At 39.6% G+C, this 72,089-nt stretch overlaps 2 protein-coding genes, 1 long non-coding RNA gene and 1 pseudogene across 3 annotated transcripts; 3 read left to right on the top strand and 1 right to left on the bottom strand.

Annotated features, from left to right (window-relative positions):
• Positions 1-25,283: 25,283 nt before the first annotated feature.
• LOC118683639 (uncharacterized) lies at positions 25,284-34,792 on the bottom strand (annotated as a pseudogene).
• Rab40 (RAS oncogene family member Rab40) lies at positions 31,077-52,376 on the top strand. The gene is made up of 5 exons (XM_036376813.2): positions 31,077-31,283; positions 31,852-31,975; positions 32,035-32,228; positions 37,041-37,263; positions 52,030-52,376. The coding sequence occupies exons 1-5, from the start codon at positions 31,269-31,271 to the stop codon at positions 52,245-52,247; spliced, it is 774 nt and encodes a 257-aa protein (XP_036232706.2). The 5' UTR covers positions 31,077-31,268; the 3' UTR covers positions 52,248-52,376.
• A 134-nt stretch (positions 52,377-52,510) lies between these two features.
• On the top strand, positions 52,511-53,826 carry LOC106619916 (uncharacterized). The gene is made up of 3 exons (XM_070109446.1): positions 52,511-52,727; positions 52,789-53,172; positions 53,239-53,826. Exons 1-3 carry the CDS (start codon positions 52,707-52,709, stop codon positions 53,761-53,763), a joined length of 930 nt encoding a protein of 309 aa, XP_069965547.1. The 5' UTR covers positions 52,511-52,706; the 3' UTR covers positions 53,764-53,826.
• Positions 53,827-65,783: 11,957 nt separating this feature from the next.
• LOC138857260 (uncharacterized) lies at positions 65,784-67,999 on the top strand. Its single transcript, XR_011396339.1, has 2 exons — positions 65,784-67,621; positions 67,681-67,999. It is a non-coding gene; the product is annotated as an uncharacterized lncRNA (long non-coding RNA).
• Positions 68,000-72,089: the final 4,090 nt, after the last annotated feature.

Genomic DNA, 72,089 nt, shown 5'->3' with positions numbered 1-72,089 from the left:
GGTGGGTTATACTAGGGTGCGCCAGTTTTTACCGAGTAGAGTGGTGTATATGTGTAAGGAAAGCTTATCTCATTCAAACAAGCGATATTTGAATGATTGCGATGTATCCAGTTTCTTTCATTTTACACGCAATTCCGCACAGTTTTTTGGTATTTTAAGTTCAAGTTATGTATATAATATTTTTAGAGATAAACACATAACTATATTAACTATATATGTTATATTTAGCTACAAATGTTAGGTCAGATGCAATAAATGCCTTCTCTACCCATATCGACTTTCCGGATGACTCGTGGAACCAAACATGATTGCCAACAATAACTACAAATCGTCAACAACAATTGACACTGTGACGACTACCGCTTCGATTACAGGGACAACGGCAAACATGACGACTTATCGGAACCATATAACGAATTCCGATGAAGAAAATCTCCTCGCCTACAGTCAGGAGACGATAAAAAGTTCTATCGGAAACACTAGACAAAGTACGCCAGTAGTGACAGAAGTAAAATAGAGGGTAGCAACCAAAGCAGCCAAAATTAAATATGGAATCATTTCAGAAATAACAACGGGTCAAACAACACAACACAACGAGACACTGTTGCTAATGACAGCCTGCACTGGTACTCTTTCTCACTTAACACCATTTACCATGGTGTGAAGATTGATGTCAGATTGACAAGTCTATATTAAGCTAACTTCTCGACAATCCGGCGGGATCCCATCCGGAGTTTGACATCTCGGAAACCCTTAGCGGCTACAGGGCCATTATTTACGCGGACCAGGCCTCCCTGGATTTCCTGAGGGGTAGCGTTGTTAAAATTACCGCCGCCTTTGAAGCCCTAAAACTGAGGCTCATACGCGGATATCCCAAGAAGACCCCGTGTTCGTATTTGATTACCCCTCTAGAGGAGCCAGGCGAAAAGCTCCTAAAATTTATTAAGCTGCAGAGCAAGTATGTACCAGAAATAGACGACTGGTAGGAGGAGACACCGAAATAGTCAAACAGAATGATGCTAGTGGCATTTGCGAAGAATTGATAGAGGCTCTATCGGTATCCGCAAGGGGAGGATTAAAATGTTTTAAGGCGACAAAGCAACTTTTCGAGACGACACAGAAGAGATCGACACCAACGGCCAGTTGCTAAGAAATGTGATCAAAATATAGAGCAATGATCCAACAGCTAAGATGAGTGCAGATAAATGTGCAGCACTCTGATGTACAGGGTTCGGGTCCTATCATTATATATATTTTTATTATATAATAGTAGCTGCAGAGCGGGCAAACTCGTCAGCTAGTTTATTTACGGCTAAATCCTTATTTCCGACACATATAAGGCGCACTTGGTTGAGACCTGAGAAGCTATTCAGCTGTTCTATGCACTCCTGCACCAGAAGTGACTTAATATCATAAGGAAGATCGCTTTACATGCCGCTTGGCTGAGTATGGCGCTGCTTTCATTTATTTCTACACACCGATTTATAGCAAAGACTTCTTCTTGGAATATGTTCGGAAAACGTCCCATAAGTATGGAAAGTTTGCAACGCATACACATTTTGTGCGACGTTATCGAGCCGTCGGTGTACTACTTAATAGTGATATCCCTTAGAAGTAGGTCAAGCGTGGAGTCATTCCAATTAGCCAATTTTAAACTTCTTTGTGAAGTTTATGTATTTGGTAATGCTGTTCTTCGGGAAAAGAAGCAGTTTCGACAGTTGAAGTCTGCGATGCTAGCAGTAGGGTTGCTCCAGTCGAGTGGCCAACAAAGAACTTCTACGGTCTGAAAGATGGTCTGATAAATAGCATAACCAACAACCGACCTATGCTAACCCACGCATCAAACCATCTGCCGATAGTTATCTTGATAGAGATCCCTCCCGAATTTTTTTCTCTGGGTAACCGTACCTTCGTTAACTTTAACAAAGCTAACTAGGTCGGCATCTCAGAATTTACTGAGAGCACCTTCCCCGCACTACCCATTCCTACGGACGTCATCGTTGGCGAGCATCAATTCCGCAAGGTGATCACTGCTGCTACCGCTCGCTTTATCCTGACTAGAAGAATTGCGAAACTCCGCTCTGAAGCAGCTGTTTTGGCTAACGAGCGCCATACCTTACGCCATGCCAATCCCTGCGATCCCAAAATCAGGGTCCTCAATTTAGAGATTCGGCACATGGTAAACTAAGATAAGATGTCAAAGTAGGTAGAGCATTTGAAGTCTTGTAACCTCTCCACCGGTATAGTAAGCTTTGGAATAATGTCAAGGCTTCGTCAAATCCGAGGAGACATGACAAGGCCAAACGATGTGTTACACGACGGCTGCAGACGCAAAAAAACTACGCGCCACTTACTTTCATCGATGTGGAAGCTCGGATTGTCATCAACAAGACTATATCATCCGAAGCCATTGGCCCAGGTTGAAAAAACATAAGGTCCTCACCCTGTCGCTGAACACTTCTTTTGGGGAAAGTCGGAAGAGTAGTCCCACTACTGAAACCTGTGAAACCTGCGAACAAAGGCTAATCTTATTGTACAATAACTCTCCTTTCCTCAATAGTGCACACGCTTGAGGCCTTGCTACTCACTAATCACCAGAGCCTAGCAGACCAGCATCATGGCTTTCGAAAGCTACAGATAACCACCACAGCGTCATAAACGCCCAGATAGTTCATGTCCTAAATCAAAGCCCATCCTGTGAGAGGACGATCCTCGTAGCGTTGGGCTTGTCAAAAGCTTTTGACACAGTCAATCATACAACGCTACTTGAGAACATAGAACAATCCAAGCTCACTCCAGGGCTAAAGCGGTGGACTATGAACTACCTGAGCGATCGACCATACTGTTTCGAGGTGAACGGTGGTGTCCTCTCCCGGTTAATTTTTAATTTCTACATTTCGAACCTCCCTCAATCACCAGAGGAAATGGTTATCTCCCCGACCCTTCTCGCTTCTTCTCTGCTTGACACTCGTGGGGGAGAGCGATCATATTCACTAACGGGATAAAGGAATACAGACTGGATCTTAACATTGCAGTCGAAAGTGTTAACATTCCGACTGTCAATAAACTTACGATATCAGGTGTTACATTCGACAGCTTGTGTTCCTGCACTCCTGATACGACCGCAAAATCTGCCTAAGTACAGAGCCGTCACAAAACCCTCAAGTCGCTAGCCGACAGCTTATGAGGAATAGACGAAGAAGCATTTTTGGTAACATACAAGGCAATCGGCCGGCCGGCCGGTCATAAACTACGCCCCACCGATATGGTCACCTGGGTGTAGTGAAACTCAGACGAAGAAGTTTCAGACGTGCCAAAATACGGCACGCTGGACTATTACAGTTTCTGCTGGGCTGTTTTCGCAGAATCATTAAAACGCCTTTCCTTGGTTACATTGACGAGATTGAACAGTACACCGATCACACTTCGGGCGCAACTAACTTCAGACGCACACTGCCCAAAATTCACACTGGACGAATTAACTCCTTCACCGACTCACTCTCAGTGAATGGCGTACTTGGAGTCAAACCACCATCCAATACAGATAAAGAGTTCGAGTTACTTACTTACTGATAATCCTTGGCTTACAGTCCCAGGATTTCTCAGGAAGTTTATTTGCCGAAGAGTGGAATCTAGAGTGAGACCCAGATATTTCACCACATGAGTAAACTCTAACTTTCTGCCACCAAGGTATAGGCTGCTACAAACCTGCACGAACCTTCTTTTGGTAAGCGGGACGATGGTCGTTTTCGACGGGTTCCCATTCAGTCCAACCCTCATGCACCATCCTTTACCAGTCCTAATCCCCTATGCACGATATCACAGAAAGTGTTGTCGAACTATCCTTTTGCTAATATAACAATGTCATCCGCGTACCCTTGACAACGGACCCCATATTTGGTTAGCAGCACAAAAACTTCATCCATGAGTAGGCTCCATAACAGGGGTGATAAGACTTCATCCTGTGCGCAACCTCTAGTAGTGCCGAGACGAATTTTTGTATTCAGCTGGGGCAGTTTGCCTTGTGCATCATGTTGGAGAAGTGCTGGAAAGATCCCATTTGCCCCTGGATACGTATATTTCGGAAAAGAGACCAGGGCCCACTTAATTGAGTCGACAGTGAATAGATGTCTTGAGACTTACAAATCTGAGCGAACTGGCTTTTGTGTGACCACAGGTTGATGTTGGTCTTTTCGTATTGTCTTCGGGAAATGCGCCATAAAAATAGTAAAACAGTATTTAGGGTACCTGCTATTAATTGTTTAGGATTAGTTACATTAGATTAAGTTTTTTCTTTAATAATGTCAAGTTTGATCTGGCAATACTGTCTTATCTAAGTTTTATATTTGTCATCTCTCGTTTATCATTCATTCCCTTTACAATTGTCTTTGTTTACGCATATCTAAAGTTACGGTATTTTAAATTCCGTTGAACTCCTATAAATGTCGGAGGACATGTATGTGTGTACGAACTCTTCTCTGATTGTAACTTGGTGCTGATTGTACTCATCTCTAGTTTGGTGTCAAACAAACCGTTCACAATTGTACAAATCCCAATAAAGCATTGAGAACTCTACCCGCTGGTAAATTAAGTATTCCTCATTTTGGTGCCTCCTGTGAGGACAAATATTTTTTAATTTCGTTTTGTAATTGCGGTTTTGGGATTTCATGGCGGTGCTCAATTAGCGTACATCAACAGTGAAAGCAATAAAGCACATACATACACGTTTCTCGGAAGGTGCCATAGAAGGTCGTGATGTGTTTCACTTCCAACAAGAGCTCAAGTCACTTGAATCACATTTTGAGCGCTTCATGGATAATCATAATCGTCTGGTTGGAGGAGCTACGTCCTCCGAGATTGCGCCACATGATGCACTTTTGGAATCAGTAGAGGAGCTATGTACTGCGGCATGCAGCAGACTTAATCGTCTCATCGCATCGTCAAGAGTTTGGAACTAATGTCGCTGACGGAGCGCACCATTGTCCCACAACATCTCTGTTTTAGTACTTTGCAACATAACCATTATATGAGGAGAGGGCGGGGTACTAAATCTTTTTTTTTTGCCGTTTCCATAACATTCGGATCTACGTAACCGGAACGGATCCGGATTTTTTCCGGCCAAGGACTGTCAACTCGACAAAATTCTGCGGCTACAACAACAACAACAAAACATTTTTTGATAATTTTTGCACAACACAGCATGTGGCAATACTGATATTTGTCATTAATGTAAAAATACAAATTTCTTATATATAATATATCTACTTACTTTAAAAATGCACAATAAATCTATATTATGGATATATTTTAATGTGTACAAATGAGTTGACAAATGGGTCGATAGGGTGTTAAACATAGTGTAGGGCGTGCATAACTTTGACAAATTTTGGAACTTTAAATACAAATATCTCGAAAACTATAAGTCAGAGGCAGGTATATGTGTATATCCTCTATCCCCCGGACAATCAGATCGCAGTGACAAAAGAATCGTAATTTTGCGGATTTTGATTAGCAGCGCACAAACAATGTAGAATATCTTTACGCATGTAGTCCTTGCACTTTGCCAAAGATCTTTTGGATGAGATTAGACGCAGGTTGCCCATATTATAGCAAATAACGTGTGTATTTGATGTATTTTGTTCATCATAGAGTGTAGTGTCTCAATATGCATCAAGAAGATTTTGTTCCAAACAAGGCAAGCTTGTCGATAGGTGGCGTATCTTCGTTCTGGATACTGTAGCAGGTTAAACACATACCTATGCAGAATCGACCCCGACATATCATACATAAGTCCAGCATGCAAAGAGTATCCGCATGACACCACCTCTTTGCATGCCCAACGGACCCCACTCATCTAACACCTTTCTCCTTATGGTCCGACCCCGCCGATACAGCTCTTTTAGTGGGAAAACAACAACATAGGTGGCGCACAGCTAACCATCGACTGTTGACTGACTTAAATCTGGGAAGACTGTCCATCCACGTACATTAATTAACAGGTGAACAGTGTACAGACGACCAATGCGTCACTGGAATAGAAATTGGGATGCCCTTCAACTGCTTTATCTTGTTTGCGACATTGAAACTTTATAGCCTTTTCGATACCTTAGAATTAAATAGAGGGATACATTTTAGAACAGCATCACCGGAATTTGGGGTTAAAATGGGTATGTACTGATAGAGAAAGTTCTCCAGATTATGAAATATATGTATGTACACAGACTTTTTCTAATGAATTTTCTATTCGTCGGTATGTTGGGTTTTGTTTATATCTACATATTTAATGTGCTTTAAGGAATATCAAATAAATTGATTTTTATAAGAAGTATATACAATATATTATATTTAATGTGCTTTAAGGAATATAAAATAAATTGGTTTTTATAAAAAGTATATACATTTATGTTTTCCAACAATTTATTTTGTGGGTACCTTTTACGCATACCTTTTCTGCCCAGCGTAAGACAAATAAAGTTTTATTTTCTTACGAATAGACAAGTAATTTTCCACTTTTATACCCACTAACACTTCACTAATTCGTTTGTACACATTTATTTTACATTATATAGTGCAAAAATAGTTTAATTCAATAATTAAATTATTGTTAAATTCTATTAATTCCGACAATAACAAAAGGGTTGCAAAATGTTAAATAACCAGTGTTACCTTATCGACATCTTTTGTAATTGAACTGAAAGAAGTTAAAACAGATAATACCCCATATACAGGAATCCAAAACCTAGAGAAATAAACTATTACAGAGCATTGATGTTAAGTATTACGTTATACACTCTATGGCAATATTACTTTTTCTTGTAGAACTTACTTTTGCGTTGGCGGCCTTCGGCCGCGCTTCAAAAAAAATAACCCTGGTCGGTTCACCACCTGGATGTAACAATTTCTTTTCGCGTAGAACCCCTTATGGGTAGGTGGCCTTCGGCCGCGCTTTAAAAAAATAACCCTGGTCGGTCCAACACCGGGGTGTATCGAGGTTTTTTTGCGCAGAACTTCTTTTTGCATTGGCGGACTTCGCCCGCGCTTCAAAAAAATAACCCTGGTCGGTCCAACACTGGGGTGTATCGAGGTTTTTTTGCGCAGAACTTCTTTTTGCGTTGTTTCCTGTATCTAGGGTATAATCTCTGTTTATTTTATTTTTCTTCGTTTACAAAATATATTAGTATGGCAACACTGCTGTTTTGACATTCACCACCATTTTGTTATTGTCAAAATTAATAAAATTGAAGTATGATTTAAATATGGAAATAAAGCTATTTTTGCAGCATCTAATAAAAAAAATGTCGAAAAACTAATTAGTCAAGTGTTAGTGGATATAAAAAAGAAAAAAATAAGTGTATAATTCATTTTAAATCGCAAAAATACGTACTTAAAATAGTTGAAATTTTCAACTTTAAACGTAAATATTTCGAAAACTATAAGTTTCCCGCGGCAATATCTATATATATTCTTGATCTGGAGGATATCCTCTATCCAACCTTCCCCTCTTAACCCTGAAATCCTGGGATGCTAAACAAAAGCCCACCCACATCTTCAAACTATTATTATTGATTGTTGCCTACACTCTACGTCACGGTTGTCAAAATGGATTTCTCGATAAATCGTCTACCAATAACTCACTCTTAAGTTCGATCACTGGATTGTTGAATAAAAGTATCAATTTAATGGCTATACACACGCGACATCTAAAGCGCGTTGTGTATTAAATTTGTATGTTGGTCTCATATTCTGTTTATAAGGAATTACCATAAAAATAGTAAAACTGTATTTAGGGTACCTGCTATTAATTGTTTAGGATTAGTTACATTAGATTAAGTTTTTGTTTTAATAATGTCAAGTTTGATCTGGCAATACTGTCTTATCTAAGTTTTATATTTGTCATCTCTCGTTTATCATTCATTCCCTTTACAATTGTCTTTGTTTACGCATATTTAAAGTTACGGTATTTTAAATTCCGTTGAACTCCTATAAATGTCGGAGGACATGTATGTGTGTACGAACTCTTCTCTGATTGTAACTTGGTGCTGATTGTACTCATCACTAGTTTGGTGTCAAACAAACCGTTCACAATTGTACAAATCCCAATAAAGCATTGAGAACTCTACCCGCTGGTAAATTAAGTATTCCTCATTTTGGTGCCTTCTGTGAGGACAAATATTTTTTAATTTCGTTTTGTAATTGCGGTTTTGGGATTTCATGGCGGTGCTCAATTAGCGTACATCAACAGTGAAAGCAATAAAGCACATACATACACGTTTCTCGGAAGGTGCTATAGAAGGTCGTGATGTGTTTCACTTCCAACAAGAGCTCAAGTCACTTGAATCACATTTTGAGCGCTTCATGGATAATCATAATCGTCAGGTTGGAGGAGCTACGTCCTCCGAGATTGGGCCACATGATGCACTTTTGGAATCAGTAGAGGAGCTATGTACTGCGGCATGCAGCAGACGCAGCATCGCATCGTTAAGAGTTTCGAACTAATGTCGCTGACGGAGCGCACCATTGTCCCAGAACATCTGTGGATGGCCATTTGGTGAATCTCAAATTGGACCCGTTAGCTATCCCGTTATTTGATGGAGACATGTGTAAATGGTTAGCGTTCAAAGACGCCTTTCAAGCATTGGTACATAATTCGGCATACCCAGAAGCGTTCAAATTGGGATAATTTCGTTAGGCAGTCAATGTGACTACTGTTCCTTTAATTGGTGAAATATACTCGGGTGGCTATCAAGAGGTGTGATAGGCTCTCAAGGACCGCTATGACAATAAGAAGCAGCTAGCGAAAATACACGATTCCCGTTTTCTTAACCTTAAAACAGCTACCCAGGAGTTATCACAATCATTGTTGGCTGTTGTGGACACAGTTCATGAGTCGCTTCGTGCATTGCGTGTTATGGATATCCCCATAAATCAGTGGGATGCGTTAGCTGTACCAATATTGGTGGCAAAGCTTCCAGCGATAACCAAGCGAGATTGGTATATGAGGTGCTCTGGAGAGACGTGCTCATAGCCTTGCTCCTGAACCATCGGTTTAATTAATGGTTTGCCGCCCTCAACGACCAGTTAGGACTAATGTGGCTACTACGGATACAGCTCTATGTGGTCGTTGCGGGTTAGCGCACCGAATCGCCAGGTGTCCTACATTATTGGCTCTTAGTATCGAGCAACGATTTGAAGCCCTAAAGAGACTGAAGATGTGTTATAACTGCTTACGTACGGGTCATTCTTATCGACAGTGTTCATCTGGTAGCTGTCGAAATTGTGGTCGTAAGCACAACACAATCCTATGCCGAGACAAGTTCATCAACACGTCAACGCTTGCATCTACAACGACGCCGACCGTATGCAATGGGGTACCTGCGGAGGTGCCAACAACCGCAACAGCATGACTAGCTGCACATGCAAGGCCCCTCGCTGCTTACCCACAGCCGGTAACCCTTTTAGCAATCGCGCGTGCGTATGCCTTTGGAGAAGCATCAGTGCAGCGAGTGGCACGAGTTCTTTGCGATCCCGTTTCACAGGTTAGCTTTGTGACAAATCGTCTAGCAAACTGTTTGCAGCTGTATCGGCAAAAATGTGATGTGAGGGTAGAAGGTGTAGATGCTACCATCAATACTCGAGTGAAATTCAGCGTTACGTTCACTCTTAGATCAACAACAACTAGCTGCGAAATGCGAACTGATGACTTGGTTTTATCGTCCATTACTTCTCCGACTCCAGCAGTGAAGATTGACATAAACCAATGGCCATATTTGAGAGACATAGATTTGGCGGACAACCGGTTCAGTACGCCTGGAACTATTGACGTTCTTATCGGCGCGGACGTGTGGGGGCGACTCATAAAAGGTGAAGTCATCGGTGGAGGACCAGACGAACCTTTTGCCCAGTGTACCCGCTTTTAATGGGTGGTGTTTGGTCCAGCAACAGTGGCCCTTCCTGCAAAGGAATCATTGCTCACACTCACCACTTCGCTAGACAGGGAGGATCACCGGTTGGAGAAACTGGTGTCCAACTTTTGGCAAATGGAGGAAATTGCAGTGGTTGACGATCTGTCAGAGAATGAATGTGAATGTGAATAGCCGTATCTCGGATGGCCGTTATATCGTACACTTACCCGTGAGACGAAAGGCAACGGAATTAGGTGACTATTACCACTGGCATTACGGTAATTCCATAGACTAGAGCGTCGCATGGTTGCGGATCCACTCCTTAAGGAAAACTACATTTTATTTATGAGGGAGTATGCAGCACTCGGACATTTGGAACTAGTACAACCTTACGATAATACTAATTGCTACTACATCCCTCATGATGTGGTCACAACGAAGTTCCGCGTGGTGTTCAACAGATCGGCACCTACCAGCACTGGAATCTCACTGATATCCAACATACATAGTAGTACACTTGACGACTTCTAACAAGTTGCGAAAGCGTTACCGAAGCAGTGAAGCTGGCTAAAAACGTGGACGCCATCTTATCTGCGGAACAATTCACCCTAAGTCAATGAAACTCGAACGATAGTCAGGTGATGATGCGTTTATCTAATGAGTCGTTACTTTCTAGTTATATTTTCCATTCTGGTGAAGCTTCCGTCATGGGCTTAAGATGGGACGCACTGAAATATCAGTTACTCTTTCGCGTCGATCAATGTCAAAGAGTAGAAATTCCAACGAAGGGCCGTGTACAACCAAATTTATTGTACTCGTTTCACATCCGTTATGAAAAGTATCACTCGAATGTTGGACGCATTATACACTATAATCCGTTTAGAGCAAGAGGAACATTTTGCAGATGAAATTCGACAATTGAAGTCGAGTTCAGGTTTATCATCTTCCAGTCGGATAATACCTTTAAATCCATTTACAGACGAGAACCAAATTCGGAGGTGCCTTCACCAGGCCGAACTAGGGCATGATCAACGATTACCGATTATTCTGCCTAAATCAACGCCATTGGTCAAGCTTTTACTAACTCAGGCGCGTGAGGTTATACTGCATGGAGGCACGCAACTCATGCTGCATACTTTTCGTCAACGCTTCTGTATTCTGAGTGCCAGGCAGGCAGTAAAGAGTTTCATCCATAACTGCGCTGCATGCCGCCGTCATATAGGGGAAGTCCTGAAGCAACAAATGGTTTCCTTACCCGGGCAGAGGACAGAGCAGCAAGGCCGTTCATATCATCTGGCGTCGATTACTGTTGGCCTTTTACACTACGTACCGGAACGAAACGCTCTCGAACGCTCATCAAGACGTATATCGTAATATTCGTATTGTCACCAAGATCGTACACATTAAGGTATTTTAAACTATCGGCACAGACCTTTTTAGATGCTTTCACTCGTTTCATCTGCCGACGCGGCCTCTGTCGGGATTTATATAGTGATAATGGCACAGCCTTTGTTGGTGCCAACCGACTCTTGAAAAAAGATCTCGCAGCATGGTGGGTGAAAATAATCAGCGATCGTTAGCAGATTCGGGCACACACTGGCGTTTTATCACACCCAGTGCGCCACATCAATGAGGCTTCTGGGAGGGTGCTGTGAAGTTCGCTAAGCATTATTTGACACCCTGTGTGGGTACGCATTTCATGTGGTATAGTCAGCTGCAGACACTGGCCTTAAGAATAGAGGCCTGTCTCAATTCCCGTCCTATTATACCGCTCTATGACGATCCTGAAGAGAAACTTGCATTAACTCTAGGGGATTTCCGGATTGGGTTGCCACTTCTAGCGGTCCCTGAACCAGATATCAAACATATTCCTAGCAACCGGCTGAAACAATGGCAATAGATACGTCAAATTCAACAAGGAGCGAGGGAGTGAGGAGTAGCTAAACAGTCTGCAGAGACGGAACAAATGGTTTCAACGAACAAGGAATAATATGGTGAACGATATCGTTCAAGTCAAACAAGAGAACCTGCCTTTCACTCACTGATGCCTGGGTCGAGTGATAACACTACATCCCGGAGCTGATGGAGTTGTCCGCAATGTCACGTTGAGAATCGCTAAACGATACATGAAACGAGCCATCCAGAAACTATGTCTATTGCTAGAGAAGCTGGATTTCGAGTCAACCAACTCGACCGGGCAGGATGTTTAGGATTAGTTACATTAGTTTAAGTTTATTTTCTAATAATTTCAATACTGTCTTATCTAAGTTTTATATTTGTCATCTCTCGTTTATCATTCATTCCCTTTACAATTATCTTTGTTTATGCATATTTAAAGTTACGGTATTTTAAATTCCGTTGAACTCCTATAAATGTCGGAGGACATGTGTGTACGAACTCTTCTCTGATTGTAACTCGGTGCTGATTGTACTCATCTCTGGTTTAGTGTCCAGCAAACCGTTCACAATTGTACAAATCCCAATAAAGCATTGAGAACTCTACCCGCTGGTAAATTAATTATTTAACAAATATTTTCGAAGAAAATCTTTTGCGGGAATTCCCTAACCCACTAGAATGTATGGGTACTCAACCCGCTATTAATATTTTCAATTCCAAATGTATTGCGGGAGTTTCCTAATCTATTGGAAATTATTAAAAACTCGTAATATTTTGTCTAATTGTTACAAAACATTCATGAATTATTTCAATTTCTTGATTTAAATAAATTGTTAAATAATATTCGATCTAAATAATTTGCAGTTAAGAGAAGTAAATATGTATGCATCTTAGTATTTTATGTAAATATAAATAATAAAAGTAACACCATTTTTATTAGAAGTATTTTATATAGGTATATATTATTATATTTAATACTGCTAAATGTTTTTGAAAATTTAAATAAAATTATTTTGAGTTTCTTAAATTTATCCTAATTCACATAAAATATTTCTATTATTTAATGCATATTTGCATAAAATATACAAAAATGAAATTTAGTTTAAAGCGAACGCTATTGCATGAAAAATTCATGAAAAGACTTTCAAAACGAAAAAGAATGCTGAATTGCTTAACAGCGAACTCTTACGAACAAGAACACAGAGCACGAACGACACAGTCCCTTCGTCTTTCCTCGTCGTCTCCTTGCCAACAAAAAACTGGTTTGGGCTACAAAAGAGTGCGTGTGTTTACTTTGGCATACATATCTTCCCTTGCATAAAGCCCATTCACATACAATTTGGCTTGATTTGCGTGACAGTTCATACTGAAACCGATATTTTATTAAATTAATTTTTTTTTAAACTAAACTCTAGCCTCAGCCACTCATATGCAAATATTGTTATACATATATATATGTATAATTATGTGTGTATGTTAACAAATATGAAAGTACCCATTATGTTTGTTAATTTCTCTACATGCAACATATATATGTAAATATGTACAATCATTGTTTCATGCGAAATCTCTATTTTCAGGAACAACCAGTGACAGATACAGAATTTCTTCACGGAGGGAATAATTTCCTTCCAACATATTTTTAATATTGATATTACGTCATATATTCTTCTGAATTTGAATTAGAATTATTTTCGGCGCTCTAATTTTATGATATTAGCGGTCTCTGTGAACCGACATAAGAACTGTGGATCCGCCACTGCGGACAACCAATGGCCGAAGCTTATGTTTTTGAATATTATGTCAAAGAGTCGAAGTATTGACGATTGTTTGCGTGACGACTGAGAGTCATAACATTGTGTTGTTGGTAGAAAATCCGAGATGTGCCGAAAAAATATACGAACGCTTGCTGATTGTCATCGCTTCCCTTGCCGCTCTAATAGCTTTGCCAACAAATCATCATAAATATGTATGTTTATATATGCGTACATATTGATGCAGATTTTTGCGGGGAACGGAAAAATATTTTAAATCGACAAAAGCTTTGTTGCCACTTTTTTCTGTGTTTTGCGGGTTTGCGGTTTGTAATAAATTTAATCTCATTGAGTAACAATTATAATACAAAATATTTATTAGGAATGTATATTATGTAAAAACGAAATAAAATCATTAAGTTCCCAAATTGACTATAAATAATATTTTGAAAATTACATACTTTGATTAGCGTTTTATCAATTTTGCATGCAGGCATAAAAATTCGCATAATGAAATTCATATCAATAAATATGATTGTATATTAACATATAAAAATATAAGTTAAAGGCTAACACTCGGCGGTAATATCAATGCAAGCCTCTGAACAAAATGTTAATTTAATGCTCTGCTCTGTTCACGCGCCACTGTTAAAATTTCTCCTTCCGAGCTAGCTGTGGTAAAATCCACCCATCGAATCTTATAAAGTTTTGACAATTCACACGCCGGTCCGCAATTGAACCTTCTCTATAATATACGTTCTCTGCTGACAAAACAAAGCACAGAAAACATATGGTATGTCACAATGAAAAAAGAAGAGTATTCTTCCGAGAAAATATTTGAGCGATGAAGAATTTGTATACGAAATATTAAACTATTAAAATTTTATTTATTAACGCAATTAAATAATATTTATAATTCGTTTACGAACGCTGCACGAGTGGAAGCACGGATCGAAAACAGGTAACGTTGAAGGCTGAAGCCGTGGAATCCCCTTAGGCGCAAAGATGAGACAAACTGGGATTAGATGTAGCGCGTAGGATATATAGTTGTCGCAAAAATGAACAAAAGCAGCAAGCAGGAACCGTGTTGACTGACGTGTATAATCGAAAGTCGAGTTGCGCGCAGGATCGCGATTATTTCGAATAAGGTGTATCTGCTGCGGAGATCATCCTTTTTGTTTGCTGAGCTGAGGTACAGGCGCGATGCTGTGGTGTCTTGTGTTGTCCCGTGTGGTGATGAATGAGTGTGGTGGGTTATACTAGGGTGCGCCAGTTTTTACCGAGTAGAGTGGTGTATATGTGTAAAAAAGGCTTATCTCATTCAAACAAGCGATATTTGAATGATTGCGATGTATCCAGTTTCTTTCATTTTACACGCAATTCCGCACAGTTTTTTGGTATTTTAAGTTCAAGTTATGTATATAATATTTTTAGAGATAAACACATAACTATATTAACTATATATGTTATATTTAGCTACAAATGTTAGGTCAGATGCAATAAATGCCTTCTCTACCCATATCGACTTTCCGGATGACTCGTGGAACCAAACATGATTGCCAACAATAACTACAAATCGTCAACAACAATTGACACTGTGACGACTACCGCTTCGATTACAGGGACAACGGCAAACATGACGACTTATCGGAACCATATAACGAATTCCGATGAAGAAAATCTCCTCGCCTACAGTCAGGAGACGATAAAAAGTTCTATCGGAAACACTAGACAAAGTACGCCAGTAGTGACAGAAGTAAAATAGAGGGTAGCAACCAAAGCAGCCAAAATTAAATATGGAATCATTTCAGAAATAACAACGGGTCAAACAACACAACACAACGAGACACTGTTGCTAATGACAGCCTGCACTGGTACTCTTTCTCACTTAACACCATTTACCATGGTGTGAAGATTGATGTCAGATTGACAAGTCTATATTAAGCTAACTTCTCGACAATCCGGCGGGATCCCATCCGGAGTTTGACATCTCGGAAACCCTTAGCGGCTACAGGGCCATTATTTACGCGGACCAGGCCTCCCTGGATTTCCTGAGGGGTAGCGTTGTTAAAATTACCGCCGCCTTTGAAGCCCTAAAACTGAGGCTCATACGCGGATATCCCAAGAAGACCCCGTGTTCGTATTTGATTACCCCTCTAGAGGAGCCAGGCGAAAAGCTCCTAAAATTTATTAAGCTGCAGAGCAAGTATGTACCAGAAATAGACGACTGGTAGGAGGAGACACCGAAATAGTCAAACAGAATGATGCTAGTGGCATTTGCGAAGAATTGATAGAGGCTCTATCGGTATCCGCAAGGGGAGGATTAAAATGTTTTAAGGCGACAAAGCAACTTTTCGAGACGACACAGAAGAGATCGACACCAACGGCCAGTTGCTAAGAAATGTGATCAAAATATAGAGCAATGATCCAACAGCTAAGATGAGTGCAGATAAATGTGCAGCACTCTGATGTACAGGGTTCGGGTCCTATCATTATATATATTTTTATTATATAATAGTAGCTGCAGAGCGGGCAAACTCGTCAGCTAGTTTATTTACGGCTAAATCCTTATTTCCGACACATATAAGGCGCACTTGGTTGAGACCTGAGAAGCTATTCAGCTGTTCTATGCACTCCTGCACCAGAAGTGACTTAATATCATAAGGAAGATCGCTTTACATGCCGCTTGGCTGAGTATGGCGCTGCTTTCATTTATTTCTACACACCGATTTATAGCAAAGACTTCTTCTTGGAATATGTTCGGAAAACGTCCCATAAGTATGGAAAGTTTGCAACGCATACACATTTTGTGCGACGTTATCGAGCCGTCGGTGTACTACTTAATAGTGATATCCCTTAGAAGTAGGTCAAGCGTGGAGTCATTCCAATTAGCCAATTTTAAACTTCTTTGTGAAGTTTATGTATTTGGTAATGCTGTTCTTCGGGAAAAGAAGCAGTTTCGACAGTTGAAGTCTGCGATGCTAGCAGTAGGGTTGCTCCAGTCGAGTGGCCAACAAAGAACTTCTACGGTCTGAAAGATGGTCTGATAAATAGCATAACCAACAACCGACCTATGCTAACCCACGCATCAAACCATCTGCCGATAGTTATCTTGATAGAGATCCCTCCCGAATTTTTTTCTCTGGGTAACCGTACCTTCGTTAACTTTAACAAAGCTAACTAGGTCGGCATCTCAGAATTTACTGAGAGCACCTTCCCCGCACTACCCATTCCTACGGACGTCATCGTTGGCGAGCATCAATTCCGCAAGGTGATCACTGCTGCTACCGCTCGCTTTATCCTGACTAGAAGAATTGCGAAACTCCGCTCTGAAGCAGCTGTTTTGGCTAACGAGCGCCATACCTTACGCCATGCCAATCCCTGCGATCCCAAAATCAGGGTCCTCAATTTAGAGATTCGGCACATGGTAAACTAAGATAAGATGTCAAAGTAGGTAGAGCATTTGAAGTCTTGTAACCTCTCCACCGGTATAGTAAGCTTTGGAATAATGTCAAGGCTTCGTCAAATCCGAGGAGACATGACAAGGCCAAACGATGTGTTACACGACGGCTGCAGACGCAAAAAAACTACGCGCCACTTACTTTCATCGATGTGGAAGCTCGGATTGTCATCAACAAGACTATATCATCCGAAGCCATTGGCCCAGGTTGAAAAAACATAAGGTCCTCACCCTGTCGCTGAACACTTCTTTTGGGGAAAGTCGGAAGAGTAGTCCCACTACTGAAACCTGTGAAACCTGCGAACAAAGGCTAATCTTATTGTACAATAACTCTCCTTTCCTCAATAGTGCACACGCTTGAGGCCTTGCTACTCACTAATCACCAGAGCCTAGCAGACCAGCATCATGGCTTTCGAAAGCTACAGATAACCACCACAGCGTCATAAACGCCCAGATAGTTCATGTCCTAAATCAAAGCCCATCCTGTGAGAGGACGATCCTCGTAGCGTTGGGCTTGTCAAAAGCTTTTGACACAGTCAATCATACAACGCTACTTGAGAACATAGAACAATCCAAGCTCACTCCAGGGCTAAAGCGGTGGACTATGAACTACCTGAGCGATCGACCATACTGTTTCGAGGTCAAAACTCTAAACTTAGAAAATTAAACAGAGGGTGCCGAACGGTGGTGTCCTCTCCCGGTTAATTTTTAATTTCTACATTTCGAACCTCCCTCAATCACCAGAGGAAATGGTTATCTCCCCGACCCTTCTCGCTTCTTCTCTGCTTGACACTCGTGGGGGAGAGCGATCATATTCACTAACGGGATAAAGGAATACAGACTGGATCTTAACATTGCAGTCGAAAGTGTTAACATTCCGACTGTCAATAAACTTACGATATCAGGTGTTACATTCGACAGCTTGTGTTCCTGCACTCCTGATACGACCGCAAAATCTGCCTAAGTACAGAGCCGTCACAAAACCCTCAAGTCGCTAGCCGACAGCTTATGAGGAATAGACGAAGAAGCATTTTTGGTAACATACAAGGCAATCGGCCGGCCGGCCGGTCATAAACTACGCCCCACCGATATGGTCACCTGGGTGTAGTGAAACTCAGACGAAGAAGCTTCAGACGTGCCAAAATACGGCACGCTGGACTATTACAGTTTCTGCTGGGCTGTTTTCGCAGAATCATTAAAACGCCTTTCCTTGGTTACATTGACGAGATTGAACAGTACACCGATCACACTTCGGGCGCAACTAACTTCAGACGCACACTGCCCAAAATTCACACTGGACGAATTAACTCCTTCACCGACTCACTCTCAGTGAATGGCGTACTTGGAGTCAAACCACCATCCAATACAGATAAAGAGTTCGAGTTACTTACTTACTGATAATCCTTGGCTTACAGTCCCAGGATTTCTCAGGAAGTTTATTTGCCGAAGAGTGGAATCTAGAGTGAGACCCAGATATTTCACCACATGAGTAAACTCTAACTTTCTGCCACCAAGGTATAGGCTGCTACAAACCTGCACGAACCTTCTTTTGGTAAGCGGGACGATGGTCGTTTTCGACGGGTTCCCATTCAGTCCAACCCTCATGCACCATCCTTTACCAGTCCTAATCCCCTTTGCACGATATCACAGAAAGTGTTGTCGAACTATCCTTTTGCTAATATAACAATGTCATCCGCGTACCCTTGACAACGGACCCCATATTTGGTTAGCAGCACAAAAACTTCATCCATGAGTAGGCTCCATAACAGGGGTGATAAGACTTCATCCTGTGCGCAACCTCTAGTAGTGCCGAGACGAATTTTTGTATTCAGCTGGGGCAGTTTGCCTTGTGCATCATGTTGGAGAAGTGCTGGAAAGATCCCATTTGCCCCTGGATACGTATATTTCGGAAAAGAGACCAGGGCCCACTTAATTGAGTCGACAGTGAATAGATGTCTTGAGACTTACAAATCTGAGCGAACTGGCTTTTGTGTGACCACAGGTTGATGTTGGTCTTTTCGTATTGTCTTCGGGAAATGCGCTAGCAAAAATACGTAAGCTCTTTTTTCTTCACTCGTCGCATAGGTCCCATCAGATCTTTTGAATAGCTAATACTGTGTCATGTAATCATTCTGTGATCTGACATTGATGACTCTTATATCACCCTGCACTGTGAAAGTGTAGGGTATCACTTTCGATTGGTTTCTGGGCCGCCATTTCATGACTGATGTTGTCGTGGTTGTTCTTGTCTGTTCCTGTAGGTTATTGTTGGTGAAGACCCTTTGCTCATCTCGAGAAGACGTTTAAAAAGGGGAACAAAAAATTTCCACCTGCCAGAGCAAAATTAATTGGTAAGGCTACCTTTACTTCCCAATGCAGTCCGTACAAGTACAAATAAGCCGAATTATCTTCCTGGGTGCAAATCATCCAATGGGCATAAGTCGTATAATACCCTCGATTTGGAGGTGGCTGCTCTTTGTAGTCGAACGCATGCGGCCTCTGGCAACTACTTTGAGGAGTGTAATGCAGCACCACTCACACCGATTGGAAAGGACCCAGAACAAGGATGAAACGATGCGAAACTCTTTGATTCGAGAGAGAGCTGTCAAAACCCACATGTTTTATAACATTTGTCAATCATGCCACTGTCGAAAGAAAAAGGATTGGGTATTTAAAAATAACTTTTGGGTATTTTGCATTTCGTTATTATTTTTAGGTGCTCGGTTTCCAAGTAAACCTATATAAATAAAAAAATTATAACAAAGAACCAAAACAAGTCATAATAAAATATCATGGTTTTATGATAACCGTTTTAAATTAAATTAGCAAAAAAACGTTAGTTGCTATTTTCTTGAGATTTCGTTTCGCACTGCTTTTGTTAGCTATTTAGCGGGTTTATTTCTGACGTACCGCATTTTTTGATACCAGCTGTTTCCTAATCTTAGTAATCAGGGAAAGAGAATAACAGAAAAATTAGGGAAGATGAGAGAATCTCGCATCATGTTATCCTTGCCGAGAATGTCTTGCACTTAAGCCCCTTCCCCACGACAAGGTGCCTGCCATTCCCAGAGGACACAAAATAACAACAGAGAACAAATTCACAGCACAAGAAAAGATAGAGGTAATAAATAATTTGCCCACTCCTCTAAATTTACATGAACTGCGAAGTTTCCATGGACTGTGTACCTATTATCGATGGTTCCTTCAAATATAATATATGCCATCGGAGCTTCCTGAAGTCACAAACAGGATAAAACCTTTGAGTGGAATAAAGAACAAGAAGTTGCTTTCAAAACTTAGAAGAAACGGGTATGCAATTCGCCTGTGTCAGTCTAAACGATTATTTTGGATACCGATGCTAGTTGAAAACGCATAGAACTGCACCACATCCGCAGTCCGATGGAATTGTAGAACGATTTGATCGAACTTTGGAAGAACGTTTGAGGAAAGTGGTAGACAATTGTTAAAATGATTGGGATACTCATATATCAATGTTCCTTATGGCTTATCGGTCCACTGTTCGCAGAATAACGGGATGCTAAAAAAGGCGAGATAGGAGAAATACTTGCTATGCTGAGACAGCGCAGCAAAATTATGAACGATGAAATGAACGGAAGATACGACAAGGCAATGAACTCGGAGGGATTTATTAAAGCAGATTGGGTATTGTTATATAACCCACAACGAATCCGAACCCACATGTCTCCGAATGAGGTCTTGAAGCCAGCTTATCAATTAATAGTACAAATAATATATATGAGCTATTTCATCCTTCTGTTCGTAAAGTAACGATAACTTGTTAGAACTATTATATATTATATTAAATAATTTTACATTTCCCACATAATTTTTTTCTATTTAATTATCACAAAATTAGAAATAGTTTTAATTTAGCGACAGCGAGCCTGCAAGCATCGTAAAGTAAATACGGATTTATAATGCGTTTTCGAAGAAAAAAGCTATATTTAAAAAATTAATGCGCACACCTATACTGCAGTGGCTCTCTTCGGCCGCGCTTAAAAAAATATAACCCTTGTCGTCCAACACCGGGGTGTCCAAAGTTCTTTTGCGTCATGGTACCCTCATGATTCCTGAAAAATAGTGCCAAATATATTTACTTGCCTTTGACAAGAATATTTAATTCATCTCTTAAACACAGTGTATTTTCTTCAATATGGAAACAGGCATTTATAATCCTTTTGCATAAAAGTGGGTTTAGATCCAACATTGAAAACTGTTCTTATTGTTTATTAACGAAATCTCTCCTGTAATAGAATTTTCAAAAATTTTAATATAGCGACGACGTAAAGCTTTTTAAATCATACACTTCAACTGATGAAAGGTGTCTGTTGCAAACAGGTTGCATGGTGTGATATAAATGATTTGCCAATGAATCTCAATAAATGTAAGACGATGTGCTTATCCCGTAGATCTGTGCACCCCTCTCCTTATGTAATAAAACATGATAGTCCAGTTCAAGTTTTTAACTTTGTTGATTTGGGAGTTACTATGGACACTTAGCTTAACTTTAGTCTTCATATTGATACCATAGTCTTGAAAGCAAAAGCTGTCCTTGGTTTTGTTAAACGTTGGTTTAAAGAATTTAAAGATCCGTATATTACTAAAAAACTTTTTACAACTTTGGTTAAACCTATATTGGAATATGACACTGTTGTATGGAACCCTACCTAACAAATCCATTCTGACAAGTTAGAGTCTGTTCAAAACAATTTTTACTTTTCGCCTAAGGACATTTCATAGAATGGGATTCTAGGGTAAGTATACCTCCATACATTAGTCGTTTGAGACTTATAAATCTACATACACTTTCTAGTCATAATAATCACTTGCTTGTCATAATATTCTTAGTGAAAATTGAATGGAACAGTTTGCAGTACTTTTTTCCTGTCTGAAATTAAATGTAATATCGCGGTAAGCTTTTCTAGGCCGTTTAGACCTTTACTGTTAAAATCCTCTAAAACAAATTTCCATCCACAAAATCCAGTTGTCCATCCTTTTTGTTGATTGGGCAGAGTGGTGAGATCGTGTGTGGTGTGTGTTGGTATCTCTCAGTGAGTTATGTGAAGTTGTATGTATTAATGTGTGGTGTCTTCGGGAGTGGATGGTATTGTTGTGGTGTGTTGGAGTGTATGAGTGTTGTTTGTGAAATGGTGTGTGGGGCTTGTAGAGGGATGTTCGCTGGGAAGGCTTATAGCCATTTAGCCAATATAGTAACTTTTAATCATAGCTGTTGAAATGTTTGTTTCTGTAGCTGAGTAGTTAAGATCTCAACGCTTAAAAAACTCTCGCTTTTTCTGACACGACTAATTCTGCACGTATTCGTTGGTTTATTATTTTTATTAGTATAAGAGCAACTCTCTTTGGCATCTGTGGTGGACTACGGCGAACTTCAGCAATGACACTAAATGCCGTTCCACACATAGCACCCGTAGAGATAGCCGACTGATATATTGCTGCGCATGTCGCTGTAGGATTGCAGCTCGTTATATGGAAGTACCGGCAGCTGATTATATGAAAGAATCCAAACAGGGACATCCTGCGTCGCAGAGTCTATTCCTTGTGCCTAGATGGAAGGTTAGAGGCGGAGTTTTGCAAGCAAGATGTCTGTTGTTAAGGTGATAGTTGATCTTTTGCTCCTAAGTGCACCCACATTTAGGGAGGTAAGCATTCACTCCGACAGCAGAGCAGCTATATTAGCATTGAGCTCAGTTAATGTGCGCTGAAAGTTAGTCAGTATCGATAATTTCAAGTTACTACATTCAATTGAGGGGCCATCGTAAAGGGGGAGTAGAGAAAGAACAGCTTATCGATGTAAACAAAGCTATAGCTGAGAGGGGTTCATGGATAAACGTCAAGCCGCCTAGGGGTTGAGTTTCTATTGACATCCAAGATGGCCGACTTTTAACCGGCAATTGGTTGCATCTTGCTATTTTCTTTTATTTATAAAAAAGTTGTCCAAAAAATATTGGTTATATGTAAAACTTTATTATGTTTTTAAAATAAAATCAGTTTATTTTAATATATGTTCTTAAAGGAGCGGCTATTATTGGCAAATTCTATAATAATTACGATACATAGTTATGCCTTTTTTTAACTGTGGTAACTTAATAAATATTCAACACAGAAAAATGTAAGGTGCAATTAAGCAACCATATCAAATAACGGGATGCAGAAAATGCTTATTCAACGAAACTAAGGGCAATGTTTATAAATTTGCAAAACAATCTTCGTAAATGAATAATGAATATTTAATAATGCTCCTGATAAAACTGCTCACACAAGAATTTTTATCAATAACCAGGTGTGTATTAGTGAATATAAAGTAATAATAAATAAGAACTAAAATAATTTTTTTCCAGAGGAAACCTGTATAAAATAATAAACCCATTTTAACCCGCCCATAATGTGCATGTTTGGTATATCGTTTCAGAAGGATTTTATAAAAAGTTTCGGTGCTTTGGGATGAAATTTACATTAAATATAATTTTATTAATAGACGCCTTTGATGCTTTAGATTGCGTACATAGTGATTTCAATTTGGAAACTGATTTATGTATGACAACAATTTGGAAAGTGAAATTGTAAAAAATATGTTTCGATGTAAAGAAACAAACATTACGTTGTAAATGATACAAAATTGCGTTTATGTAAATTACCATATTCCTACGATCAAATTGCTTTTTATCAAAGTAAATGTTTTAGTGTGCATCTAATTGTTTTCAAAGCTAATATGTGGCCAGTATTATAATGCTCACCACCAACTAAAGTTGGAATCATGGGAAATTTCTTCATTTGCAACACCTCATTGCATTCATTGAAACAATTTAAAAATCTAACCTGATAATATGAATACTTTGTATAAATAAAAACAGGATTTTTTCTATGCCAAATATTATATGTTTTATTTCGTTAGACTTTTATACCATTCCCTATATCTATATCGCATTTTCCACACCACCATGAGGTATGCAAATAGGCGTGTTACCGATTTTTTTGGGTGTTCGTTAACCCAGGAGGCCTATTTTCACCCATATACCTTAAAACTAAATAACAAAATTATATATAATAAATAAATTTAAAAAAAAAAAACACATTCAAAACATTCATTTCACAATAATACTTATATAAATACATTTAATGTGCATGCATTACCAACAGTGGAGATCTAACAAAAATCCTGAGAAAATTCTTGTAATTCAAATTATTGAAAATAATACTAACCTGTTGATCCAAAATAAGTTGTTAGGAAATGTTTCTATAAAAAAAAACATAAAATAATTATATTAAAACAATTATTAAAAACAAAAAACAAGTCCGTTCGTTATACAAAAAGTTGTTAATAAATTCAAATGTGTTGCCAGTATTGCTATTGAGCATTGCGTAACGGCGTTGCGTAAGTTAATTTTATATTACTTTTCAAAAATGAAATATATCCACCGTATTTTATATCATAAAGATATTGCAACTTCAACAAATATCTTATTTTAGGAGTCTATATATTTAAAAACTAAACTTAGAACTATATAACAATATGGTAATTTATATATGTGAAGAGTTATATGTAAAATATTGTACATATTATAATCGCTACATGCTGAAATACAAAGACAGCTACCTGGTATGCCTACCGTATTTTATACTATAAAGATATTGCAACTTCAACAAATAATTTATTTTAGAAGTGTATATATTTAAAAACTAAAATAAGCAATATAAAATATATGGTAATTTCTGATGTCAGGAGTTGTAATTAAATATTGTACATATATCCGCCGCTAAATGTTGAAAAAATATAATTAAATATTAATAAATGAAATTATAAAACGTAAATAAAATTTGTGATTAAATAAATCTATACTTAAATTAGAGAAAACATCGGCACAGTAACTATTTTTTTGATATAAGTACAATGAGAAATTTTACTTTATTGTTTAAATGAACTATTATCACTTGTATGACAATGATAAGTTTCGCTTTTTTGATTATATGAATTATTATTACTTATAATATCAAATTCTGTTGCAATAGATATTTCTTCCCACTCATAGTAAAATTGAATTTTCAGTTAGTCCACTAATAAGTTAATTAAAATGCTTAAAAATATGCCGCATATTTACCTATATCAATATGGTATAATATCATCATTCTATAACCAAAATTTAAAATATTTATAAGTAATTATTAAGGCGTTTTCTATTATGCGCAACCCGTTTTAACCCCTCGCCACTCTGTTGTTGTTGCTGTTGTAACGGTTATCTAGTCCCCGTTTGGGTGATAAATTCCACATTCGTTGTCGTCGAGGTCATCTAACGGGAGGCCCAGGAAACGAGCTGTTTCGACGGGGTCGGACTATAGGGAAAAGGGTGTTAGATGAGTTGGGTTTGTTGGACATGCAAAGAGGTGGTTAGTATCATGCGGAGCCTCATTGCACGCAGGACATATGTTTGGATTGTCGGGGTATATTCTGGATAAGTAGGAGTTTAACCTGCTACAATATCCAGAACGAAGTTGCGCGAGGATCACTCTGGTTTCGCGAGGCACCTCGAGCTCTACGTCTGCTATGGGTGGTGGTTTGAACGATTTGAGGATTTTGTTGCGGCTCTGTACTTTGGCACTTATCGCGGTCGTGTGAGGAGTGAAGGAGCACAGACTGTTCAATGTTACGACTAAAATTTTAGGGTTATTAACTGTTGCAATTTTTGTGCCATCGACTGAAATGTTCAGTCTGTATTCCTTCGTCCAATTTGTGAATATGGTCGCTGTGGATTTAGTGGGGGAGAGTGTCAGACTCCTTGCAGAGAAAAAGCGAGAATGTTCGGAGAGGTATTTACTTTTGAGCGGAGGAGCTGTTTACTTTTGAGCACATGCCATCGATTCCATTGCCCGACGTCAATATCAAGCAGTCATCAGCGTACAAGGTCACGAAAATTCCCGCTGGTGGTTGGGGGGGTTTCGAAACGTTGAAATTAAACAGTAGTGAGTAGAGGACACCGCCCTGTGGAACCCCCTGTTTAATTCTTCTAAGTTTGGAGTTCTGGCCCCGAAACAGTACGGATGAATGCCGACCGCTCAGATAGTTCATGGTCCAACGCTTCAGCCCTGGAGGGAGCGGTGATTGTTCTAGGTCCTCAAGTAGCGTTGTGTGATTGACTGTGTCAAAAGCTTTTGCCAGGTCCAGGGTGGCTTCCGGTTTACGCCATGAATTATCTGGGCGTTTATGGCGCTAAGTGCTGTGGTGATGCTGTGCACTTTTGGGAAGCCATGCTGATGGTCTGCTAGACTCAGGTGATGAGTGAACGTCGGGAGTAGCAAGGCCTCAAGTGTCTTCACTACTAGGGAAAAGAGTTATCGGGCGATAGGACTCCCCTTTGTTTGCTGGTTTCCCAGGTTTCAGTAGTGGGACCACTCTTCCGACTTTCTACACATCGGGTATTTGAAGAGTGGATATCGACAAGTTGTGGACCTTGGTGAGGTAGCTTACTCCCGTCGAGCCTAGATGTTTAGCATCAGCATGCTTATTCCGTCAGGGCTAATGGATTTAGACGATTTGGCCTTTTTGATGACACTCTGAACCTCCCCATCGGTGAAAGTAATTGTTGCGCAGTCTTTTGGCATTTTGCGCAGCCGTCAGTGGAACCGTGCAGTGAAAACTGCCGGCTAAAATAGCTCGCGCACTTCTTCGGGTCCGAGGAGGCATGGCCATCGAATTGAATTTCAACCCGGTCGTCATGTCTCTTCGGATTAGACAAGGCCTTGACAGTAGTCCAAAGCTTACTGACACCGGTGGAGAGATTGCAGGACTTCAGGTGCTCTATCCATTTTGTCCACTTATGTTGATTTACCATTTGCCGAATCTCCAAATTGAGATCCCTTATTCGGGGATCACAGGGATCGGCATGGCGTAAGGCGTCGCGCTCTTTTGCTAGTACAGCTGCTTCGGCTGGGAAATTTAAGCGGAGTTCCGCGATTCTACAAGCTGGTATGAAGCGAGCGGTAGCAGCAGCGATCACGTCCGTAGGAATTGGTAGTGCGTTGAAGGTGCTCTCAGTAAATTCTGTGAAACCGACCCAGTTAGCTTTGGTAAAGTTAATGAAGGTGCGGTTGTCCACAGAAATAAAGTAGGGAGGTTTCTCGATTGAGATAATTATGGGCAGATGGTCTGATGCGAGAGTTAGCATAGGTCGCCAGGTTATGCTATTTATCACACCACCGCTAGCGATGGTAATATCGGGCGAGCTATTACAGGTGCCCATAATTCTGGTGGGGGCTTCGTCATTTATTGTGCAGAATGTCGAATCGTCAATCTATTCCGCCAGCTCCATCCCCCTACGATCATTTGACAGGCAGGAATGCCAAAGATCGTGATGTGCGTTAAAGTCGCCTAGCACCAAACGGTTTTCACCACGAAGTTGCGCATCTATGTTCGGATGATATCCTGTTGGGCAACACGTTACTGGGGGGATGTATATATTAAACATTTCGAGCTCGACATCGCCTGACCGAACAGCTATACCCTGACATTCTAGGGTAGTGTCCCTGCGTTTGTTGTTGGTCAGACTGGGAGTCATGCTGTCTGTATGAGCTCCTTAGGGCCGTGGAAGTCCTATCTTGGCCACTCGACTGGAGCGGCAGCGCAGTGCTCGAACATGGTACAGGTTGCACAGCCGTTGAGGCAAATGTCGCATTATTGCGTTGACAGCATGGGGCCACGTAACTTGTGGTCCACTCCCTATGTGTCTTAAGGCCTGAACAGGTCTTAAGATGGCTCCATCCATTGTATGTATTGCACCTTACCGAGGTGGAGTTTGGATGGAGCCTTTTAGCGCAAACGCAGCAGTAAAATTTCTCGGGGTCCGGGTTGGACTTGATGCCAGCACGGGTCAGGAGGATACGGAGCAACCCTGCTGCTAGGCGCTGCTCCAATGACGACAAACTAAATCTAGAACTTACCGATCCAAACAGTGTTAGATCGCCGAAATAACATCCCTTGGCCGGATAAAATCCGGGTCAATTCCGGTATCGCAGAACCGGCTGTTGTGGGAATTGAACTCGCCTCGCTACCCTAACTCACCATGGCCGCCATTTTGGTTTTTTTGTGAAGGTACGCTCAGAGGTCGCGAAACTACTGCGAATGGGACTTTCGATACTCCCTTATACCATGATTTAGACAACAGCACGACTTCACAGCAGTAGGCTTGCAGGCGAGGGGTTAAAATGGGTTGCGCATTGCAGAAAACGCCTCAATAATTATTTTTAAATATTTGAAATTTTGGTTATTAATTGATGTTTGATGCTAACAGCATCATGGTATATGATATTATACCATGTTGATATAGGTGTAGACATATTTTTAAGCATTTTAATTAACTTATTAATGGGCTAACTGAAAATTCAATTTAACTATGAGTGGAAGGGAAGAAATAACTATTGTAACATAATTTGATATTATAAGTAATAATAATTTATATATATCAAAAAAGGAAAACTTATTATTGTCATACAAGTGATAATAATTCATTTAAACAATAAAGTAAAATTTCTCATTGTACTTATATCAAAAAAATAGTTACTGTTCCGATATTTTCTCTAATTTAAGTATAGACTTATTTAATCACAAACTTATTTGGTAAATATGTACTTAATGACCCCCACTTCGTAGGGGGTTGGGGTTGTAAGGGGTGACACAATTAAGTGTCCTTTTTATGAATTCGAAGGAATTACCCGTCGGTCACCCCTTAAAAAAAGGTTATGGAGGGTGGAAATACAAATATTTCTTTATTAATTAAATGGCTGATCTTTTGTGCCGCGTTTTTATGGAATGAATGAATATCGGAGATCGTCGAACTCCTTTCCGCACTGGCGGCCTTCGGCGCGCTTCACAAAAATAACCCTGGTCGGTCAAAAACCGGGGTGTTCATAATTCAATCGCGTCAAACTCCTTTCTGCACTGGCGGCCTTCGGCCGCACTCCAAAAAAATAACCCTGGTCGGTCCAAAACCAGGGTGTTCATAATTCAATTGCGTCAAACTCCTTTCTGCACAAACAGCAGCAAAAGGATTCACGAAATTTTAACCCTTCATATAATTTTTTGACGTGTGGCCGACGGCTAAATCCACTGAAATTGTATTTCACAGACTCCCTTCACATACCATCTGCCACTCCAACCCCTTCCGAAGTGGGAGTCATTAAGTACATAATTACCGCTTATTTATGTTTTATTATTTCATTTATTAATATTTAATTATATTTTTTCAGCATTTAGCGGTGGATATATGTACAATATTTTATTACAACTCTTGACATAAGAAATTACCATTTATTTTATATTGCTTATTTTAGTTTTTAAATATATAGACTTCTAAAATAAATTATTTGTTGAAGTTGCAATATCTTTATAGTATAAAATACGGTAGGCATACCAGGTAGCTGTCTTTGTATTTCAGCATGTAGCGATTATAATATGTACAATATTTTACATATAACTCTTTACATATATAAATTACCATACTGTTATATAGTTCTAAGTTTAGTTTTTAAATATATAGACTCCTAAAATAAGATATTTGTTGAAGTTGCAATATCTTTATGGTATAAAATACGGTAGATATAAATATTTTTTGAAAAGTAATTAAAAATTAGCTTTCGCAATACTGTTACGCAATGCTCAATAGCAATACTGGCAACACATTTGAATTTATTAACAACTTTTGTAAAACGAACGGACTTGTTTTTTGTTTTTGATAATTGTTTTAATATAATTATTTTATGTTTTTTTTTTATAGAAACATTTCCTAACAACTTATTTTGGATCAACAGGTTAGTATTATTTTCTATAATTTGAATTAAAATAATTTTCTCAGGGTTTCTGTTGGATCTCCACTGTTGGCAATGCATGCACATAAAATGTATTTATATAAGTATTATTGTAAAATGAATTGTTTGAATGTTTTTGTTTTTATATATTTATTTATTATATAGAATATTGTTATTTAGTTTTAAGATATATGGGTAAAAATAGGCCTCCTGTGGAATAGAACACCGCAAAAATCGGTAACGCACCTAGTTGCATACCTCATGGTGGTGTGGAAAATGCAATATAGATATAAGAAAATTTATAAAAATCTAACGAAATAAAACATATAGTATTTGACACAGAAAAAATTCTGGTTTTATTTAAACCAAGTATTTATATTAACAGGTTCGATTTTTAAATTGTTTCAGTGAATGCAAAGAGGTGTTGCAAATAAAGAAATTTCCCATGTTTCTAACTTTTATTGGTGGTGAGCACTATAGTACTGGCTTTGAAAACAATTAGATGCACACTAAAACATTTACTTTGATAAAAGCAATTTGATCGTAGGAGTAAATTACATTTAAGCAATTTTGTATCATTTACAACGTAATGTTTGTTTCTTTTCATCAGAACATATTTTTTACAATTTCACTTTCCAAATCGTTGTCATACATAAATCAGTTTCCAAATTAAAATCACTATATACGCAATCTAAATCAGGGTCTATTAATTATATGTAGCATCAGGGTCTTTTAATTATATTTAAATGTATAATGTATAATATAAATTTCATCCCAAAGACACCGAAACTTTTTATAAAATCCTCTGGAAAAAAATAATTTTAGTTATTATATATTATTACTTTATATGCACATAATTATTGATAAAAATTCTTGAGTGAGCAGTTTTATCAGGAGCATTATTAAATATTCATTATTTTACGAAGATTGGTTTGCAAATTTATAAGCCTTGCCTCAGTTTCGTTGAATAAGCATTTTCTGCATCCCGTTTTAGTTTGAAAAAATATTAAAGTTTAACATATAACAAAAATTGTTTGGACAACTTTTTTATAAATTAAAAGAAAATAGCAAGATGCAACCATTGTCCGGTTAAAATTCGGACATCTTGGCTGTCAATAGAAACTCAACCATTCAGTTGTGGTTCTGTTGACATCGGTCACCTGATTCTTACTCTTTACGATGGTCTAAATAACATTTGTATAAATATTGGCAGATGCTGCCAAAAAATTATCGATTAAAAGTGCAATTGATTATTTTATTCAAAAAATAATAAACCTGCATCCCTAGCAGAATTTACATTGTCGGTTGTTTAGGGTGAAGTTTGATTATGTTGTTTATGTCGTATGGCTAGAATTATGTGGTGGCTTTATAAAATATACTTAACTTGCTAATTATACATACTTTAAAGGACCATGTTATATTATGACAATATCCAATGTAAGTCACATAAAGATATAGCTTGCTAACCTCGCTGTCTATATCAAGAAATAATGTTAAGAAAGTTGGATAATGGTTGAGTAATCTGAAATGTGTTGACACATTAATACAATATACAAACTGTCAATAATTGATAGTATTAATATAAATATTGAAATAAATAAACCATTAAATTATTGAGGAATGGAAATAATATAGTTGATCTTTTATAATTGCTTAATGTTATGTTCGGTATCCTGCTGAATACAAAGCACGGCTTATACTAATATACTCATGTATATTTATAAAGGACGCTAAATCACTTGGTTAATTTGGAAACACTTTTTTGTAAATTATTAATACATATATACTTAAGTAGATGTTGTTGTTGTTGTTGTAGCGGCAGAGTTCTGCCGAGTTAACAGTTCTTGGCCGGAATAAACCCGGGTCCGTTCCGGTTACGTAGCCCCGACTGTCGTAGGAACGGATATCTGAGTATTTAAGTAGATAATAGTAAATTGTGAATAATATCCAGAATATTTTTTGGATTAAAAAATAAAACTTTGTATTTTTTTTATTTATAATATAGATGACAAAAGACTACGACTACTTATTAAAGGTGCTTTTAGTGGGAGATAGCGATGTTGGTAAACACGAAATATTATCCTGCCTTGAAGATGCATCATCAGAAAGTCCATTTTGTAGCGGAAATGGTAACCTTGAATAAAGTGATGTACTAAAGTAAATAATTAAATTATATCCAAAATTATAGCTTATAAAACAACGACTATTCTTCTGGAAGGGAAACGTGTTAAGCTGCAAATTTGGGATACATCTGGACAAGGCCGGTTTTGCACCATTATAAGGTCCTATTCAAGAGGGGCACAAGGAATCATCTTAGTTTACGATATTACAAACAAATGGAGCTTCGATGGAATTGACAGGTGGCTCAAGGAAGTGGAAGAGGTATATTGTACTCTATTTTTTTTATTAACCATGTCGTCACCTAATATGCAAAATAAGATTTAATGAAGATTTCTATGTTGTATGTACAAAAAGTTGAGGACGAAACATGATTTTCGTAAACCAAACTCTTATTTAATATATCCAAAATTTGTATCAATATCTCAAATAATTACGTTTCCATATCGTTTTTTGCAAAATTTCGATTTCTTTGGCGCCGAGTTAAACACATACCATACAGACTTATAGTTTTCAAGATATTTTTTATTTAAAATTCAAAAATTATAAAGGCAATGCACGCTATTTCACTATGTTTAACACACTTTTCACACCTTTATCAATTAATATGTTTGAAATTACACTGTATACGTTGAAATAAAGGGTGATCTATTTGGAGGTACCTACTTTTTTAAAGAAACAAACACAAAAAATTCAAATTGAATGGGAAATGTTTATATCATTCGAAAAAACATTATTTGGATTTTTTTTTTTAATTATCTCTTTCAAATGTTGTTCGCGGCTACGTCTCAGATGGTCCATACGTTGAGTAAAATGTTCGATGACTCGTTTGAGCATTTCGACTGGTAACTGGCGAATGACACGCGTGACTTTAGACTTTACATGTTAATCGGCCGGCCCAAAACGTGAAATTATCTGTTCACCGAATTGTTCTCTCAATAAATCCGTTGATTGATGCAATGTGTGGGAAGTGGCGCCCTCTTGTTGAAACCAACTGTCGCCGAGATCACGAGTCTCAATTTCAGGTATTAAAAAGTCGGTTATCATGGCGCGATGACGATTGTTGTTGTTGTTGTAACAGTTATCTAGTTCCCGCTTGGGTGGTAAGTTATAGTTTGGTTGTCGTCGAGGTCATCAAACGGGAGGCCCAGGAAACGAGATGTTTCGACAGGGTCGGACCATAGGTAAATGGGTTTTAGATGAGTGGGTTCGTTGGACATGCAAAAAGTGGTTAGTGTATATTTGGTATATAGGGGTCGATTCTGGATAAGTAGGAGCTTAACCTGTTACAGTATCCAGACCGAAGTTGCGCGAAGGTCACTCTAGATTCACAAGGCAACTCGAGCTCTACGTCTGCGATGGGTGGTGGTTTGACTCCTAGTATGCCATTCACTGAAAGGGAGTCGGTGAAGGTGTTGATGGCTCCACTATGAATGGCGGTCATTGCTTGTCTAAAGTTCGTTGCGTCCGAAGTCTGGTCGGCGTATTGTCTAATGTCGTCGACGTAATCAAGAAAGGACCTTTTGATTTTCTTAGGGGGCGGTTCCGCTTCAAGCAGACGATTGCAGGTGTGGTTTCTACGGAAATATCCCAGCAGAAACTGCTTGAAGAGGAGCTCGTTATGTTCCTTAACCGGAAGCATACGGGCCCCACAATGCAGTTGTTCTATTGGGAACATCAAGAGGCATCCCGTGATAGTCCGGAGTACATTGTTTTGACAAGTATGAAGCTTTTTCGTTCGCGTTGCACTACATCCAGGCGACCATATTGGAGCAGCATAGTTAAAGACTGGTCGGCCGATTGCCTTGTAAGTTGCCAGCAGCGTTTCTTTGACCTTTCCCCAAGAGCTGTCGGCAAGCGATTGGATGATTTTGTTGCGGCTCTGTACTTTAGCAGTTATCGCGGTCGTGTGACTGAAGGAGCACAGGCTGTCGAATGTAACGCCTAAAATTTAAGGGTTGTTCGGAATTTTAATGTTATCGACTGAAATGTCTAGATCTAGTCTCTAATCCTTCGTCCAGTTTGTAAAAATTGTCGCTGTGTAATTAGTGGGGGAGGATGTCAGGCTCCTTGCAGAAAGATAGCGAGAAAGGTCGGAGAGATAGCCGTTTCCTTTCGAGCACATGCCATAGATTCCATTGCCCGACGTCAATATCGTGCAGTCATCAGCGTACGAGGTCATGGAATTCCCTCAGGTGGCTGGGGGAGTTTGGAATTTCGGTCGCCATTGACGGTTACGTTGGGTGCGTTCGAGATGGCAATTACGACAGCAGTGTTACAAATTTGTCAAAGAATCTCTTTAGGTTGCTCTTCGTCCCAAATGCGGCAATTTTGCTTATTGACATAACCATTGAGCCAGAAGTATGCCCCATCTCTAAACAAATTTTGGCTCGAAAACCTCGGATCTTTTTGGAACTTTTCAAGAGCCCATATAGCGAAGCTATATCGCTTGGAAAGTCGAGCGTCTTCAGGACCTTTATTTTGCCCAAATCTTCAGTTCAAATTTTTCAAATTCTCTTTTTACTCGTGTTTAATTTTTCAGCCAAAATTCATGTAGTAACATTTGCCTCAATACCAATTATTTCACGCACTTTTTCCACCAATTCAGCACGATTACTAGCTTCTGGACAACCTGGCATTTGGTCGTCATTTAAATTTTCACGACCATTTATAAATCGTGTTAACTGCCTATAAACTTGAGTACGACTCATACAATCATCACCATAAACTTTTCTTTCATAAGTTCGTATGTTTCATCTTTTTTTTTTAATGTTTGGCACAAAATTGTATAATTGCTCTTTGTAAAAATTTAACAAATGCACACTATTTCGGTTGTTGAAATGACTGTAACTTTAATATATGTATATAATTCCCAACGGCAACTATATCGCGATAATATACATATCTGTCAGCGTCAAAAGAAAGTGTACACCTTTTTCTCATACATTTCACTCTTTATTTCAATATAAAAATATTAATTTTTTTTCAAATCAATTATGATTTATACATTATTGAATATTGTTCTTACAAAAACTTAACAGCAATCCAAAATAAAATCCACAAGTACAAAACAACACATACAAAACCAAATATATTCAATATTTCAGGCGTCAAAACAAAGTGTACAGTTTAAGAAAAATTAAAAAATTCAAAAGCTAATACTTTGTTTGTCTTCCCTTTGCATGGATAACTGCTTCCAACCTCCTTGGCATTGATTCCACTTAGTTGGACACTACTTCCGGGGAAATCTTGGACCACTCCTCTTGTAAAATGTCCTTTAGAGAATTTTTACTGGCTATGCTCCTTTTTCTTACTTTTCGGTCCAAATGTTCCCACAGATGCTCAATGGGGTTTAGGTCCGTGGATTGTGGGGGACTATCCAGCTGTTTAGGTGTACGGTAAAGCAACCATTCCTTTATTATTCTTGCCGTATGCTTAGGATCGTTATACTGTTGGAAGATCCAGGATTGATCTAAGCCCAATTTTTCAATACTGGGGAGCAAATTTTCTTTTAAAATATTTAGTTAATTTATTTATTTAGTTCATTGTGCTATCAATCAACACCAGCCTTTACACTCCACTTGCCGCCATACACCCCCAAACCATCACCGAACCCCCACCATGCTATACAGTGGATGTAATATTTTTCTGTTCAAACTCTTGATTTTTGTTTCTCCAAATTTTAGTACTTTTTTTCTTCCTGAAACCTTCGAACGTGCTTTCGTCAAAAAAAATTACGTTAATTCAGAACGATTTGTCCTTATTTTTATATTTTTCCGGAAATTGCAATCGTCGCTTTTGTTTCTGTGTAGAGATGTGTGGTTTTTTCCTCGGTACCCGGCCATAGAGACCATTGGCATGCAACGCTTGCCTGATGGTGCTGGCACTTACGTTCAGTCCGGATATTCTGGACATTTCCTCAGACATTTTTACGGCACTGACAGTTGGATCTATCTTTAGCTCTCACAACTGATCGCATTTCTGTATCACTGAGCCGCTTTGGCCTACCCGAACGTGTTGGATCTTCTAATTCTCCAAACTTTTTTTGCTTATCAATAATTTTTTTCACTGTGTTATGGCTTCTTCCAATTATCGAAGCAATTTCGCGGAAAAATTTTCTGTCTTTCCTAAAATTGATCACTAATTTTCTTACATCCAATGAAGTTTGCTTACCCATTGTCAAATTGATGTGCTCTTGGCAAATTTCCAAACGCAAATAAAATTCTATCTAAATAAGGATACTAAATAACATTAGAATGAAACAATTACAAAGAAAGAACTATGGATAACGATATATTTTTTTGCGTAAAATAAGTATGCGAGGCCTATTACCGTAACTGTACACTTTGTTTTGACGCGTGAAATACTGAGAATATGAGAATTATTTTGTTCGTATTGTTTTTGTATTTATGGATTTTTTTTGGATTGCTGTTAATTTTTTGTAAGAACAATATTTAATCATTCATAAATGATAATTTATTTGAAGATTTTTAGATATTTTTATACTGAGATAAAGACTGAAATGTATGAGAAAATGGTGTACACTTTCTTTTGACGCTGACAGTAGATATATTATATCAGGTAAGTATGTATTTAGCGATGTGCATTTTGGGAATTAATGTTAATGCGAGGTGAGGCAAATATGTTGGTTGGAACAAAATCCCGCATTTCTTGGTATCACGGTGTCAGACTAAAGGGTATTAACTCGGCAACATAAGCCTGAAAATGTTGGCTACTATGCTATAAAAACTCGATTATATGATTATTATTATAACTAATTATGAACTCGTGAGTACGTTATACAGTGACACAACTTATTATTCGTTGAAAGTGGGAAATGGAAAGGCGTGTTTAGTTGATGTTTATCGACCAGAATGTCTTGGGTGCCGACAAGCATAGGTATTATAAAAACTTTTAATATAATTTTAGATTTTATCTGGTAAATAACGTTTGCTCTTCCACTCTTATGCTATGTTACAAAGATATGAAGAAATTCACCTGATTGATTTCTTAAATGTATAATTATCTAAAGTTATTAGGCAACAAATAAAGTAAATGTAATTTTTATTGTTTCAGCATGCTCCTGGTATTCCAAAAGTATTAGTTGGGAATAGACTACACCTTGCTTTTAAAAGACAGGTTTTAGCTAAACACGCAGAGCTTTATGCTTCTCGTAATAATATGTCATGCTTTGAAATATCCCCACTTTGTGATTTTAATATCAGAGAGTCTTTTTGCGAACTCGCTCGAATGGCGCTGCACAGAAATGGTATGGAACGGATCTGGCGTAATAATAAAGGTAAGTGAATGTTCATGTAATCATACATGTATCGCAAACTAACAACAAAAGAGTCTCTCAAAAATTTTCAAAATAATTTTATTACAATATATCAGTTTGTAATACACTTCCCTACATACCTAGGAAACTTTATTGTCATCACTATCGTACTTAACTGGAAACTGACCGTTAGGTCTGCTTATGAGTTAATTGCGTCGTTTGCTCTGCTTGTGCAGTATCAACTAAATAATAGTATGTAGTAATAGCTGTGTCACTATTGCTGCAAAAAATCGTAAATTTTCTGCTGTATTTTGCGAAGTTGTGTCTCTATCTGAAAAAAGTGAGTTAAATTATCTGTTTAGTTTTCAGTTTTTTGCTTCTGTTGAACATTTGTCATTTTTCGAGTTGCCACTCTTTTGTAGTTAGTGTGCGATATACATATATTATTTTTGAAGATATTTTTTTTGAATCAATTTTCTGTATGTAAAACTAATCTGTATGGTTACAAGTAAATTGTGGCTAAGTGAACTAAATTTTAAGTTTAACAATCTTAGATAAATAATGAAGATATATTAATGAATAGTAAGTATGAAGATAATGCCGTGGTAAAAATTAAAATATAAAGATAATAGCGTGTAAAATAAATATGAACCAAATTTCCATCACACCTTTTTTTCTATTCCAGTCGGTACCACTTTGATCCGGTGAAGTAATAATTAACTGAACTTGTTGATGAAGATATAGAGTTCATAAAGCTCGTTAAGTCAGTCGTCTTCCTAGTTTATAGTAGAATTTACTGTATTTTCTGGTAGAATTTCCAATTTTGTTTTGTCAGTTAACCTCTTGTGTACACATTTCTGTGGCTGTAGAACCAACTTCTATTTAATATCCTGAACAGGGTATATTAAGTTTGCCACGAAGTTTGTAACATCCAGAAGGAAACGTCGGAGACCCTATAAAATATATACTAAATTATCAGCATGATGAGCTGAGTTGATTTAGCCGGATGTCCGGCTGTCTGTATATATACAAACTAGTCCCTCAGTTTTTAGGCTATCGATATGAAATTTTGCACTTGTCCTTTTCTCACTAAGAAGCTGCTCATTTGTCGGAACGGCCGACATCGAACCACTATAGCATATAGCTGTCATACAAACTGAACAATCGGAAACAAGTACTTGTATAGGAAAATTTTTTATTTGACGTACTATCTCCACGAAATTTGGCATGAAGCCTCGGTGCAACCGAAGTTAACTTTTTTAAACTAATATTTTCTTTCGTTAAAGTACGGTTAACGATCATCTGGAATTTCGTTTATTGTAAATTTTTTTGAATGAGAGTTCACTAATTTTTGGGAATATGTAAATTCTGTATATGGAATATAAAGGGGTTTTGATTACAATACTATGGAATAATTTTTTTTCAGAAAGAAGATTTTAAGATAGTATCCTCCGAATTGGTGGTTAAAATGTAAATGAGCGGATAGAATAAAATAAAGAATATATATATATACAAGGTGCGCAAGGTGCAAAGTAAACAGTAAAAAAGTAACAAAGTAAACTCTAGTGGCGCCATCTAAATGTCTAGTGCGTTAAAATCTGCTATCCTTTATCGACTTTCAGTAAAAATTTCATGACATTTCATCTATTGGAAGTGAAGTTATTGAGTTTTAAGTGTCAGTATGTTTTTGTCATCGGTGCGAAAATGAGCTTCGAACAAAGAGCCAACATTAAATTTTGTTTTAAAATTGGTAAAACTTTTACCGAAACGTTTCAATTGATGAAACAAGTTTATGGCGATGATTGCCTATCCCGTAGCAGAGTGCACGACTGGTTTCAACGTTTTCAAAGTGGTCGTGTGGACATAAATGAGAAATGAGCCGAAACCCAAAAAATCGTGCCTGGAGAAGTCAAAGGTGAAGACAATGCTGATTTGTTTTTATGATTCCAAGGGTATTGTCCACAAAGAATTTGTTCCACCCGGCCAAAACGTTAATGCGGTATTCTACCTTGGAGTTTTGAAGCGTTTGGTGTGCCGTATTCGGCGTGTTCGGCCCGAATATCGCGAAGATGGAAGTTGGCGTTTGTTGCACGATAATGCGCCGTCTCATCGATCGACGCTTGTGGCCGATTATTTGACCAAAAATCACATTTTAACAATCAACCACTGCCCGTATTCACCTGATATGGTACCGTGCGACTTCTACCTTTTTGGAAAAATGCATTTGCCGATGAAAGGAAAGCGTTATGCAGACGTGGAGGCCATTCAAATGGAAATACCCTAAAAACAAAATCCCTGAAAATTTTTGCCCTTAATATTTATTTTATGTACTGGACCAAGGTGCAAATATGTCCCGTTGAAAATACACGAAAACTGATATTTTATTTTTAAAGCTCTATAGCATAGTATTAGAGCTAAATCACTAACTCCAAAACTGCACTAGATATTTTAACTTTAAGTTTGTGCAGTTTTAAAATTTCGTAAATTTGTAAGAGTTACAACTTAGCAGCAATCGGCACTTTTGTAGAGTGTTCAATTCTGAAAAAAAAACCGATTTATAATCGGTTCATGCAGTAAGAACAATACAGTGGACCGTACCACACACACAGCATATAGGGATAAGCATCACCATACCTTTATGATTCCACCTCTCGCCTTAGAAGTTCTTGCAGTATAGTTGGTGATTAAACTCAATATAGCGTGTGTATGTGTTCGTATGTTATCTATTTTAAAGTGTACATATTTATAGTGCATAATACAATCTTATATCTTAGGTCAAACAAGTTATCATATGAATACATCTTAACCTAACTAAATATGTTTGTATTTTTAATTGTTGTATAAATGCATTCGTGCCTCATATAAATGTATGTGTGTTGCATATAATAATAGACTTTGCGTTGCCAGTCTATTTTATTTTTTTATAAGAAATAAAAGATTCGTTTGTCTTTTATAAATCGTGGTTTATTAAAGAGCTGCAAGGGAACAATAATTTTTATGAAGTGGTTAAAGATACTTATTAAATTGGGGGAGTTGGTGCTGGATCCTCGTTCTTAGTCCTTAATGCTGGAATCGTAGTCCTTTGTCTTGGGCACGCTTGAGTTAATTGTGATCGTCACTTGTCTCGTCAATTCGAGTATTAACTATTACTTGACTCGTCACTTAGAGTATTAGAAATCAACTGTCCTTGTAGAATGTCAAGCTGTGTCTTTTATACTTTCTTCCGTCACTAATAATTTGATCACTTTGGATTTTCATACAATCGGCGAGGTCGTGCTGATGCGTGTCTTGGGAGTCGCCTGACTACGCCGCGGCGATGGGAGGCAGTTAGTCGACCACTGTCGCGCCTCGCGGTGCGGTAAAGAAGTGTGTGATGTTGCTCACCGCACATCTGACAAAGGCCCCTTGACTCACATGCGGTTGTTTCATGGGTGTGCGCCAGACAATTCAGGCAGTGGCCATGTGCCTGGGCGATTTGCTGTCGTTGGACTGGTGACATACCTTTAAATATGCCGCAATGTTGCAACCGGTGTAGGCGACGACATAGCGGGCATCGGAGACGGTGCTGCTCCGCAGACAGCGATGTTGACGGGGTTAGTGGCCGCGTGCTACTACGAGGAGCGATTGGAGGGGCTGTGGTAGCCGTAGTTCGATCGACCTTTTACCGGATTTATGTTTTTTTGATTTATTAATTTTAGCGGTTTTTGGTTCTTATCGGGTTATTATTTACGGTTGTTCGGTATTATCGGCTGTGAGTAAGAAGCATAGCTTTACGAGCGGTCTAGTTAGTGTTCCGGTTTGCGTACGGATATCGACTACTCGGATGTGACCGTCGGAACCATGGTGAAGGTTTTCTATGCGGCCAAGCCGCCATTCGGTAGGGGGGAGACAATCATCGTGTACTAGCACGTAATCTCCAAGCATCGGCGCCTTTTCTGGAGCTTTCCAGCGGTACCTTTTGTGGAGGTCCTTTAAATAATCTTATTTCCATCGGCGGCTAAAATTGTGATAGATAATTTTGATTCTTTCCCATCGGTTTAGTAAGGATAGCGACTCCACGTCTGGCTCAGGTATGGCCAGAATGGGTGCTCCTTTGAGAAAATGCCCAGGAGTTAAAGCGGTGAAATCGGAGAGATCTTGCGAGAGGATTGTGATTGGCCGTGAATTGAGTACGGCTTCAATTCGAATTAATAAGGTCGTGAATTCTTCATAATTAAACTTGTAGTTCCCAGCTACTTTTTTGAAGTGGGATTTGAAGCTTTTTACAGCTGATGCCCATAAACCACCCATATGAGGAGCGCTTGGGGGGATAAACTGCCAATTAATACCTTGAGGTGCGTACTTCTGTACAATCTCAGGTGAGACTTGTTTGATAAGTCCACAAACTGTTTCTCAGTGGCTCTTTTGGCTCCAATAAACGTTTTGCCGTTGTCATTCATTATTTTTGAAGGAAAACCACGCCGTCCGACGAAGCGAGCGAATGCCGCGAGAAAAGCCTCTGTCGTCAGATTTGTACATAGCTCAAGGTGAACAGCTTTTGCCCTAAAACAAACAAAAACTGCCACATAGCCTTTCATTAAAGTGGGAGATCTTAACATTGAAGCCTTTATCTGGAAAGGCCCAGCAAAGTTGCAGCGTTCAGGTGGAAGTGCTGCCATTATCTGCGTTCGCATTTTTTGCTTGTACGTTGTGCAAACTTTGCACATGTAAATGCACTTCTTTATTTGATGCTTAAGACGGGGAATATAAAACTCTTGGCGGACTATTTGTTGCATGAGGCGGTGCTCGGCGTGTAGCATCAGTATGTGGACATAATGCAGGTATAATGTGGCAAGCCGTGCTTTTTCTGGTATTATTATGGGATGTCGTTCGTTGTATGTCAGGCTGGAGTTGACAAGCCGACCATTCGCACGAAGCAAACCCTTTGTGTCCAGAAATGGATTTAGTACTAAAAGTGAGCTCTTTTTATCGATTGGCTTCGAATCTTTTAGCAATGATATTTCTCGGCTGATGTAGCGCGTTTGAGTAGATGCGATAAGAGCTCCTTTTGCTTTTTGTAAGTGTAGGTACGTTAATCGCATTGGGGGTATATTAGAGGTGTTCCGTTAACTTTAGTTTTGAGCTGCTCTATAAATTTGATCATATAGGCAACTACTCTGGGGGCTCGGGGGAACGATGAGAATCGCTCAAGGATGTCAGTATCATCCGATGTTGCATGAAAGGAGTCGATTTTTCGACTTTCTGGGGCAATTATATTGCGCATGGGCGCTTGTGGCCAATAATCGGGAGATTCTGTTAACCAGCGGGGGCCACTCCACCAGAGAGTGGTGGTGGCAAGATGCAGGGGTTTGCACCCTCTTGTACCTAGATCAGCAGGATTATCAGCACTGGCCACATGTCGCCAAGTGGCTGATCCTACTAGGTCAAGGACTTGAGACGTTCGATTGAAAATATACGTCCATGCATGTGGTGGTTTTTCTAACCATGCTAATACGATTTTGGAATCGGACCATAGATATAATTTATATTGTGCCATGTTTAAATGCGTTTGTACGATGGACACGAGTTTGGCTAGTAGTAGCGCTCCACATAGTTCAAGTCGTGGTAGACTTATTGTTTTTAAAGGAGCCACTTTTGCTTTTGCTACTAATAAGTGGCTTGTGGTCGCAGTGTCGCTTTGTGTGCGAACATATATAGTTGCGCAATATGCCTTTTCAGAAGCGTCACAGAAGCCGTGTAGTTCGACTTTGTGCTCTGGGGCATAATTTACCCATCGTGGGATTTGTATCTGTGAGATATCATTTAGATTGCTCGCAAACTGGGACCACTTTTCTAAACGAAGTGGTTTTACTTGTTCGTCCCAGTCGGTTCCATCTAACCATAATTCTTGTATTAGAATTTTGGCTTGTATCATAACTGGCGAAAGCCATCCTGCGGGGTCGAAAAGTTTCGCACAGAGGATAGAATTTGCCGCTTTGTTATGGCGGATAATGCAGATATTGACTCTGTAGTGTATGAAAACTGGTCAGATATCGCATTCCATTTGATCCCCAGAGTTTTTGTTGTACTTTCCTTTTCGAATTTAAGGAAATTAGTATCTAACAAATTTTCATGTGGTATATTCTTTAGAATATAAGGGTGGTTCGCCGTTATCTTTTTCAACGGAAACCCTGCGGTATTTAGGGCTTGTATCACTTGTGATAGTGACTCGTATGCTTGTGGAAGACTGTGACTTTTAGACAAGATATCGTCTACGTTTGTGTTTTTAACACCTGGGTTGCTAGAGGAAATTCTGACTTGGTGTTTTCTGCCAATTCGTGCAGTGTTCGAATGGCTAGATATGGAGCACAGTTGACGCCACAGGTAACTGTTTTTAATTTATAGTCGCGGAGTGGACTATTGGGAGATTTTCGGAAAATAATTCGCTGAAAATCTTGATTGTCTTTATGTATGGCTATTTGTCTATACATTTTTTCGACGTCTCCGTTATATACGTATTTGAATATACGCCAATTTGAAATGAGTAGCATTAAATCTGGTTGGAGCGTGGGTCCCGTAAATAGGATATCATTTAGGGAATTCCCCGCGCCGGTGGATCTTGATGCATTAAAGACAACTCTTACTTTAGTTGTTTTTTTGTCTGGCTTTACTACTGCGTGATGAGGCAAGTAAAATGAGTAATATTTGCCATTTATGATTTTTTCGCATGGGCTTACTTCCTCCATGTGATCTAAATGGCTTAAGCTCACCTTTTTTTTTATTTTTTTAGTTTTTTTCACCGTGTATATGTGTATATATAATATATAACTTTCTGTATATATGTGTTTAATACACTTCATCGCACTTTGGATGTTTTTTGTTTTTCCTCTTATTTTTTTTAAACACTACACTGCAATTGTTCGTCTCTGTAGATATCTTTTTGTTTTCACTATCCCACTGCACTTTGCGTTATGTTCACTTTATGAACGTACAATATATATAATATATATAATTTTTTTTTTTTGTTAAACACCCATAGTGCCGTCCACTAGGTCTCGAAGGACCATAGCTAATTCCAACCTTTTGGAATTATTGACTCACCAGTCACTAAGTGTATAATAATAAAATGTGTATATAAAATAGGCGGGAATCTTCACGTTGACGAGGTGTCTGCTTCGAACCTGATACGCGGCGGGAATCTTCACGATGACGAGGTGTCTGCTTCGAACTTGATACGCAAAAAAAGGTTAGCCGCTTCCCTTGTTTTGGTTTTGTTGGTGGTTGGTGGGGTGATCGCCGATGTGTTGGATATCCTGGGTGGCAGGGTCGTTGTGTGAGGTGTATGTTGCGTAAGGTGAGGTGGTGAATGTTGCGAGAGGTGATGTGGTGAATGTTGCTGATGTGTGATGTAAATTGTGTTAGTTGATGTGTAGATTGTGTTAGGTGTGTTGGTGTGTATGTTTTCGGGACGACGTAGGCTCATTTAGCCAATAAGTATGTATGTATATTATCGGTTTGGTGTCGAATTATGTTATACATAAGTATGTATGTATGTTGTGTTATCAACTTGATGTCGGATTTAGTGTCCGGTGTCTTAAATACTGGATTAATGGTGTTTGTTATTGTTTGTGATGAAATTGGATTCATCGTTGGTGGTACTGATGATGTGGTGGCTGAATGTGTAACTATATGACTGTATATACCTATGTTATATGTTAGTTTATGTATATACGAGTATGTACGTTTTGTACTACCTCAACATATCAATGATAAGCATGTTCAAAGACATTTGAACAGTTGGGGTGAATGCCGCAGTTTTCGGACGCCTTGCCCAACGTTTATTCTCACTTCTAACAAAATTTATCTTGGTTTTGTCTGTTCATAGTCTTTTTTTTCATTTATTTGGTCATTCCATTCGACATGAGTTTTAGCGCATTGTATGCGACAGGTTTGTTCACATCGGCACTTTACAAGCGTTTCTCAACTGACCGAGTGCGAATTTGAACTCCTCTCTCCCCCTTAATTGCAGCAGCTGACTTGAATGGGCCCTACGACGATACAATTCTCATAAAATTATCGCCTGAGCTTTTGTTTTTTTGTTATAATAGGGCTTAGTGCACAAATGTGGAAGTTCACCCCAATAAGTCCTGCAATTCGCTGAATCCTTCGACCTTAATTTCTCGTTTTTTTGTTTTCTTAACTATTTGCCCTTCCGTTTAGCAATACTGCGCCCATGCTCTACAGAAAACAACCGATTATTTCTTTGGTTTAGCCGGAGAGTTGATAACCATATTTTTTTTGCGAATAAGATGCCAGCTTTCCCTCAAACAAAAAAGTTTAACAGAAAATGTACTGTTGAAAAATAATTTCCAATTGAATATTACTGGGTAAAGTGTTCTTATATTTTTTGTGTATATCTAGTTGTCCACAAAATAATAGGAATGGCAATTTGAAAAATATATTTGGATGCATAATACAAGGTGCAATTCAAAAGTTTCAGGACTTTTATTAAAAAACGAATATTATTTGTTTTTTTTTTTGAAAAATTTATTGGTCGCCTTCAAAATAGGCTCCTTCCGCCTGAATACAACGTTTTGCACGTTCAAGAAGGTTATCGTCATTAAGGTCATTTGTCGGTATAGCGTTGAGGATGGCGGTCGTCGCCTTTTGGTGGGATCAATGTCTGCATAGCGGTTTCCTTTCATGGCCAAATGTAGTTTTCCGAACAAATAAAAATCGCAGGGTGCCATATCAGGCGAATAGGGTGAATGGTTGATGATATGAATGCGATTTTTGGTCAAATTGAATGTTGAATTCTGAGGTCTTTTTCGTGTTGTTTCAAAGTGTGCGGGACAAATCGAGCACAAACCTTTCTGAGGCCCAAATTTTCTGTCAAAATACGATAAATCGACGCTGCGGATATTGATAATTCCGATTCCATATATTTAAGCGATGATTTCGGCTCTTTTTTAATGAATTCACGCATAATTTCCGTGTTTTTTTCGTTCACAACATCTTTTGGCCGGCCCGAACGTTCGTCGTCTTCCAAGTCCTCCCGTCCCTCTTGAAAACGTTTAAACCACTCGTGAATACGGGATAGACAATCATCGCCATAAACTTGTTTCATCATTTGATGAGTTTTGGTAAAAGTTTTACCAAGTTTAAAACATAACTTAATGTTGGCTCTTTGTTCGATGCTCATTTTCCGACCGACACTACAAATGTAATGCCACATGTAGGGCGATATTTCAGCTGTTATATAAGTCAGCTGTTATATAAATTTTATACGGCAACACTGAAGAATACACAATTGAGGTATAACAATTTCAGACAGATGGCGCCACTAAAAGCCGCATTGTTTAAAAAGTCCTGGAACTTTTGAATTGTACCTTGTATATATAAATAACGGAATATTGATATCAAAAGACGAAACAAAATTTTAATCTGATGATTGTTATTTTCGTTCAGCTTTGCTAGTTGTCGGAGACCCTTGTAAATGTTTTTCACAAAAAAATAGGAGTGTTAGACATTTCGTTTCTAAAATAATAATTTATCATAAAAAATATTTGCATAATTAGAAAATTAAGGAAGGAGAATTCCATAATCTGGAAGCAATTTGAATTAGTTATTATTAATTTAACAATTGGATTATTTGGAATTGGAATAGATTGTGGTCAGATGAATCCAAAACTGAATTATTTGTTAGTAAAAGCTCTAGAAACTTGGTGCGGCGTCCACCTAACACGAAAAATAATTCCTGATTTACAACAAAAACCGCCAAACATGGTGGCGCTTAAATCATGGTATGGGATAGCTTTTCACATAGTTGCGTTGGTCAAATTCTCTTGATTGAACGCGTCTTGGATCAACTGGGATATGTCAAAATATTAGATTAGAAATATTAGGTAATGTTACCATCTTCCTGATAGAATATAACATTTATTTGGGTATACCAACATATGATAATGACCATCAACTTATCAGCAAGTGTATAAAGCAGAATTGTAGAGTCAACGGAGTTGAGGTTATGTATCAGTCTGTTCAGTCTCCTGACCTCAAACCCATAAAAACCCTACTAAAACTAACCAATTCGAGTGATTTCTGGCAGTTAGTGAAAGAGATTTGGGAAGTATTACCCTTTTCAACATTGCCAGGATATCATAGACTCTCTTTCCAGGAAGTGTGTTGCTCTATTTAAAAAATCAAAGTTTTTCAAAGAAATATGATTAGATATATTATTCTAATATTCAGTAAAAGTTTAAAATCATTTAAATATAAATCTTTTGGAAATTTTCGTACTACATAAAATACTCCTATTTTAATATAATATATTGTATCAATGACTATATAATATTATTCTAATATTCAGTAAAAGTTTGAAATCATTTTAATATAAATCTTTTGGAAATTTTCGTACTACATAAAATACTCCTATTTTAATATAATATATTGTATCAATGACTTGTGCAAAAATTTTGAGACCTAAAACATGTTTTTTATTAAAAATTGAGAGATTCGTTTTCTTATTGACGTCACTATTATTTTTTTGTTGACAACTGTATATACAGTATTACAAAAAAAAAACTTAACTCAGTAATATTCGAGGGGAAATAATTTTTCAACTTTCAATAGTTTTGTAAAACTTTTTTTGCAATTTTTAATATTAAATAAACTTGAATAATAAGAAAAATGTAGTGAAGTTTTAGAGGTCATAGAGATATTTATATTTAAATTCGAAAAATTCAGGAATTTAAAAAATGCAATTTTTCGACTTATAAGGGATTTTACTTAAACACTTCACCAATAGGTGCTACAATACCTACATATTTTGCAAACGAACAAAAATATATATATTGCGAAGTAAGTAATTTTTTCAATTCAAAGTGGTATGGTTCAAGTTGGTTGTCATCGAAGTTATCTAACGGGAGGCCCAGGAAACCGCATTAGCGGTCGTCACAAAAACTAACCCTGGTAGTTATCAAAAGAAGAGAAATACTGAAAATTTTGTATTACCCATCACACGATTGTGGGTTTTGTATTTGGTAATATTTCTCTTATTATTTGCCACGTTTGTAAAACTCAGAAGATAGATAATGAATGATCAGCGTGAGGTGCTGAGGCTAGGCATGTCCGTCGTTGTTGTTGTAACAGTTATCCAGACCCTGTTTGTTTTTGTTTTGAGTCCCACAACACCCGCGTAATTTGTGATGACAAGGTCGATTGTCTTGTAAGTTACCAACAACGTTTCTTTGCCTTTTCCCATGTGTTGCTTTTGTTGCGGCTTTGTAATTTTGCAATAATCTGTTTATCTGTCATGAGGATCTGCGACTTTTTCCAACAATTTGGATAATATCCGAAACTGAAAATTGCATTCAAAAACAAGGACAGCATTACTACAGCAATATTTGGTAGCTCCATTAGCATTTTGGAGTAATTTTATCATGTTTTGTCGACTTTTTTTGATTCATTTCTTTTATGATATTAAATTTTTAATTTCACAACTAAAAGTTTTGATAGGCTAGAGCGACTCAATATCTGTGTCGGGCAAAGTTGAAAGCTTAAAAGTATTTTTTGACAATTAAGCTTAAATATAATCTCTAGATGGTTTGAAAAGCAAATTGACATTACCTCATCATTTCAAGCCTAATTACCTCTTACATCCCTTATAGCCATATTGGAATCAACCGGCGGCTTAATGTGTTTTTGCGCTTTCCAAAGAGAGTTATGTTTTTTTTTTTTTTTTGAATTTGGGCTTTCCAAAGAGAGTTATGTTTTTTTTTGTTGAACTTGGGCTCAGCTGCTTTATATAATTTTCAGTGTTGTATTCTTCAGCAGACTTAAGCGCTTTTCTTAATTTATGTACAGCAGACTTCAATTGCAGCAGAGTGAAAGAGGATCGATTTACCTGCCCTTCACGTCTAGCTTGCCTTTTTTCAGTTACAAGCTTTTCTATATCAACATTTGTGATTTTTCTAAGACAAGAACTTGTTAGTTTTGTTTGGATAAAAAAGATAAAAACGGCTGTTGTGGGAATTATCAGTTCGGTCAGTTTCTATGGCACGGATAGATGATTCGACATTCTGCACAATGAATGACGAAGTCTCCATAAGAATTGTTGGTACCAGCATTAGTTCGCTTGATATTACCATCGCTACGCTGGTCTGATAGCCTAACCTTGTGACCTATGCTAACTATCCCATCAGACCATCTACTCATAAAGCCGCATCTTTGTCATCCTCAACAAAGCTAACGCTACACAGAATTTACTGAGCGAACCTTCAACGGTAGTGCGTTCTTCCTACGGTCGTAATCGTAGGCGAACGCCAATTCCGCATGGTGATCGCTACTGCTCGTTTCGTTCCGGCTGGAGATTCAATAACTGACTATCTATCATAAGCGGATAAAATGGGTGAAGCGTTTGAAGTCTGGTAACATCCCCACTTGTCCAATCCGAAGAAACACGAGGATCAGGTTGAAATCTAATACGATGAGCATACATCCTTGGACTCGAAGAAGTGCTGGTGCTATTTTATCCGGAAAGTTACACTGTATATTGTACCATATACAAGGCCAAAAGACGTGTTACCCTACAGCTACGCAAAATGCCAAAAGACTGTACCCCGCTTGCCTTCCCCTATGAGGAGGTTCAATTGTTATTACCAAGACGAAATCGTCAAAATGAATCGGCCCAAATGGCATAAGCAATAGAATTGCAAAACTATCGATCGGACTACTCGATAATTTCTATAGGTTAAAAAATACTATAGAAATCTACTTATTTTTCGTTGTTTTACATTAAGAGACTTTGGCATTGTACACTTCATTTTTCTGAAATACGCAAAAAAAATTATTAAAGTTACAATTTTTCAAACTGTTTTGAGAGTTGACGAGTTATATTAGAGTACATGTTTTATACATTTACTAATGTAATATGAGAACAGAAAATTTATACTTGAAATACGTTTCGGTTGAGTACTTTATTCTTCAATAATCCACATTATTTGTTTTAAAATAGTAATTTGCTGACGTTTTTAGCCTTTAGCGCTATCAGATATAGCAATTTAGCCTGGCTAAACATTCTCTCCGTCTCTGTAAAATTAAAATTAATTAACGTGATATTCATCTACTTATATGCACTGCAGGCAGACTAATGCCTCTGGGCGTATGTATAAGTATGTATGTATAAACAGGCATGTTCCAGAAACCAAATAAAATTGATGTGATTTTTATTTCACATCGAAACAATTTGAAGCAAATGACATTTGTTTTCAACTGATATGTAAATATTTTATTTCCAAAAATTTTGCAAGAACATGAGTGCTGCAGGGAGAGTATTGCAAAATAGAGACGTCACAAAGGACTAGACTTCTACGGGATAATTCAAATACGTTTGAGGTTGCTATTGTATGGTTTTAATACCGTTATTGACTATTTTTTATATATTTGTATTTAGCTTTGTATCACATTATCTAGAAAGTAACACCGTATATAAATGCATCAGCGATTCCACTTCTTCTACAACAGGTACTTTCACTGTTAAGATTTCTTACACAAGGATGTTTCCTTCGCTTAGTAATAATTCAATATTTTTATGTTTGTCCCTAAGTAGTAGGAAAATCATGCATTAATATTATTATATTTAGCAAAAGTTTGACAGTGAAAGAAAAGTTCTATTCCAGATCACCTTCCTCTACATAGCTCTGACCCCGTAAGGACCCATAGGACAGTTCAGTTAGAACTCCTATCATTGCGATGAGATTAACCTTGCTAAGGGAAAGTAATTCAAACGATCTCTTTGGACCAAAAAATCTCGCTATCGCACAGGTTCTGGTTGCTAACTAACGCTCATCAGCTTTGCAGTTCCCAGCGATTCCGCTGTGACCAAGCACCCAAACCAATCTGATATGGAAATTACTTCATGCTATTGCTAGTGAGGTTAAACATTCCTTAACAACCTTGAGTACTGGAAAACCGTGGCATCAAAAATTCTGAATCGCGGCTGCATTAATGAATAACTAGAGGTGCAGCCGTCATTTCAGAACATTAGAAATATTACCTAATATTTCCGCAACATTCCTTCTAATGCATCCAACACCTAATTAAGATGTAAAAAATAGTTAAATTTAATAATTTGTATATGATTTTTAAAAATTGTCTGTACTTATGAATTTGAAACTACATGCGCGCAACCAAGCCAATGATGAAAAGATGATTTTGAGACTACCATCCCCTCAAGCGCTGTCAGAGATTTCTGTTAAAGTTTCTATGAGTTTCTTAAAGCCTAAATGATAACTCTAACCTAAACTATTGTGTACGTGTGATCGTTCTGTGTTAATTCCTTCAATGTATTGGAGTTTGCGTAGCCGTGACTTGCTGCGATGTTATCCAAAATTAGACTTCACATTTGATATTACTAAACAATATCATTATGCAGATTTATTAAGAAATTTTGCAATTTTATGAATATTGTTGGTAAGTCTAGTTAAGCCATAAACCATCGATAGTCAAACTAACTAGTCCCATCGATTGTTTTACAGCTCTAACAAACATGTTGACTTACTTCTGTTAGATGACTTCGATAGCAATTAACTTACGACTTGCCACACAAGCAGGGTCTCGATAATCGATAAAAGACTTTATTTGTATTGAAAATTTGTTTACTCCTATACAAACTGGCCAGTCAAAATCACATATTATAGCTTCGGTACAATCGAAGTTATCGATTTTTTCTAGTTTTTTTTAATAAATTAAGACTGTTTTTTTTTTTACTATTTTATTTCATATATTTTAAAAACTTTCTATTTATAGTTTTGTCTTTGCAAGAGCTATGCTGCCGCACAATTGTTAGATGCACAACTGTATACGCGATTGATTCCTTAAGTTTGCCAACATCAGTGAAGTCAACACTAAAATCATATGCTCTAACAACATCTCAGAGTATTCATAACATCAATCATGGTTCCAGATTTAAATATCAATGTAAATATCCATTGAATCATAATCGAAATAGTTGTGCTATTTCATGATTAAATATGTAAATATTTTCACCGCTATTATATAAGTGTATATTGTAATTTCAAAACAAAAAGTACGATTTTGTTATTATATTTAATTTATTCTGATTTTGTGTCGTGAATAAATGGGTTTTAAAACAATATTTATATGTACGGGTGCGTTCGAGCTACGTAATAATTACAGCAGTACAGCAACTCTGTTGCACATTTGACACTTCGTTGCTGATACTGTTTGTGTTGCCAAAATTTTGCCAAAAAAATTTGCTCAATGGAAATTCATTTAATTGTCGATGAAATGGGAAAAAGCGAAGAACATTTTTTATTAAATTATGAAAAAAAAGAAGAATTGCCAGAAAAAAACGGAATCTTTTATTGGAATCAATTTTGGAAAAAAGACGTGTAACAAAAGTACACAATTTCTTCAACACAATTGAGCAGTACGATAATGATGTATTCTTTTCCCACTTTCGCATGACTCCTCACACATTTGCCGTAAGTATTGTAATTAAAAACCAATTGTTTATAATATAACCAATGATTTTGATTTGTTTAGAAATTGACACATGCTCTGCAGCCGCATTGGTTAACCTTTAACACTCGCTACTCCCTGAAACAATCGCTGTATCTTACTCTATGGAAGCTAAGCAATAGTCGCGTAACGTACCGAGAACTCTCTGATCGGTTCTGCGTTGGAAAAGGAACAGCACATAAACTTTTTTTCATGACCATCAAAACCATATGCCAACTAAAAAATGAAATACTTTGGCCCACGCTTGTGGAGCAACAAAAAATTATGGAAGAGTTCCAATCAAAGAGAACAAATCCATTTCCATTTGTGGTTGGATGCATGGATGGAATCCATTTTAAAATAAACACCCCCAAAAAAGATGCAATCAGCTATTATGATCGTAAAGGAAATTTTTCGATAACTATGCAGGTAAAACGATGTATTATAAATATACCCTATTACAATATACAATTTTAGATTTATTTTTCTATCTAGGCGATTTGCGATAGCAACCTACGATTTTTAGACGTCTTTATTGGCTTTCCTGGAAGCTGTCACGACGCCAATGTCTGGAAAAATAGCCCAATTTACCAACAGATCACCTCCGGAGAAGCTCAGCTTGCGACCACGGCCGTAATATTAGCAGATTCGGCTTATCCGCTATCAAAATATTTGATGGTCCCGTATAGGGATAATGGACATCTTTCACCAGAAGAGAAAAAGTTTAACTACTACCTCAGTTCCACACGAGTGTTAGTCGAACAGTCGTTCGGCCTTTTAAGGCAGAAATTTAGAATACTTAATCACATCGACGTTTCAACCATAAAGAGTGCTTCGAAAATTGTAATGGCCTGTACTATATTACATAATTTTATATTATCCCACAGCAGTGATGCAACTTCAGACGATGACAATTTCTACCAATATAACAACGATACAGTGGCTGTTGACGAAAATATTAACGAAAGTAGTGAAGGTATTATCAAAAGGAATGAATTAAAAATGTTATTTTCGTCATAAATTTTTTATTTAAAAATAAATAGCATTACAAAAAAAATGTTTTACATGTTTTTTGTACGATCACATTCATGTTTGTACTACAATAGTTTGCAAAAAAAATTTAAGTTTTTAGGAGATCATATACTTCAGGTAATTAATGTAATTAAATTCTATTCGCCAGAATTTCTCGCAACGCACTCAAAACGGAAATTTTTTCCTTTTCAATTTCTAGCTTCTCTCTCTCTAGTTGTACTAGTTCATCGTGGCGTTTTTGCTCCTGACTAGATTCCGCCTTTAAAAATGTTAATGTCTCGTTTTGCGATTTTTTGGAGCGTTTACTTGCACTTCCAAGGTAACTGTCCGAGTCACCGCAATCCGAGTCTTCGCACGTGGGACTTCCCAGGGAGGATAGCAAATTCTCCAATGGAGGCTCAATTGAGTGGCGGCTGCCATAAACAGCATTGAATTCTTCGAAATACTCCCAGCTGGTGGCATCCCTTCCTGTGGATTTATTCCTCTTTTTTATCCTCTTGTACGAGGCCAACATATTCAAAAATTTCCTCTGAATTGCCTCCTTTGAATCCTTTATTTCGGGATTCACTGCTTTCATAGACTCTAGGACTCTACCCCAAAGGACCGCTTTTTTCTTTTTGCCGGCTGCAAATTCGGCCTCCATATCGAGCCGGCATCTTATTAGTAACTTTATTATTGAACCCGATCTTTCGCTACAAATAAGTAAAAACACAATAACTTAAACATTTGTGTATATAAATTGATAAAATATGAAATAAATCACATTTACACTAACCTTTCTTCAACCATACTGTTCTGCAGACAAAATTTTTGTGTTGCTGAAATTTTGATAAATTGCGCGCAAAAAGTGACAGTAGAACGTGATGCTGTTGCAAGTGTTGCCAAAAATTCTCGCAGAACGTGATACTTTGACAAATTTGCAACACTGCTGTCGTGATTGCCATCTCGAACGCACCCTACATATATCCGCATTCAACGTTCATATAAAGGGGTTACGACAACTTTCATATCATATGTTTGATGACGAAGTTGGTCCTAGTTGATTGGTTGCTATTGTCTTTTTCATATGTTTACGTTCTTTTATACTTGAAATGGCCAAAAATATTAATTATAAAAAGCTACAAGCTGATAATGTATTTGTAAGTAACGTAAGAAATTGTATAAAAGATGCTTTTAAGTAGGGGTGCGTTCGACATGGCAATGACGACAGCGGTGTTGCAATATGTCTAAGTATCACGTTCTGCGTAAATTTTTGGCAACACCTGCAGCAGCATCACATTCCACTGTCACTCTCTGCACACAATTTATGCATATATTCGGCAACACTAAATTTTTGTCTGCACATCAGCAAATATGCAACACAGTAGCTGCAATTATTACGTAGCTCGATCGCACCCTAGTTTTGCATTTTAATAACTTGTTTTAGTCTTTAAAAATATTGTAATTTGATATATTATTTTTATTTTTCACAAAAAATGTACATACATAGCAACTCTAATTGTCTGATGACATTTTTAAGGAATGACATATTTAAATAAGTCAAATCTATTATAAAATTGGTATATTCGCAACGGACGGACATTGTTTTTAAAAAGCGATCATGAAATTTGATTTGTACACATTTTTTTTATAAGATCTACGTTTCTGAAGTGGTAATAATTGTATTCAAGGACCTAATACGGTTTTCAACCTACCTGCATTTTGGTTGAAGTTTTGACATTCCGTATTATGGTTACCAACTCAACCCGTCAAAAAAAATTTCGAAGTGTTGTCAAACTTCAACTTTTTGGTTCGACGGTTTGACTACCTACAGTTCTAGTTATAGATTAATGAATTTATTTGGGAAAAATATTAATTGAAAATGGAAACTGGTTAAAAATAACAATTTCTTTTATAATTTTAAACTATTTTAATCAGTTATGTATTGTACAAATGTGAAAAATTTGTTGAGCTCAAAGGAAAAATAAAATTAAGGGACCGTAGGATGTGTTTCGTTCATAAAAAGTCGTCTACGATCTACTACTACTAGGAATATATGTAGTTTTTGAGTAAAATTGAATTTTTGAAGGGTTTTGCTCTTCTTCAGTCATTTGTGTTTCATCCACAGCGCACAAATATGGTGTGCATAATAATTAAAAGCAGGCTTTTACCAACCATAGTTGCTTCAGCCCAAAGTTAAAATCATTTAAAAGGCATTCTTGTTAACTACCGGCAGCAAGAAAATGCAGAGTTTGTGTCAATGTTCCTTCATCTCATTAGAAAAAATAAAATTATTCCTCATTTAAACGAAAATAACTTATGAATCGGCAATAAACATTATTTAAAAATCATTTAATTGTCAATAAAATTTGGCGTCAGCTTTGATTGTCCTCGTATATTAATGTTGAATTCTTTATTGCCTCGTTCATATCCACCAGTAATCTCCGCAACTAGATAGTTTCTTGACAAGTGTCTGAGAAAGCGATGAATTCTACCTCCGTTGAAGAAAGTAAAACACAAGTTTGTTTTCTTCAATTTACGTCTGAATATCCAACAACTACTCTCCGTTGACTCCACTGTTTCAGTTATGATGTTCCTTTGAGGTACCTGACGACTCTTTTGAGCTGTTCCCAATTTTCTTTACATGGACTTGAAGTCTTTTGAGATAAAATATTAACACTTGCTGTTATCTCTGGCCTCGTGTTGATGGAAATATACAAAAGACATCCGAGTATCTTCTAATAGTCTTTGTTGTTGATAATTTTTCGTGATGTTTCTGACGGCAATTTATAATACACTATTTCCATATGAGTTTTGTTGTTGTTGTAACGGGTACCTAGTCCTCGTTTGGGTGTTTGAGGTCATCTAACGGGAGGCCCAGGAAACGAGCTGTTTCGACGGGGTCGGACCATAGGGAGAAGGGTGTTAGATGGGTGGGGTTTGTTGGGGTTTGTTGGGCATGCAAAGAGGTGGTTAGTGTCATGCGGAGACTCATTGCACGCAGGACATGTGTTGAGTATGTCGGGGTCAATTCTGGATAAGTAGGAGTTTAACCTGCTACAGTATCCGGAACGAAGTTGCGCGAGGGTCACTCTGGTTTCCCGAGGCAACTCGAGTTCTATGTCTGCTATGGGTGGTGGTTTGACTCCTATTACGCCATTCACTGAGAGGGAGTCTGTGAAGGTGTTGATGGCTCCACTGTGAATGGCGGTCAGTGCCTGTCTGAAGTTCGTTGCGTCCGAAGTCCGGTCGGCGTACTGTCTAATGTCGTCGACGTAGTCAGGGAAAGACCTCTTGGTGGCTGGGGGAGTTTCGTAATATAAAAATTAAACAGTAGTGGGGAGAGGACACCGCCCTGCGGAACCCCCTGTTTAATTTTCCTAAGTTTGGAGTTTTGACCTCGAAACAGTACGGATGAATGCCGACCGCTCAGGTAGTTCATAGGCCACCGCTTCAGCCCTGGAGGGAGCGGTGATTGTTCTAGGTCCTCAAGTAGCGTTGTGTGATTGACTGTGTCAAAAGCTTTTGACAAGTCCAACGCTACGAGGATCGTCCTCTCGCAGGGTGGCTTCTGGTTCAGGCCATGAACTATCTGGGCGTTTATGACGCTAAGTGCTGTGGTGGTACTGTGCACTTTACGGAAGCCATGCTGATGATCTGCTAGGCTCAGGTGGTGAGTGAACGTCGGGAGTAGCAAGGCCTCAAGTGTCTTCACTACTGGGGAAAAGAGTTATCGGGCGATACGACTCCCCTTTGTTTGCTGGTTTCCCAGGTTTCAGTAGTGGGACCACTCTTCCGACTTTCCACACATCGGGTATTTGAAGAGTGGATATCGACAGGTTGAGGACCTTGGTGAGATAATTTACTTCCGTTGGGCCTAGGTGTTTTAACATCAGCATGGTTATTCCGTCAGGGCCAATGGACTTAGACGATTTCGCCTTTTTGATGACACTCTGAACCTCCCCATCGGTGAAAGTAAGTGGTGCACAGTCTTTTGGCATTTTGCGCAGCCGTCGGGTAACACATCGTTTGGCCTAGTCAGTCGAAGGGTGCAGTGTAAATTGTCGGCTGAAATAGCTCGCGCACTTCTTCGGGTCCGAGGAGGCATGACCATCGAATTGAATTTCAACCCGATCGTCATGTCTTCTCGGATTTGACAGGGCCTTGACAGTAGTCCAAAGCTTACTCACACCGGTGGAGAGGTTGCAGGACTTCAGGTGCTCTATCCATTTTGTCCGCTTATGATGATTTACCATTTGCCGAATCTCAGTAAATTCTGTGAAGCCGACCCAGTTAGCTTTGTTAAAGTTAACATAAGTGCGGTTGTCCACAGAAATAAAGTCAGGAGGTTTCTCGATCGAGATAATTATGGGCAGATGGTCTGATGCAAGAGTTAGCATAGGTCGCCAGGTTATACTATTTATCAGACCACCGCTAGCGATGGTAATATCTGGCGAGCTATTACAGGTGCCCATAATTCTGGTGGGGGCTTCGTCATTAATTGTGCAGAATGTCGAAGCGTCTATGTGTTCCGCCAGCTCCATCCCCCTACGATCGTTTGACAGGCAGGAATGCCAAAGATCGTGATGCGCGTTAAAGTCGCCTAGCACCAAACGGTTTTCACCACGAAGGAGCGCATCTATGTTCGGGTGATATCCTGTTGGGCAACATGTAACTGGGGGGATGTATATATTAAATATTTCGAGCTCGACATCGCCTGACCGGACAGCTATACCCGGACATTCTAGGGTAGTGTCCCTACGGTCGATGTCAACATCGATAAGACGATACTGCACGGTGTTGTGCAATATGAAGGCTAGGCCTCCACCATTATCTCGCTCGCGATCCTTACGTAAAACGTTGAAACCTGCACAACTCAGAAGATCTGAGCGGCTGTTTAACTTGGTTTCTTGGACCGCAGCTATCGTTACGCGCTCCTGGCTCATGAATGCAACTATCTCCTCGATCTTACTTTGGAGCCCGTTGCAGTTGAATTGTAAGAGTCGCGTTTGTCGCGGCTGTCCAGTCGTGATCCTAGGGGTGAGTGGGGTGCGTGTAGGTGGTGGTTGTTGCAGCTGTACTATCCGCATGGGCGGTTGTCGCACTGTGGTGTTGATTGGCGACGCCACTGTATGTGATTGCGGGGGCAGACTCCTACAGCATGGGGCAACGTACGACGCACTCCACTGTCGTGTGGTGCGCAGACCAGAACACGTAAGAAAGTGACACCAGCCTGAACAGACTGTGCGAGGAACCAGGAGTTGCTGGCTGGTTCTCGCACGAGGATTGGAGCTGGATGAAGGTTTGGGGGGAGGTTGGTCAGATTGGGAGTCATGCTGTCTGTGTGAGCTCCTTAGGACCGTGGAGGTCCTATCTTGGACACTCGACTGGAGTAGCAGAGCAGTGCGCTAACATGGTGCAGGTTGCACAGCCGCATGTCGCATTATTGCGTTGACAGCATGGGGCCACGTAACTTGTGGTCCACTCCCTATGTGTCTTATGGCTGAACAGGTCTTAAGATGGAACCGCAGAACTGGCTTTTGTGGGAATTGAATATGAGTTTTCGCCGCTATTGCCTCCTCGAGTACAAACATGTTCGTCTCTGGTAACCTCTATTCCGAGGTAATGCTTTATTTTTACCAAGATCTATGATTTCGAATTTTGAAGCAAGTGGTTTCCTTATTACTTCAACTTGGTCCCTAGTTCTGCAAACAAGCAAAATATCGTCTGCGTAAATCAAAACGTAGCACTAGTCATTTTCAATCTTCGCGAAATCTCCGTCGATCAAGGTTTCGTTCACCTTTTCGTACCAAGTTGTTTTAGTCCAAATGACCGTTTTCAGCGACCCTTTGAGAAATGCAGTTTTTGCATTAAAATGATGAACCTTCATTTTTCTTCTTCTTGCAGCTGATAAAAGAATTCTAAATTTCGATTAATGACCAACTGGAGCGAAAACTTCGTTAAAGTCCATCTCGCATTTCTGTGACAAACCTTGTGCCACTAGTCTGGCTTTATACTGCTGTACTACTTTTTCACCTTGAATACCCATTTACAGCCAATCGCTGCTCTTTTCTCAGATAGATCTGGCAGTTCCCACGTGCTGTTTTTCTTGAGTGACTCCATCTCCTCCTGCATGGTAACTATCCATTTATTTCTGTTTTTGCTTACATTCCTGATAATCTTTGGGCTCTTCAATCGTTAATTTTTATTTCTTCAATAAATTTTGGTGGAGGTTTTCCTTTCGTAAACTCAGAGGATCTCCTTTGAGGACCTCTGTACCAGCTCAGCTTGAACGTCCTCTTCTTCTGTTCCCTCCTCCTCGATTTCGTTGTCAAAAAAGTACCCTAAGCAGGAGGCGACCTACCTTACATCCCTATAAACTGCCTATGTCGTTTCAAAATTACAGATAGCTCATTCAAAGACTTTTTTGGTACCTTAAGAAAAGCATAAGCGAATTTAATGATATAATATAATAATAATTCTAGTGAGGACAGACACTCCTTGACTAGCTTTCAATGCACGGTTCGCGCACTCAGGGCTTGTATTGCCGCTCTGCTGTCGGAGTGAATGCTCACCTCTCTAAACGAAGATGCACTTCGTAACAGTACCTCTACCGCCACCTTGATGGCGGCCACTCTTTACAGAAAACCCCCCCTCCAACTTTCCCTCCTAGCTTCGATCCATCCGTGAAAAAGCTCACCGCGCCTTCTTCCCCTCCACATCTTCCTCGTCGGGATATGAGCAGAGAAAAAGCCGCCTCGAGTGGCCGCTGTGACGCAGTGATCCAAATTTTCAGGTATGTAGCTGAAGGATCAGAGAATTGTAGCGTGTCCTTGTTCGGACCTTTTCAAAAGCCTAGCTTCCCTGAGCCTAATAGCACACCTAGCAGCAATGCACCTACCGGCAATGTCCACAGGTGCTACATTTAATATAGCGTTGAGAGCTATCGTTGGTGTGGTTCGCTGTGCACCAGAGATTCTGATGAGCGCCGCTCTTTGGACTCGCTCAATCTTTTTAGCCAGGGTAGTCTTTTCGAGCGCCCTCCACCAGACGAACACCATAGAACAATATTGGCTTGACTACGGTTTCGTAGAGTCAGAGCACCACCTTTGGTGAGAGTCCCCACCTTTTCCCTATTGCTCCCCTGCAGCAATATAAGGCGACCAATGCCTTCTTGACTCTCTCCTCAATGTTCGGCCTCCAAGAAAGCTTTCTATTAAGGACAAGCCCTAGGTATTTCACCTTATCAACATGTTGAAGACGTGCACCCCCGAAAGAGGGAAGAGGCACGTTTTGGGTCTTATACCTCCTAGTAAATAAAACCATCTCGGTTTTACTTGGGTTGACAGCTAGGCCGCTTCTATTTGGCCAGTTGGATACCACGTTTAGATACCCTTCGGTGAGCTCATAGACGGTATTCAGGAATTTACCTTTAACCATAAGAACCACCTCATCAGCATAGGCTGCTCCTCCCAGATTCAGAGCAGTGGGGAGAGTATTCCTCCCTGTGGAATTCCCCTATTAACCTTTCTGGTTGACTTGGCACTACCCCACTGCGCTACGAAAGTTCTGTCGCAAAGAAGATTGAAAATGAGGTGTTTGAGGTTCGATTCCACCTCAAAATTTTCGAGGGCTTTAACCACTGCCTCTGGCCGAACGTTATCGAAGGCCCACTAGATTTCGAGAAAGGTGCCCATTGCAAATTCTTTGTGCAACAGCGCTATCTCCAGCCATGACACTACATCATGCAAAGCAGTGTCGACCGACCTGCCCTTGATATAGGCATGCTGCGCCCGTAACAGTTTACCCCTCGGTATTCTGCACCTAATGTACAGATCCATAAGTCTCTCCAGCGTTTACAACAGACTCGAGGATAGGCTGATGGGTCTGAAATCTTTTGCACCGATATGAGAGCTTTTACCGGCCTTCGGTATAAACGTAACCTTTACCTGTCTCCAGGCCTTCGGGACATGGCCCAATCTAACACATTTCGCGTAGATGGGGGCCAGCCAGCTACATGACACCTTAACCGTACGCTGAAGTTGCGCCGGTATGATGCCATCAGGACTCGGGGACTTGATGCCATCAGGACTCGGGGGGGTGACGGTCATCCAGAAGGTACAAGAAGGCTGTACAGCCTTCCTGAAGCTCCCCCAGTGACACTTCTTCAGTAGAGCGACTCAGCGGAAAATGAGCATCTAGGCGTAGCTTCAGCGACTCCTTGCTACTCGTAATCCACCCGCTATCTGCATTTCTTAGATACCCCACTGGTGTAGGATTTTTTGCAAGAATGCGTCTAAATCTTGAGGACTCGTGACAACCCTCTACGCTGCCGCAGAAGGCACTGCACGAAGCCCTCTTGGCTTTCTTCAACTCGGACTTGTTAATGGCCAGTTCGGCCTTGTACAACGCCCAGTCGTAACTAGAGCCACTTTTACGGGCTTTATTGAAGAGTCTTCTTCTCGAAGATCTAATCTCCGTTAGCTCCGAAGTCCACCAAGAGGTTTCCCTTTACTTTTCTGAGTTTTCAGAGGACAGGAGCTTTCAGGCGCGGTTAGCAGAGCTGATCGAAGCTTCCTGCAATACAGGACCCAATTGGTATTCCTGAAGTTTCTGTAGGTTCTATGCTTCGGGAGCGAGGCGTCCAAGCTGAACCCAATATATTTATGATCAGAAAAGGAGTGGTCGTCTAGAACTCTCCATTTCGAGATCAAGGGAGCCATTTCCCTAGAGGCTAGCGTGACATTAAGGACTTCCGCCCTGCTAGCTGTCACAAAACTAGGGCAGTTTCCCCTATTGCAGATAAAAAGGTCTACATCGCAAATAAAATCAAAAAGTGACTCACCTCTAGCGTTTGTGTCCGAGCTCCACTTGAATTGGCATCCGAGCCTATTAGAACCGCGGCTCCTTTGCGCCTGGCCTCTGCTAGAGCCATCCTCAGCAGGTCCGGAGGTGGTTCCACCTCGTCGTCGTGCGGCATATAGACTGAGACAAGCCAGATTCCTCCTCGTTGCTGAAATTAAGTAAAAGAAAAACGTTTAGTTCATTTCTGACCAACAGACAGGCTCTGGTTTTAAGTGTGCTGCTTGCCGCCAGGAGCTTATGGCTTTTTGTCCTTAGTCCAGATATTCCATGGCTGCTCAGTCACGGTTCCTGGATTAGGATAACGTCGGCTTCGTCCCTTCTTAGACGAAGCAATAGATCGGCGGAGGCCGCCTTTGAGTGCTGGAGGTTAATTTGGAGGATCTTCATTCTCCAAACTCCTCTCCAGCCTCCTCGAACAGACGCTCGAGACTGAGGACGGATACATCATCACCTGACGATCCGCCCCCGTGCTCACCGCGTCCGAGAGGACAGGGTTGAAATTCATTTTTGAGAGGCAAACTTTCCCACTCTCTTCCACCCCAGCAAGAGGCAGCAGGCCATCCGCCCTGGCTTCTGTTGGGAGCATTCTGAGAACGACCCTCTCGAAGCCATAGCTTATAGCCCCCTTTGTCACATTGAGAGGAGCGAGGGACTCCTTGTTTAGGAGTATCAGCGCTTGCCGCTATGGTGCCTCGGTCCTCTCCAGCCTAATCACCCTCCAGTCTTGGGCGGGAAGAGATGGATTGCAGTACCGCGACATCTCTTCAATTTCGGCCGGGGTGGAAGGTTCGGGCGGAAGTCAGACCCGAGCCCGAGGCCGCATCGGGATGGCATTCACCTAATGAGTTTGTGAATGCCGAGGTTCCACCCGGCACTTTCACATCTAGGGGGTGGTCCAGGGCTTCCCCTGACCACCTTCATGAAAACAGCTGAGATAGCAGTCGCTACCCGCTTCCACTCGTCATGGGAGATGTCTTCATCTCCCCTGCTTCGGTCGTATACACCAAGCCATTTCGCTAAACATCGGTGCGGGTCCGACCCGAGGTTTTTTGCCGAGGGAGGATTCCCTCTCCTGCGATCTCTGCTGCTTTATCGAGGTGTGGGGCTCGTTCGGCTCACTTTTCCGTCGCCCACGTCGCTCAGCACCCTTTTGGTCCACTCAAGTGTGTTAGCATGCTGTCAGATTTCTGATCAGCCTGCTTGCCAGTGCTGGCGATTCCGCCTCGCACTCCCGCCCTACCCAAGGTTACCGTCGGTAGACTCCTGCCGACCCCCCTGCCTTTCCTCCCCCAGTGACGGTACGCCAGGCACCCCCTGGATTGCCCTTCTCACCCTTAACCAGGGACGGTTTCGTCCCCCTTGGTTAAAGTGTCCCCCCAGGGAACCGTCCACTATAGCAGAGGTCGGTTTCGACCTGCTTCCCCCCTCGTCATTAGTATTTTTCGTATTCATTTTGATTGGGTCCCCACTCAGAGCCGCTATCCGCCTCCCGGAAAGGTGGTCGCCTTTTATGGTCCGAAGGTTGTCTCAGTTACGAGGCCAAGGCGAGGGTTGACCGACCAGCGAAAAGAGGGAGTCATCTCAACAAACACCTACCACACCAACTTAATGATAACGGGAGGGGAACGTACTTGGAGGCCTGCCATGGTTTCAACGGGACGGAGGCGACCTTGGCATGAGCCCATCAGCCATATCTGTAGGGTATCACCCCTGCATACTCAGGTGACAGAATACCACAACCACCAGCCCAGGGTTCAACCGTATCCATCTAATAGTCCAGGCTATGTCAATGTGTTGAAGAACACAGCACTGAAAATTATATAAAGTTTATTCAGCCCAAATTCAATCAACAAGCAAAACTCCCTTTGGAAAGCCCAAAAACACATTAAGCCACTGGTAGAATCCAACATGCCCATAAGTGACGTGAGTGGTAATTGGGCTCGAAGTGATGAGGTAAAGTCAATTTGCTTTACAAACCACCTAGAGTAGGTATTTCAGCCAAATTGTTCCATAAACGACTTTAAGCTTATAACTTTGCCCGAAACTGATAACAAGTAGCTATTGCCTATTGAAACGTCTAGTTGTGAAACTAAAAATATCATAAAAGAAATGAATCCAAAAAAGTCGCCAGGATATAATAATATTACTCCAAAATGCTAATGGAGCTACCAAATATTGCTGTAGTAATGCTCTCCTTGCTTTTTGATTGTGGGAAAAAGTCGCAGATCATCATGACAGATAAACCAGGAAAGGACTTCTTACATACCAATAAGTCTCCTACCTTGTCCATGACGCACTTTTATATAAAATTAAAACATAATTCACTTTGGCATTATGTAAAATATTGAAGTCTTATCTAAAAAATATGAAATTTACTGTTAAAGTAGCTAATTTCATCTCAGATGAACGTCCGATTAGGGCTGGTGTACTTCAGGAGAGTGTGCTAGGCCCAACACTATACAAGAATATCCTATATACTGTATACTATATATAATATTATATTAGCCGATGGAATGTCTCATCGTCGAAGAATGGTTAGTCAACTGGCGAATAAATGTAAGACAAACAAGTAAGGAAGGGCTAAGTTCGGATGTAACCGAACATTTCATACTTTTGCAAAGTCAAATGGTATACTCGTTTGAGATTTCTTTGTGGATTGGCTGATATTTTCGGTAGAAGGTCAACTATAGGCACTGGGGTCCACATATTTAGTACTTAGGGGCTTGAACAGTTTTGGTTCGATTTAGACAATTTTTGGTCACAAGGTGGCATACTTAAAACGTATTATTCACGCAAAGTTTTACCCCGATATAATCATTGTTGCCTGATTTGCATAGTGGAAAGTGAAAGAATCAGATGGAATTTAAAATGGTGTTATATGGGAAGTAGGCGTGGTTGCACTATGATATAGAAACATGAAAAGAACGTTATGTACCGAATTTTGTTGAAATTGGTTAATCAGATCTCAAGATATGGGTTTTCACCTAAAAGAGGGCTGTGCCACGCCCACTGTCTAATTTTGAACGCCGTTCCTATAAAGTCATCTCATACCATCCCAGAGATAAAATTTAATGTCTCTGGCGTGTTTAGTGCTTGATTTATCGCGCTTTTAGTAGTTTTTAACAGTACCGTTATACGGGGAGTGGGCGGAGTTTCCACTCGATTTCAACTATTTTCATACCGTTAATAGAAGTGCTAAAAACATTTGCTTCCAGTGAATTTTGTTATTATAGCATTAGCGGTTTAGGAGATATGCACATTAAACATATTAGAGGCGGGACCACGCCCACTTTTAAAAAAAATTTTAACTGCAGATGCCCCTTCCTAATGTGATTCTGTGTACCAAATAACAGTCTTGTATCTTATTGCGGAGCTTAGTTATGGCAATTTATTTGTTTTTAATTAATGACGTTTTGTGGGCGTGGCAGTGGTCCGATTACGCCCATCTGCAATACCAACTATCTCACGGTACTAAGAAACATGTCTACCAAGTCTCATAAAGATATCTCACTTTTTACTCAAGTTACAGCTTGCACGGACGGACGGACAGACGGACGGACGGACAGACATTCACCCGGATTTCAACTCGTCTCTTCATCCTGATCATTTATATATATATATAACCCTATATCTAACTCGATTAGTTTTAGGTGATACAAACAACCGTTAGGTGAACAAAACTATTATACTCTGTAGCAACAGGTTGCGAGAGTATAAAAATGTGTCAGCCGATTAAAATGAATAACATCTTAGTACCATAGGCAAATGATGTAACCTACCTTGGCATTCACTTGGACAGGAGGCTCACATGGAGAAAACATATAACTCGCATGAAAATAAACAAATTTAAACTGGCTTTTAAATAAAAATTCTTAATATAGTCTTGACAATAAAGTTTTGTTATACAGCGCGGTGAAAAAGCCGATTTCCATGTATGGTATTTAAGTGCTGAGGACAACAGAAAGAACTATGAACTACAGGCCTTAAACCCAAACCCGCTTCAAAAGGAAAGGTAGGGGACTAAAATTGACATACACCATTTATCTAGTGAGAAATATATGTAATAATATATATGTTTTGCATTGTTAAGTATTGAATGCATGTGTATTGCATGTATATATTTCGTTCGTGTTTGTTTATGTTTATATCTTTTGTATTGTCGAAGATAAACATGTTCAAGGATATTTGAATATTAACTTTATCGCCGTTTCCAACTTCAATATGTGCCTTGTAAGCTTCGTTAAGGGAACAATCATCATTTATATGACCTGGAACTCGACAATTTGCTTCTATTTTCAAAGTACAAATCATTTGCATCTGCATCTATTGCTTAGTGTCGCCTTATCATGGTAACTTTTTAACTTATTCCATACACTGAGCGCTGTATTTTCGTTCCATACGTGAAAAATTTGATCATATTCGATTGACAAAATCCGCGTTCGTCTATCTGATCCCACTTCTCTTGGAGCTGTTCTCTGGCTGCTTTCTCCAATTTCGTCGTTTAGGCAGGCAAATCTTGTTCAGTGCTGATCACAATTCCTCCTTCTTGAGTAGCAATTCAAAGAATTTACTCTCTCCTTGTAATCTGGATGCATAACCTTATGAAATAGTCAAGCCAGATATACTTTTAAGACTTTATAGAATAAATTCGACTTTAGTACCATATATTTGAGCAAATTCAATTTCATATTAGATGCGTTATGCGTACCTGAGAACGTAAATATTAGTGAAGGTCCAACTACGGACAAGGGTGCGAATTGTCCAAAGCTAACAAAAAAGAAACATGTTTCTTGTATAAAAAGGTGTGTGAATGTTGCGTGCACGTAAAAACAATTCTAAAGCAACAAATCTTTGAACGCTATTATATCTACCTTTCAGTATCAACAAATTTTCATTTAGTCTGAAACCATAAGGAGAAAATGTGGCCAGTAATAAGATCCTGACTAACAGAAATTTAAATATCGTCTATCCTATATTTTTGGTCATAACGAAGCGGCTTTTGGTGTGTATAAACTTCAGTTAAATAATTATTATCATCACGTACGACTTCATTTCATCAAGGTATATTATTACGACAACTCGAAGTGAAAATCCCTAAGGAACCGAATACTGACAAATGAAAAAATAATCACCTCCATTTTTGTCGCAATGCGAAAAAATTTAAAAAATTTCAAAAACATAAATGGACAAGTAATTATAATTTAAATAAAATAATTCCAAAAACATTTAGAATAAGCTAATTGTCTAGAATGCCGACACAAAATTGAACGTTTATTTTTTAGATCCCGCTATGTATTTTAAAATTTGATCTCTTAACAGAAATATTTCAGATAATGGTTTGAACAACAAACGCTAAATTAAAAAAACATAAAAACATTAACATATTAACTTTTTTTTTAACTCGTCCCACTGTAAGTATGAAATGTTCTATGACGTCAACCGTTGTCGTATCGTTGTATTCTATTAATTAACGTTTTTTGGATGGACGCTTGCTTACTCAGTACTTTATTGGATTTTGGACGATTTGCTTGACACCAAACCAGAGATAAGTACAGTCAGCACAGAGTTATAATCCGAGAAAAGGCTCGCAGGCATGTGTCTTCCGACATTTATAGGAGTTCAACAGAATTTAAAATACCGTAACTTTAAATATAAATAAACAAAGATAATAACAAACAGAAATGAAATGAATAAAAGCTTAAATAAAACAGTATTGCCAGATCAGACTTAACATGATTGGAAAATAAACGTAAAACGTAAAACTAACGTAAACAATCCTAAACATCTTGCCTCGTCGAGTTAGTTGACTCGAAATCCTTCTTTAAAAGCAATAGACATATTTTCTGGAATACTCGTTTCATGCATCCTCTAGCGGTATCAACGTGATCTTGCGGATCACCCTATCAGCCCCGGGAGGTACTGCTGTCACTCGACTCAGGCACCAGGAAATGGGAGGCAGGTTCTCTTGTTTGACTAGGACGATATCGTTTATCTTTATATTCCTCGTGCGTCGAAGCCCTGCAGAACGGTTAGATACTCCTCACTTCATCGCTCCCAGAATTCTTGTTGAATTTGACGTATCCATTGCCATTGTTTCAATCGGTTGCAAGGAATAGATAGATAGATAGTGATTAAGGTATGCACCGCGACCTATGGTCTATTGTGCCCTCCCCTAAGTCACAGCGACTCATCTAGCCCTAGCGTATTGATGAACTCCAATATACTGCTAGGCGCCAATGAGGCGATGCGATCCCTGTTTGGAAACATGGATCCCAGGGCCTTGACTCTACGTCTGCAGACAGCTGTGCAGTCCATTAGTAGGTGTTCCGACTCCATGTCACAGAACCGGCAGTTTGCAGAGGAGACCAAGCCCATGTTAAATAAATGCTTGTTAAGCCTGCAATGTCCGGTGTAGAACCCGACCAGAAGTCGAAATTTGTTCCTCGGGAGATTGATTACGGTTTTGAACCGTCTGAGGTTATAGCTCCCCAGTAGCAACTTGGCATGGCGCATGCCTTGGAGGTGTTGCCAGTGTCTCTCCTTGCCTGCTCTTTCCTCTCTACGGAGCAGCTCCTTAATGGTATGTGGACCCACCGCTACGCACGGTTCTGGTCCTACCATGTTTGTAGAGGCTGCAGAGCGGGCCAACTCGTCAGCAAGTTCATTTCCTGCTATACCCCTGTGACCAGGCACCCAGATGAGGTGCACACTGTTGAAACTTGATAGGCTGTTCAGCCGTTCTATACACTCCTGCACTAGTAGCGATTTGACCTCAAAAGCCGAGATTGCTTTAAGTGCTGCCTGACTATCGCTGAGTATGGCGATGCTCTTATTGCGATAGTCGCGCTGGAAGTTTATTTCTACACACCGACTTATAGCATATACCTCCGCCTGGAATATGCTAGGAAAACTTCCCATGGGAATGGAGAGCTTGGTGCGTGGTCCTGCGACCCCTGCGCCAATCCCCTCCGCCGTTTTCGAGCCGTCAGTGTACCACTTGATAGTACTGTTCCTTAGTAGTAGGTCCAGCGTGGAATCGTTCCATTCTGCCTTACTGCTAAGGGTAACCCTGAACTTCCTAGTGAAGCTTACTGTTTTGGTAATACTGTCCCTTGGAAGAAGGACCAGTGGCATTGCGTCACTTATGGCCTTCATCTGCTGGGACGAGATTACCTTCCCTTTGCCAGACCCTTCTGCTGAAATTTGAAGCAAGGTCTGTTTGGCCGTCTGCTCGATCACTATATGTAGCGGTGTTAGCTCCAGCATTACTTCCAGTGCTGCAGTCGGACACGTACGCATCGCGCCCGACGCGCAGATACAAGCAAGTCGTTGCAGCTTCGATAGTCGAAGTCCTACCGAGGTCTGCGCTGCTTTGGAGCCCCAGGCCACCGCTCCATATGTTATGATCGGTCTAACAATCATGGTGTACAACCATCTGATAATCTTTGGGTTGCAGCCCCATGATTTCCCAGCAAGGCGATTGCACACCATGAGCGCTTTCGTAGCTTTGGCTGCGGTTAAGTCCACATGCTGCTTCCACCGTAGAGTGGAGTCCAGCGTGAGGCCCAGGTACTTTACCGTACTGGCCATCTCTAACTCCGTTCCACTTAGGGATAGGTTTCTGAGGCCTGGCAGCAACCTGCGTCTGGTAAACGGTATGATTGTAGTTTTGGAGGGGTTGATGTTTAGGCCAACCCCACTACACCATTCCTTTGCCAGCCTTAATCCCCTTTGTACGATATCGCAGAGAGTGTCTGCGGATTCCGTTGATCGTTAGCAGCTCGAGAAGATCGTCTACAACTAGGCTCCAAAGTAGGGGGGATAGCACTCCACCCTGTGGACAGCCTCTTGTAGTGCCAAGACGAATCTTAGTGTCGCCTACTGTGGTTTCGGCAATCCTGGTGCTCAGTACTGCTTCAATCCATCTGCGCACCGGCATCGCCACACCCCTTTTCTCCAGTGCTTTTGACACGCTCTCGTGTGACGTATTGTCAAAGGCACCTTCGATGTCAAGGAAGGCGCATAATAGCACCTCACCCCCGTCGAACGAACTTCGGATCTCTGAGGTCAGCTGATACAGAGCAGTATTGGTTGATCTGCCTGCTCTGTAAGCATGCTGCATCGCGTGTAGCGGTGCAGTTTTTAGCACCTTCGATCTTATTTCGTGGTCTATGATCTTTTCCATGCTTTTCAGTAGGAAGGAAGTTAGACTTATTGACAGGCTATCCCTCATCAGCCGAACAAGGTGGGGCAGGAGGGCCTGCCCCCCCTGTTGCATGAAGGCTGGAAGGATGCCATCCGCTCCCGGAGACTTATATTTTTCGAAGGGGGCCACAGCCCACTTAATGGAGTCCGCAGTGAAGAGCTGTTTTGCGACTGTCCAATCCAAGCGAGTTGGCTTTCGTTCGACTCTGGGTCGAATTAGGTCCTCTCGAATTGTTTCCGGGAAGTGCGCACGTAGAAGAGCCGTGGCTCTTTCTTCCGCGCTGGACGTATAGGTCCCATCCAGTCTTTTAATTGCTAGAACTGTGTCGGTCTTGCCCCTAGCCAGAGCCTTATGCAGCCTTGCAGCCTCTGGCGTTGAGGAAACACTTTCACAGAAATTTCTGAAGCTCTTCTGCTTTGCTGACCTTATCTCCTTGTTGTAAGCAGTTAGGCCGCACCTATAGTTCTCCCAGTCCCCGGTACGCTTAGTTCTGTTAAATAGCTTGCGTACCGTTTTCCTTAGGTTTGAGAGCCTACCTGACCACCAGGGACAGCTGCGGTTCTTGGTGGTCGTCTTTAGGGGGCAGCTACTGTTGTATGCTTCTATAATGGACTGATTTAGCGCAGACAATCTGCTCTCCAGTCCAGAAGCAGTGGCACTGCTGTCAAGCTGCCGCTTCCTGTTGAGATTTATTTCAAGCGTATCCCTAAAGGTGGCCCAGTCCGTGTTTTTGGGGATACGCCTGGGAGGGGGTTGCCTAACCTCTACCCCTACTGCGAATCTTATGATGCGGTGATCCGACATGGAGGGTTCCGATGACACTCTCCATTGCCCGATCAGCCCCGTCATGAGTTCGTTACCAAGGGTGATGTCAAGCACCTCCCTTCTTACACTGGTTATAAAGGTGGGTTCGCACCCCACGTTTACAATGCTTAGATTACTACTTACTATAAATTCAAGTAGAGACTCACCCCGTGTATCGCAGTCCGTGCTACCCCATTCAGTGTGATGGGCGTTGGCATCACATCCAATGACAAGGGGCAGGTTGTTCCTCCTGCAGTAATCCACGAGGCTCCCGACGGCCTCTGGGGGTGCTGTCATCATGTCTCCCGGAAAGTAGGCCGCTGCCAGGACGAAGTCCGCTCCTTCGTTACCTTTTGCCTGCACAGCGATCAGGTCTTGTGTTAGGAACTCTGAAATACAAAAGTAATCAATATCGTTCCTAATTACTATACAGGGTCTGGGTTACTAACGGTTGATGCCC

Source organism: Bactrocera oleae, chromosome 5 (genome assembly GCF_042242935.1).
Source record: "Bactrocera oleae isolate idBacOlea1 chromosome 5, idBacOlea1, whole genome shotgun sequence".
Lineage (NCBI taxonomy): Eukaryota > Metazoa > Arthropoda > Insecta > Diptera > Tephritidae > Bactrocera > Bactrocera oleae.
The sequence above is the reverse complement of the archived record's forward strand: the minus strand, read 5'-3'. Positions and strand labels throughout refer to the sequence as shown.

Coding starts and splice junctions, on each gene's coding strand:
- Rab40 (XM_036376813.2), top strand. Junction 31,976..32,034: donor TCCATTTTGTAGCGGAAATG/GTAACCTTGAAT, acceptor CCAAAATTATAG/CTTATAAAACAACGACTATT. Junction 37,264..52,029: donor GATCTGGCGTAATAATAAAG/GTAAGTGAATGT, acceptor TTCTATTTATAG/TTTTGTCTTTGCAAGAGCTA.
- LOC106619916 (XM_070109446.1), top strand. CDS start 52,707: ATGACTCCTCACACATTTGCC. Junction 52,728..52,788: donor TGACTCCTCACACATTTGCC/GTAAGTATTGTA, acceptor TGATTTGTTTAG/AAATTGACACATGCTCTGCA. Junction 53,173..53,238: donor ATTTTTCGATAACTATGCAG/GTAAAACGATGT, acceptor TTTTCTATCTAG/GCGATTTGCGATAGCAACCT.